Source organism: Ctenopharyngodon idella, chromosome 1 (genome assembly GCF_019924925.1).
Source record: "Ctenopharyngodon idella isolate HZGC_01 chromosome 1, HZGC01, whole genome shotgun sequence".
NCBI lineage: Eukaryota > Metazoa > Chordata > Actinopteri > Cypriniformes > Xenocyprididae > Ctenopharyngodon > Ctenopharyngodon idella.
In genome coordinates this window covers 25,837,940-25,910,028 of record NC_067220.1, presented here as the reverse complement: position 1 = coordinate 25,910,028, position 72,089 = coordinate 25,837,940, and the positions used below count along the sequence as shown (strand labels likewise).

At 39.3% G+C, this 72,089-nt stretch overlaps 3 protein-coding genes across 9 annotated transcripts in view; all 3 read right to left on the bottom strand.

Moving 5' to 3' along the window:
• The window catches only part of gk (glycerol kinase), a 12,557-nt gene extending 1,055 nt beyond the window's left edge, over nt 1–11,502 (bottom strand). The window contains exons 1-21 of one of the 5 annotated variants that reach the window (XM_051896520.1): nt 11,290–11,502; nt 9,371–9,444; nt 8,985–9,091; nt 8,819–8,896; nt 8,607–8,686; nt 6,979–7,116; nt 6,605–6,714; nt 5,877–5,943; nt 5,489–5,506; nt 4,798–4,833; nt 4,514–4,581; nt 4,289–4,331; nt 4,111–4,191; nt 3,480–3,558; nt 3,288–3,384; nt 2,934–3,018; nt 2,453–2,573; nt 2,155–2,298; nt 1,800–1,886; nt 1,154–1,240; nt 1–528 (exon numbers count right to left, since the gene is read on the bottom strand). The exon at nt 1–528 is cut by the window's left edge and continues 1,055 nt beyond it. In XM_051896520.1, coding sequence (XP_051752480.1) covers nt 515–528; nt 1,154–1,240; nt 1,800–1,886; nt 2,155–2,298; nt 2,453–2,573; nt 2,934–3,018; nt 3,288–3,384; nt 3,480–3,558; nt 4,111–4,191; nt 4,289–4,331; nt 4,514–4,581; nt 4,798–4,833; nt 5,489–5,506; nt 5,877–5,943; nt 6,605–6,714; nt 6,979–7,116; nt 8,607–8,686; nt 8,819–8,896; nt 8,985–9,091; nt 9,371–9,444; nt 11,290–11,382 — 1,707 coding nt within the window. In that variant the 5' untranslated portion in view covers nt 11,383–11,502 and the 3' untranslated portion in view covers nt 1–514. The remainder of the gene's footprint in view (nt 529–1,153; nt 1,241–1,799; nt 1,887–2,154; nt 2,299–2,452; nt 2,574–2,933; nt 3,019–3,287; nt 3,385–3,479; nt 3,559–4,110; nt 4,192–4,288; nt 4,332–4,513; nt 4,582–4,797; nt 4,834–5,488; nt 5,507–5,876; nt 5,944–6,604; nt 6,715–6,978; nt 7,117–8,606; nt 8,687–8,818; nt 8,897–8,984; nt 9,092–9,370; nt 9,445–11,289) is intronic. The other 4 variants (XM_051896527.1, XM_051896545.1, XM_051896553.1 and 1 more) reach the window with 4 other exon arrangements.
• A 19,391-nt stretch (nt 11,503–30,893) lies between these two features.
• On the bottom strand, nt 30,894–40,330 carry timmdc1 (translocase of inner mitochondrial membrane domain containing 1). 2 transcript variants are annotated; one of them, XM_051897090.1, is made up of 8 exons: nt 40,205–40,330; nt 38,173–38,394; nt 34,881–35,046; nt 34,556–34,644; nt 33,583–33,650; nt 33,369–33,447; nt 31,230–31,340; nt 30,894–31,128 (listed from the first exon to the last, which is right to left on the bottom strand). In XM_051897090.1, the coding sequence occupies exons 1-8, from the start codon at nt 40,324–40,326 to the stop codon at nt 30,978–30,980; spliced, it is 1,008 nt and encodes a 335-aa protein (XP_051753050.1). In that variant the 5' UTR covers nt 40,327–40,330; the 3' UTR covers nt 30,894–30,977. The 2 variants fall into 2 exon arrangements, with proteins under 2 accessions (XP_051753050.1, XP_051753059.1); XM_051897099.1 differs by having other exon boundaries at nt 40,074–40,210.
• Nucleotides 40,331–40,513: 183 nt separating this feature from the next.
• Nucleotides 40,514–71,064, bottom strand: poglut1 (protein O-glucosyltransferase 1). 2 transcript variants are annotated; one of them, XM_051896967.1, is made up of 11 exons: nt 70,914–71,064; nt 63,616–63,706; nt 63,363–63,506; nt 63,134–63,269; nt 47,108–47,229; nt 46,875–46,934; nt 46,697–46,796; nt 46,161–46,219; nt 45,883–46,050; nt 42,230–42,286; nt 40,514–41,972 (listed from the first exon to the last, which is right to left on the bottom strand). In XM_051896967.1, exons 1-11 carry the CDS (start codon nt 70,987–70,989, stop codon nt 41,816–41,818), a joined length of 1,170 nt encoding a protein of 389 aa, XP_051752927.1. In that variant the 5' UTR covers nt 70,990–71,064; the 3' UTR covers nt 40,514–41,815. The 2 variants fall into 2 exon arrangements, with proteins under 2 accessions (XP_051752927.1, XP_051752936.1); XM_051896976.1 differs by lacking the exons at nt 63,134–63,269; nt 63,363–63,506; nt 63,616–63,706; nt 70,914–71,064 and adding an exon at nt 57,798–58,920.
• Nucleotides 71,065–72,089: the final 1,025 nt, after the last annotated feature.

Here is a 72,089-nt window from a genome sequence, read left to right as displayed (position 1 = left end):
TTCACAAGTAACTAAATTGATATTATATCTTGCTCTTTCAAACTAAATGTCACTACCATGCACAGACACACGTCTGTGACTGTCAGTGCCATAAAAAAAATATTGACAAAGTAAGCAGCTCTCAGTTGTGCTAATTGATCTTTCAATGAAAATTCCAATACTAGAAACACTAAGCCACTGCAACTTCAGTGTCAAAGTTCCTTCTAGTGAACAGTGTGAGGATACTACAGTAATGCTCCGCAGGTGCAGCCACATGACATGAAATGTTGATGTCATCATATCAAATATGGTCAATAAAACTTCCTGCTACATAGCCAAAAAGGTCTTCATATATAATTTGGAGGCACTATGTCTGCAGGAAACATTAACAACCTCTGTTTCAGTTGGAATGTCTTTGACGGGGTGAAGTCTGCCAAAGTCATAGCACATCTTGAGTTTCAAGGGGTAAGCCATGGACCCTCTTTTGTTCTTCTGACTTTGTCTCCTATCTTCTGAAATGCAGAAGGGTTCAATTCTACTTCTGCCCTGCTTTAGTGAGAGAAAAATTTAGAAGTTAGAACAGCAGAAACTATGTTATACAGAAAATTAGCATGCTTGGAAATGTTGAAGATAGCGAGACACTAGATGAGAAGGGATGATCAAAGACTGCGAAGAAGTGAAACCAACAATGAATAGAAGTGATAGTGACAGTAAAAACACATTTGGCACAGACAGGGAGATTTCTAGAACAGGTACCTTTTCCCCCCCCTCACCAAATTCACCAAACCAAGCTACAAATTTACTGCCATCAGTAACATAGCACTCTCCAATTAACCAAAAAATGAGAACTGTGGAATGTTTATTTTCTGGCTGCCATGAATATATCTCATCACACAGGACCTGTTCTATAATTTCCTCTTTATAGACCCACAGGAATTGAAATGCTAGTCTATGCCATTCATTCGTACTACAAGACATCAGCTTGCATCATACAAAAAGAACTATTGTGTGGTGGTTATCCTGAAACGTTACCATGTGAGTATGCTTATGTTCAACACTTTCTCTCAGGCCAATGGACTTTAAGCAGCAGGACACACATACAAAAACATGCATCTATCTCTTTCACCATCTTGCAGTCACTCCCACACACTCACTCGCTCGCTCTCACACTGACCTGCAATGTACTTTGCTCCAATTAACATAAACATGCTACCCAGAATGTAAAAGCCCAAGGGTACACTACTGAAGATACTAGTCTCCTCTGTTGGTTGTCCAGAACACAGGTCCATGTCACGCAAGACAGTGAAAAGAAAGAGAAAACAAGTGGGACAATTAAGTAACTACTGATTTTGTGAAACTGAAAAACTAGTTCCTTCTCCTGGAGATTTGCTTTACTGCAGAGTTTAGTTCTACCTGAACCAGGTAATCAATAACTTTCCAGAAAAGTAGATCTCCAGAAGGAAGACTTTGTACCCCTGCTAAAAAAAAAAAAAAAAAAACCCCTTTGTGTTCTTGCAAAATTCTGAACATCCATTCTCCCTGACTTTGGACATTTTGGGTCAATATCTCTGGTTATTGATTACTACAAACCCTACATCAATCTTTGACTACTGTTGTGGGCCTGGTTGTGGGCCCCATTGAAACAATGTGCAAAAGAGATCAGATCATTTTCCAGATTTTCAAAGCATTGCCATGCATGTATTTACTGAACATGCAATTACTGAATTATTTGCATTTGCAGAAGGTGTTTCTTTGATTATTTGATTGATCAAATTGCAAACGAAGAAAAAAAAAAAAAAAGAAGAAAAACCCACACATACCATTTCCATTATTGACTGGCTCAGTGGTTTCCCAGTTCATAGCCCTCTGTACAGCTTTCTTCCAGCGGGCATATCGCAGTTCACTCTCTGCATGTATATATATATAAAAAAAAAAAATAAATAAATAAAAAAAATGCCAGTTTCATCTACAACAAGAATGCTAATCAACGGGTAACTATTACACACATTACAACACAACGTTATAGCCTGGAAGGTTCCAAAAAGTTTGTCAGTATTACATTGAACCATGTTACAAACTAAATAAACAACGAATTTTATGCAAAAACTATATATTGTACATACAATTCACATTATAGTTATGAGCTGCAGTGTGTTGGATTTTAGATTCCTTTACCCTCTGGGTTGATCTGAGGTTCAAATTTTTCTGAAGTGACCTCTGTGAGATCTTCTGGGTTCAGGCTCCATACACTGACCCCCTCAGCTGCTCCTGCTGCCATGGCAGCACCCAGAGCTGTGGTTTCAGGCATGGATGGCTTTACTGTAAATAAATATAATTTACATTCTATAACTGCCCATTTCCAAGTGTTTATGTACATCCTTATGCACAGACGCACAAGTAAAGCAATAATATTTAATCCTTTCAAAAAGTGATGCACTTTTTCAGACACTTTGTATGAAAATGTGCATCTTACCAACAGGGATACACAGTATGTCAGCCTGTAGCTGCATCAGTAACCGATTGGACGTCATGCCTCCATCAACCTGGAGCTGAGACAGATGAATACCACTGTCCTGGTTCATTGCATCCAGAATCTGAAACAAATTTTAGCATCCTTTAACAACCCACAACAACTTATTATTCACAACATACACTACTCAAATTTAGAAACACACCTCTATCCTTAAGACTGTAAAAATAAGTAAGGGATAATGTACAGTAAAATAGACCCTGCAAAATAAACCACAACAGGGTGATCAGGACATGAAGTCTGTGGCTGACTACATTATCCTGCTTATTACACATCCATTTACAAATCAAATGAACATCAAATGTAGACGTGAGTTGAAATTATTTTATTAGTTTTTAGAGACCACAGAAACGCTTTGGACAAACGTTATTATTTTAATTAAGACATACAATCACGCAGACCCATGCCAAATCATGGAACATACCTCTCGTGTCTGGAAGCAGACAGCTTCGAGTGCTGCAAAAGCCAAATGACTCCTATTGGTGAACTGTGTTAGACCACAGATGATTCTGTTGTATGCAAGAGGCAGAGGTTCAATGTTATACTTTTCACATGTAATAACACATAGCACTGCAACTGGACTTAAAGGAAGAAAAAAAAATGCATTAATATCACAAGCATTCTCACATGATAACATTTGCAATAGGATTTCTCTTTTTATAAAAATCTAGTGCCTTACTCTAATGCAATACTCATTATACTCAGGCTTTAGTGTTTTTATGTCACTTACAGAGAAGAGCTGAAAACGATCTTTTAAATGGATGGATCAGTTACTCACCCTCTGGCACTTGGTTCCCAGTATGGCGCATATAATCCAGAGAACGCAGGGACAAAATAACAGCCATATGATGTTCCAACATCAGCAGCTAACTTTTCTAAGGTGAAAAGTGAAGGGTTTATACTGAAATATTCCAAAACTGGGTTAAATGCTTTTGTATTGTGTAGAAATATAATTTTTATAATAACACACCGAGTTCTGTAGAGGTCTGGATAATTCCAAGGTTATCCTTTAGCCAACGCACAACTGCTCCTGCAATGGCAACAGAACCCTAGAAAAGAGCATTGCAGATGAATAAGGTTAAAGGATTGGCTATATCACTTTAAATCACACAGTAATTGTGAGAAATAAATAGATTTTTTTAATGTTTTTAGAAGTGGAATAAAAAAATTTGCCAGTTCTAACAACTGTCATGTAAACAATAGGGATGCACTGGTCAAGTCACCTTTATTTATATAGTGCTTTAAATACAACACAGACTGTATGAAAGCAGCTTTACAGTAACAACAGGAAAAATGATTCAATGATGCAAATAGAGTTTATTTCAGCTGTACAGCAGCTCTAAAAGAAAATAGTGTCATTGTTCAGCTGAAGTCAGTTCAGTGTTGATTCAGTTCTGTTGTAAAGATCATCAATTATTAAATTAGTTAATTTCATCTATAAAACAGTTCTGCAGAAAACAGTGATATCATCGCCTAGCTCAGTTAAACAATAACTGTAAACAATACATGACTATTGCTTGGTAAGAAAAAGTCTGCCAGGAACATAATATGTAATGACAATTATATTATGTAAAAACAATGCCAACATTTAACAACATTACCTCTAGTGCATAGCAGGCTGGCTTGTCACGCCCTAGTTTATACGCAACCGTTGTCAGAAGTCCATGGTCCGACATTACAGGCTTCAGAAAAAAAACAATGGCAGATTAAAAAAAACAACAAAAAAAAAAAAAAAAAACACAAACAATGTGTTTTAAAAGCTATATGTAAATTGAATACCTTTGTTCCTACATTCTTAAGAAGGAAACAACCAGTCCCATAACTGTAAATAAAAAATACAAATAAAAAAACAAAACATAAAAGCTTACATATTTGAGCATCTTAATTCAGTCTCAAACATTTTTGCATGTTGACACATTAGGCTGTGTGGAGAGCAACAGAATCTGCTCAGTGATACTGCTGCATATGAAACATAAAAGGCAGATTAACAAAATTAAATCATACGTATTTTTGGCTTGTCCGTCTTTGAAGCACATCTGTCCAACCAGTGCAGCAGACTGGTCACCAAGACACTGTAAATAGATGCATGACAGAAAGTATTGTGAATTTCTGTTATCCTTGAGGATCTGAAGACATCATATTTTATATGCATTATGATCAACTTAATTATCCAACTTGAAAAAATAATCATGACAACGTATATAATGCACACAATCAAAAGTTAAGAGATACTGGCTGAATAAGAGGAAGAAACAGTAATTGTTCGAATAAAAATCGAATAATCTTACCCCTGATATGGGGACACCAGTTAAAGGGCCCGATTTCTGTAAGAAAAAAAAAAATATATATTGAAAAGTAAAACATTAGGGGAACAATTTAATAATATACAAATAAATTTAATAATTAACATGCATTACACCACCCCTGCTTAATGGCAAAACACTTGAGTCAGATTAAAATGAATAGTCTACTTTCTAGTGGATATGAGGATCTTTGGCATGTCAAAATCATCTGCTGCTGTGTGTTCTAAGTATCTTCTCTAGACATACCCCACAGAGGAAACAGTGACTCTACAAGTATGTGTTGAAAACGAAGTAATTGAGCAGCTTCATTTTCATTACTGCAACTCAAGATGGTGAGTCCTCATCCATAGAGAAAAAGAAAAAAAGAAGCAGCAGCCAACAAAGAAGAGGACCACAACCAGAACACTAAATGAAAAAGCTCCTAAACTGGCATAAACTTCAAGAGCTGTCGGAAAGGATAGGCAGTGCACCTGGCATCAAGCCAAAACACAGTGGAAAAACAATTAAAAACATCCAGTCCATTTCCAATAAGACCCAACTATAAAATGCATTTATAACCAAAATAAGAAAAACATGTTTGCGCCATATTGGAAATGCACCAAATTCTGTGATGACAACATGACACAGCAAAGTTGTCTCAGACATGACAGTGTGTGGACAACTAGAGAATACTCACCAGATTAGAGCTGATTTTCTATCAGTCAGCCCAAAGAGATCACAGGACAAAATATAATCATGATAAAGAGGGACATACTAAAATTTTCAAAGGGTGAAATGACTGCTCCACAGCAAAGTTCAAATTTGGATGGAAAGCATTTTTTGGGCTTGTGGATTTTGTGTATGTACAATTTAAATACAAATGGAAAAAGTTACTGTTTGACAGGCACTGCTCTGGAGCAAAGATCATTTCTCTCTTGCACAGCATGCAAAGAAATATTTATATTGGACCCTGAGTAGGACACATTTTAAAGTAGTGTGACAATTTCTCACAACACAATCCTAACAACTCATTATGTAACATAAGTACAGAAATCAATTCTCTCTTTAGGTGGTCAAACACTTACCATCAAACCATAAATCTCTGAAGAACTTCTCACTTTTGGCAGAATTTCCATTGGTATATCAAAATATCTATTTAAGAAAAATATGTTATAAATATATCTTAAGAAAGGCTGGAATCGGTGAAGGCTGGAAGACAGAGCCAGTCTGCAGTTTTTTTTTTTTTTTTTTTCCAGATTTTGCAGAAAACTCAGTGATACCCAGTTGTTTACTGTATGGTGGCCAGTATTTCTCTGTAACCATTAACATGTTCAGATTTTAAAAGTCATGTAGTGTATTCCAGCCTTAATGGGATACTCCACGCAAAAATTAAAATTAATCATTTACTTACCCTCATGTCTTCACTGAATTCTTTTTAACCATAAACCTAGCTTTCGACAAACTGTCATATGCAGGTTCATGAGAGCATCGTAAAGCACTTCGTCAGCACGCTGTAAAGCATGATTTAAATGTGTTCTGAAGCTCACGCCAGAACCACAGAGAACATCACTTCTAGAGTGAGTTTCCATACACTTGTATTATTTGGACTCACAGAGATAGATTATTTTTCTAAAAATCTTCTTTGTGTAAGAGATAATGGTAAGAGAATTTTAATTCTTTTGTGGATTATCCCTTTAAGTTACATTCTCTTTGACAACTGCATATGCAAGTTAGTTTTACTCCAGAAAGATTTATATAAAAAAAAATAAAAAATAAAAAATAAAAAACTGTATGTATGCATATATGTAATTACGTGCAGAGCTCTGGATCCCAGTCCAGCGTGTGAATATTGAAGAGCATGGTCCGGCTGGCATTGGTCACATCTGTGCAGTGAACACCTCCCTTCTTCCCCCCTGTCAAGCACTGAAAGTAAGGGGTTATTATCACCTATTATTTACACAAGTTTAAATATTTACATCATGATCACTTCATACTAATCAGAGCCAATGGAATTAATCCATGAATAAGTGCTTGAATTTATTTTGCAGTATCAGTAAGCGTGAGAATTATTATTTAGAAGCCTGACGACATTGGACTACCACAAAGCCCTTTTACCCTTTAACCCCAAACTCATATACACAACAATTATAGATCGCATAAGAGATACCACACTGCCACTGCTCTTACCCAGATAAGCCAGGAGTCAACCGTTCCAAACATTGCCCTGTGGGAGAGCACAGCTTCATGGACCTTTTCCACATTATCCATCAACCAGCGTAACTTCACTGCGCTGAAGTACGTGCTGATGGGGAGGCCAGTCTTGTGCTTTATGAGGCAAGATAAGAAATAACAAGTATTATTAAAGACTACAGATATACAAAAACATTGCACTTTTCTTACTTATGAATGGAAGAAACTGCAACGCGCAATATGGAGGAATACATCCCGTGTTCAAAATAAAAGAGCCAATGGCCAATTCGTAAAGTCAATGCATCACTGCAACTGCCGTTAAAAGAGCCAATTCCCATAGAAACCCGAGACTAGCCTGAAAAGTATGCTTTTTCCAATACTAACTGAGCATAAAAAACAGCATTAATGGGACATTTATGTCAGATTTTGTTGCTGATTTGAAATGTTATTTGTGAGTTCATCAAGCAGTTTTTGATATTTCAGGATTCCCCCATTCAAACAGACAGGACTTGGTCTCAGATGCCCGAAATAGCTGCCTGGAAGCGTTGCAAACATGGCAGCTGAGTGAACAGACTTTCCTTGAAAGGGACTTTAGTATTATTAACTACTATTACACAGTTTTTCCTCGAAGCTTTGACATAAATCCATTTGAAAAAATAAATAAAATAATCAGCATGGGCCATGCTGAAATACTAGTCCCTTTTCTTTTTAAATTGTCAACAGTGTGACTTAGCTTTTAGCAATAGCTTTTGACTTAACAATAGCATAGACTTTTACGCAGTTGTATTAAAAATCAAGTTAGATTTAATATGAAACTGTTACTAACAAAAAAATATAATTTTAAGTAGTGGTTATGATGCGTGGTGAAAAGCTTGAAATTTATGTTGATGCATGGTGGTGGAAAGACATCAATAAAACAGCTTGTAAACAATGTCACAAAGCATTACTTTTACCTCAGGCAAATCATTCAGTGTCCACAGCTTGTCAGTTACCTAGAGAAATGAACTTTTTTGCTAAATATATGCACTATATTAGCCTATATATTCATTATATTTTACTTAACCTGTTAGTGATGTCTTAATTATTTAATGCATGTTTAAATAAATCTGTCATGAAAATGACAGCCACTATGTAAATGATTATATTTCAACAACAAGTTGGAGTAAAAACATAATTTTATAATTAGATTTAGAAGTTAATGCAAAAACTGCCTTATGTGCAGTTTACATGTTTGCATAAAATTTGTTATTTGAGTGTTGATTATTATTTCTAAAAAAAAAAAAAAAAAAAGCAACTGAATTAAGGCTAATAGTTTGGGCTCTGTTAACCTTTAGTAATGTGCAAGTAATGGCTCCTAATATAGTTTACAGCATTAGCAGAGTTAATTATAATTGAATTCTTTTAAAGACAGAGACACAATTTGTTCAGTAAACCACTGTTTAATAAAAAAGCAATTTTTTGTTTAGTAGTTTTCTCCCCCGGTGACTTGAAAACTGAGGTAAGTATTGAACCGTCCCTTTTGTGTACCGTTATACCCCTATTGAAAATGATTTTATATAATAATGGATTGTAGATGTAGTTCAAGATAATTTCAGTCTTGTTTACTGAAACACTGGCACTCTCACCTTGAGGTGGTTTTTATTCCTGCCAGGAGTTTTGTTGATGAGTCTTTCTACTGTGGACTGGGTCCGCAGATCAAGCCAAACTAAACACATCCAGATAAATGAGGAATTATTGGGTTCTTTTATTTTTTTAATAGATTCTGAACTGTAAAGCAATAGATACAATCTCTGATAAAAGTGCTATTTATATATAAAAGTAAGGCAATGTTACTTACCTATAGCATTGTAAAGTGGTTCCCCTGTTTCCTTGTCCCAAACAAGGGTGGTTTCCCTCTGATTTGTCACCCCAATGGCTACACAGATTAAAATAAGTGAAGAAATTTAAATAACCATGAGAATGTAATAGCAGGTGCATGGAGAAATAGCAGATTGTTCTGGTACCTTTTATGTTCGAGATATCAATGTTGAGCTGGGTCAGTTTCTCACAGGTCCTGTCCATACACTCATATACAGACTGAAGAATCTCTTTTGGATCCTCCTCCACCCAGCTGAGAACACACAATAAATCACTTTAATGTTCTCAGTCAAATCTGCCACATGAAACTTGCATAAATCTTAAATACAGCACACTGAACACAGCTGGCAGATGACATCATTGCCACCCCAGTGAATGGAAGAAATCCTATTCAGCTCATCTAGAATAACAGTATGAACAAACAGTGAACTTGTGATTCGAATCACAAGTTGTACTATTACTATGTTGCATAATGCATTGCCACATTGAACCAGCATGCGTCATCTCATGACAGAAAGGACACAATACTCACCCCTCTTTAGGAAAGCTCTGTTTAATCTCAACCTGATGGTGGCTGAGAAGCTCTGCTGTTTTTGCATTGAAAACCTACAATTAAAAGAAGAGAGAAATATGGCAAGTCTGTAGTGCTTCAGCAACATTCCATAACAAGAAAAAACACACGAATCAAAACCACTTATCATGAAACATCTTGCTCATTCAGAAATGTCAGATTAAATGGTCCAAAATGGCACTCAAAGGTTAACCTATTTTAACGTAGAAAATTAACTTCTTACTAACTTATTCTTTTATTTAGAGTCAGTTATGAGTCAGTTATGTGTGCATATATTGTGCAGATGACCTGACTAAGAATTTTCTTCCAAACTGCATCAACTTTAATTTAGAGAAAGACAGAAATCACAGGTATAAAACCTCAATGTTTTGGAGAAAGAATGCTAGAATAGCATTTCCCTGACCTAATCTGACTTGTACCTGCTACATTTCAGTGTGGTATTGCAGTCATTTGTCAGTGATGTTGAAAACCGGAAATTCCAGCTATTACAAAAGGCATTAATCACAGTTTTATTTCATTCTGAGCTTTTCTGTTGAGTAACAATTCCCGCCACAACATTTTAACAATATGAGTAATGTTTGTTAGGCTGTGGAGTTACAAGCACACCCTATTTTAACATGACCACACATTCTTATATTCATCTTTGTCTTCCTAATGGACAAAACAAAAGCACAAGGCACAAAGAAAAGACATCAAATTGCTTTGTACACTATTAGTGTCATGACCTTGTCAGATCTAATGTAGGCCTACGTAACATATTAGGCCCACAGTAGGCAACAGTAACATTTTCTAACAGATCACAAGACAGATTCAAATAAGGGATGGAAGGGGTCTTTAATCTTTTAGATGCCATGGACCCCCAAATATGATCTTCCCCATGCAAGGGACCCCCATCCTAAAATTTAAAAGGCATCTATATAGTTTCTTGTATAAAGATCAAATTTGTACTGTGAAAAAAAAAAAAAATATTATTTTGAAAATGTTAAGTTACATTATTAGGGTGCATTCATTTAAATTGGGACACATTTTGCCATTCAGATGATTAGGAAAAATGTCCTAATTATCCTGAATTAGCCTTTTATTTTTTTCCTACTCATTATAGCCTAGTACTGTACTGTGATGTATTTATTCATTCACTCATTTACTTATTTTAATCTACTTTTTATTTATTTGTCTATTTTTTTTAACTTATTATAAACTTTCTTTTTTGACATTTATTTATTTAAATTGTTTTTCTCTAAATATTTCCACGGCCCCCAAGCACTCGCTGCTACCTGGACCCCACCACACAACACGCATATCCTATATGCTGTATGGAGAAACTGGCCAACGTGTGATTGACTTGTGTCATTTAAAAAGGTGGCATGTTCAAAAAACATCATGATTACAGCTGTCATATTAGAGTGGGAATTGAAACTTAGTTTTAAGCAAAACATCTGAACTTGGTAATGCTGCTCAAATCCAAACATTGTGTAACTGGGTAAAACAAGTTTAGCAAGTTAAATTTCACAGAGAGCCAGAAATGAACAGCATCTGGGCAGAACGTCTTCACTCGCCTAGTGTCAAAATATCTCGTCGGTTGCACTCAAATAAATATTTTCAGACACAAGCATCGAGTAAAAAGAAAGCTAACTAGAAAGATTCAGCTAATGTCCAATTGTCATCATACGGAAGACTAAGCAGAACCAGAACCTAACGTTAAATACAATCCATTTGGGTAATTTGCATGACGGCTGATTCAGAACTCCTGCTGAGCCGGCTTCGGTATCTTTATCTGCCGGCAGCACATGTTGGCAAGGGCACGGAGGACTCTCCATTCTCTGGATGTATGCGAGCCACTTCAGTAAACTCCACCACAATGTCCTCAAGATGCGACTTACCAGAAAACGCGTGGAACTCGTGCCTTGGTCGATAGCAGCTACGAGGGGGCCAAGCATGATTCTGTTCGACGATGCAGCCATTATACTGTTCATTGAATTTGTGAGCGTGAATGACCACAGAAGCCAGAAATATAACACTGGACACTCGCCTCACTGATCTGCGCTCCGCCCCCGATCCCGCTCAGACTTCTGTGCGGCACTGACGCCATGATGATGACGTAACACACTCCCGTATGGGAGGAGAGTTTTTCTAATGAACATCAGTCTATCTATCTATCACACGTTGAAATCTAAACTTTGGAGTTTAAACTTTTTATTATAGTGAAATGTAATAAAATGACAAATTGTACAGATGCAATAAATTATGTAATATATGTATTATCATATAAATAATGAATACAAAGAGTGCCTTCTTTTACTGCACTAAAGCAAAGACTATAGAATAACAGAAGACGCGTCACTCGTATTATTATGAATGGGAGAAAGTGCAACGCGCAATATGGGGAATAAGTCCCGCCTTCTAAATAAGAGCCAATCGCCGATTGGTAAAGTCATCACGTCACTGCAGCGGCCGTTAGAAGCTCCGGTTTCTATATAAACAGTCAGACGCGCGCCTCCGACATGAGGCACAAGAGACGCGCATTTAGGACTGCGCATGCGCATTAGCTTGATCCAGCCTGAAAAATGCCGTTTTTGTCATGATTCGAGCGTTTAGAAAAAAAAATTATGGGACAGTTGTTGTCAGAATTCATTGGTGATTTCAAATATGAAATTTAATCGAAAGCTTGGCATAGAGAATTTGATGTTTCCCCATTCAAAGAGATAGGAGCTGCACTTGGATGCCCGAGAGGCGTTTCAAAGATGGCCGCCGAGTGAAATGACTTGTCTTAAAGGGACTTTGACTAAAGCCAAAGGCTATGTTTTTGGCTACATTCACACTGTCAGTTCAAATCCGATTTTTTGTGTATGCGATTAGAATCTGATCTAAAATTATTGCTCTCCACATTGTGTATCGCAACGATGAACGTAATTTCACCAAGTAGTTACAACATGTTCCTGGATCAACATCTTTGTTGATCCTGGAACAACATTCCAATCAATCAATCAGATTTGAGGGACACGTTTACAGTTTATGTGAAGTTTAGGTTTACAACCAGGGTTAGGTGCTTCCACATCAGTGTTAAGGGTAGGGGTTTAGGGGTAGTGATGTGGTGTGGTTAGGGATGGGGTTAGGACTAAATTTTAAAGGCCCACTGAAGTGCCTTGAATTGCGCAGCATTATGCTGCATTCCAGACAGATCGGAATTTGGATTTTCTCCACCTCCTTCTAGGAAATAATGTCTGGAACGCCACTCAAAGTCGGACATTTGGCGTGTGAACTCAAGGTACATCGATCAACCCTGACCTCAGCAAAAAGCATCATTTATTGACACTTCGTTTATGTAATGATACCTTTGTTTTTGCTTTTCATCTGCCGTTTTCAAAGTGATTTTGTTATTTGTATTCTGTTTTTGCCATAATTAACACAAAAACACGATTTGCTCTCGTTGTGAATGGCTACATCATGTCATTGCCATGTGAACGTGACGTGTGATGACTGGAACTCAGTGAGGTCTTAAGTGGGACATTTAATTTGGGATATTCCCAGGTCTAACCTTGTCTGGAATGCAGCATTATATTCAATGTGTTGACATAATTTCCACTAATACAGGAAGACAGGGCGGGATATATCGAACTTCTCTTCCCCTTTTTTAAAATAACCAATAGCGTTTAGTTTATATCACAGCTCAGCCAGAGCCGCTGAGCTTGGTAAACCCTCAGTTCCCTTGCGATACTACACGAGTACTGCGTCGTTCGTCTTATTAATCAATATAGTTTATTAATAAGACAAGACGCTATGGGGAAAACTCCTTTTTCTCTGATTCTGAAGCCTTTATACAATCACGCAGTGTGAACTGCTCGTGCATCGTATCCTTTACATATAAAAGAGCTTTTTTCTAAAGAGCAAATTTCTGCAACGTTGCTTCAAATGTCGCGCCACGATTGTGGCATGTGCAGAGCCCCTCTGCACGCTGATGACGGGCACAGTTAGTGCGTGCGATGTCTGGGCCAGTCCCACGCAGAAGCCGCGCTCACTGGATCGACCTGCTCTCATTGCTAGAGCATGAGTCTTGCCTCCTTGCGCTCGCGGATAGCGTTCTTTTTAGAACGCGACTCTGCCCCTCGCGCCCTCCCGTTTTCTTCCTCCCAGGAACCTGTGAGGAAAAAAAGTTGGGCAGAGGATCCCAGCGCTCGGATGAGAGTGAGCTCACGTAGGCTCAGGTCCTGCGTGCCTCACTCTCTCCACAAGGAGAGGTTTCCCCCGTCTGTTTCTCCCGCCCAGACCAACACCTCTCTGCCATTGCGAGCGACTTGGTCTCGTTCGGGGGATCTGATGACGAGCCGCAAGACGACAGCATGTCCCTGGCGGCTTTGGATGCCGAGGAGTGGTCGGGCTTGCTTCCTGACCCCGCCCCCTTGCCGTCTTTGGAGCCGATTGACACCAGAGCGTCAATCGATTCAGAGCTCACCCGGGTGCTGTCAAAGGCAGTTGAGCAGCTTGGCTTGGAGTGGTCTGTGCCTGAGGAACCCACACGCAGCCGCTTAGACGAGTGGTTCCTGCCTGGACGTCATCAAGCGCCTCCTCAGCGGTCAGCGCCCTTCTTTCCTGAGGTGCATGACGAGCTCACAAAGTCATGGCGTGCTCCCTACTCTGCCCGCCTGCATCCTTCTGCCTCTCACGCTCTCACCTCTGTGGACGGCGCCGGGCAGAAAGGATATGACAAGCTGCCTCCCTTGGACGAAGCTGTGGCCGCACACCTGTGTCCGCCCGCCGCCATTGGATGGAAGACAAAGGCCGCCCACCCATCCAAGCCCTGCCGTACCACCTCGGCTTTGCGCGCCACAAAGACCACGGCTCAGGCTATTGGGCGTTCGATGGCCAGCCTGGTGGTGCTGGAGCGCCACTTATGGCTCAACCTGACGGAGATCAAGGACGCGGATAAGGCCGTTTTCCTTGACTCGCCAATCTCCCCCACTGGCCTCTTCGGTCCCGCCGTCGATGGTTTCGCTGAGCGCTTCACAGCGGCACAAAAGTCGTCCCAGGCCATGCGACACTTTTTGCCTAAACGCTCCAGCTCCTCTGCTTCGAGCCGCCCTAAGTCTGCGCCAGCTCAGCAGCAGCCGCCCAAAGACAAGCCGCCAGCCGCTAAGCCCGCGCCATGATCTGATCACAGACAACGCTCGAGCTCTGCTAAGCACCACCCTCCTCCGGCGCGACAGGGACCCCGGCCCAAGATAGTGTTGGACCCTGCTGTCCAAGAAAGGAAGAGGAGGAGGCTAAGTCCCGCCGCGGCCGAACCACCCTCCAAAACGCCTCGCCCAGTTTTTCTGTTACCCCGTTCAGTTCCGGGTGCTCAAGAAAAAATGTTTGTTGCCTGCACAGAGCCTGTTCAAATGCCCTGGCAGTGCACAGCTGTTATAGCGACAAAAACAAAAAACAAACATACTCAAAAAGAGAGCATATTTCCTCTTCCACCCTACACATGCACCACAGTCCCTCACAGCTTAGTGCCAGAACTAATTCTCCCCTCGCTAACACGGGCCGAGGCCTGGCAGGCCATCCCCGGAGTGTCAGCTTGGGTTTTGAACATAATAAAACGAGGTTATGTACTCCAATTCGCTCAAAGGGCCCCGTTTTTCAACGGTGTGGTACAGACCTCTGTGGAAAGCAAGGATGCGCATGTCCTGCGTTCCGAAGTAAACGCCATGCTGGCGAAAGGGGCCATAGAAGTGGTCCCTCCAGCACTGAGCGAGTCGGGGTTCTACAGCAGGTACTTCCTCGTCCCCAAAAAGGATGGCGGCCTCCGGCCCATCCTCGATCTCAGACAGCTGAACAGGGCCCTAATAAAGCGCTCATTCAGAATGATCACTTTGAAGCAGATCTTCCCACAAATACACCCGGGAGACTGGTTCTTTACCCTGGATCTGAAAGATGCTTATTTTCACATCCAGATAGCCCCCCATCACAGGCAGTTCTCGAGATTCGCCTTCGAAGGGATGGCATATCAATACACGGTCCTCCCGTTCGGGCGGTCTCTGGCTCTGGCTTACTTCGCATGCGCCCTCTGAAGTTCTGGCTGAAACCACGGGTCCCGCCCCTAGCCTGGCAATATGGTCGTTGCTCGCTCAGGGTGAACCAGACGTGTGTCACAACCCTGGCTCCCTGGACGGACCCCTGCTGGTTCCAGCAGGGCGTGGCAATCGGGGCGGTGGACAAGAGGAAGGTCGTCTTTACGGATGCCTCCATGATGGGTTGGGGAGCTCTGTGCGACAACCGTCCGGCCTTTGGTGCATGGGCAGACCTGGAAAGCAAGCTACATATCAACTGCCTAGAAATGATGGCGGTATATCGAGCTCTCCAGGTTTTCCTTCCTCTCCTGGTGGGTCACCACGTCTTGGTCAGGTCAGACAACATGACGGTGGTGTCCTTCATAAATCACCAGTGCGGCCTCTCTTCGAAGCCCCTCTTCACTCTAGCAAAAACCATCCTGGAGTGGGCTCAATGCAACCTGCTCTCGCTGAGAGCAGCACACATACAGGGCGTGCTGAACGTAGGGGCGGACATGCTGTCCCGGAGCAACCTTCCCTCAGAGGAATGGTCGCTCCACCCCAGCTCTGTCCAGAGGATTTGGGATGTCTTTGGGAAGGCAGAGGTCGACCTCTTTGCCTCAGAAGACAATCATCACTGCCCAACATATTTCTCAAAAGCCAGGGATGCCGCTGGCCCACGACTGGCCCAGCCTCCTCCTTTACGCTTTTCCTCCAATCGTGCTGATCCCCCAGGTGATCAGACGAGTCAGGGAGGGTGCTCACAAGGTCCTCCTAGTGGCTCCTCTGTGGAGGACCCAACCATGGTTCTCGGAGCTATCTCAGTTATTGCCCCTGGAGCCATGGCCGATTCCCCTGAGACGGGACCTCCTCTCCCAGGCGAGAGGAACAATTTGGCACCCCAGACCCGAGCTGTGGGATCTCCATGTGTGGTTTCTCAACGGGAGCCTGCTAGCCTCCCAGAGAACGTCTTAAACACTATCTCTCAGGCCAGAGCTCCGTCTACAAGACGTCTCTACTCCCTGAAATGGGCTGTCTTTGCCGCCTGGTGTACAGCACGGGGCGAGGACCCATTAACTTGTGACATATCCCAGATATTGTCCTTCCTTCAAGACTTAATGGATAGAGGCCGTACTCCCTCTACCCTAAAAGTCTACGTTGCAGCTATAGCAGCTTCTCACGTTCCTATAGCGGGGCAGCCGATAGGGAGAAATGACCTTGTTGTTCGCTTCCTTAAGGGATCCAGGAGGTTGAATCCCCCTCGTCCCCCTCGTTCCTACTTGGGATCTTTCAGTGGTTCTTAGAGGCCTTAAAGGCCCTCCCTTTGAACCAATCCAGACTGCCGACCTACGGCCCCTCTCACTAAAAACTTGCCTTGGCCTTAGCATCAGTTAAGCGTGTAGGAGATTTGCAGGCGCTCTCTGTGAGCCCCTCATGTCTAGAGTTTGGGCCTAACGTCTCCAAGGTCGTCCTGAAACCAAGACATGGATATGTTTCGAAAGTCCTATTGACCCCCTTTAGGGCGCAGATGGTTGTTCTCTCCGCTCTTCCTCCTTCTCAGGATGAACAGGAGCTGAACCTGCTCTGTCCTGTCAGAGCCCTGAGGTCTTACATTGACCGTTCCGCCTCCTTTCATCAGGCAGAACAGCTTTTTGTCTGCTTCGGGGGCCGTTCAAAAGGTCTTCCGATCTCGAAGCCCAGACTTTCCAGATGAATAGTCGATGCTATAGCACTCGCTTACTCCTCCTTAGGCCTTCAATGCCCCTTAGGTGTGAGAGCGCATTCCACGAGAGGTATGGCCTCCTCGTGGCCGTGGTCTTGTGGTGTTTCCATTTCCGACATCTGTGCGGCAGCCGGCTGGGCCTCTCCGTCCACATTTGTCAGGTTTTATAATCTGGAGGTCCCTGCACTTCAGTTGCAGGTCCTTTCTGCATAAGCTTCCCTGCAGTATCTACTTATGGTTCTACATTACGACCCCGACCGGGTCTGGGTGTAATTTTATTTCGAGCCCTCTTCTTATATGTACTCTAGGTTTTACGAGCGCACGCACCTAGCACATGCACAGAAAACCAGCTGTCACAGCGTGTGTACTGAATTATCTGTAGCGTCTTACTGCGTTTAAAGTGTCAAAACACTCTGACTCTAGGTTCACATAAACAGGCTTTGTCTTAAGTGAATGTATCTGGAAAAGAAATCGTGTATGTTTATCAGTATATTGGATCCATGCATTAGTTCTTAAAGTGACAGCCTAATAAAACAATCAGTAGAATTAGTATACATTTCATTCATACAGTGAAGAATATGTAGTTTTATTTTTTCATTTGATTATTCATTTTCCTACTTGAATGCTGCTTTTAGGTATACTTCTGTACATGGAAAATTTAAAGCTGTTCATCTTTCTTTTATTGTATTTGTCCATTTTTTTTCTATGCTGATGTTATCATTGCCTTCTGCCAAAAAAAAAAAAAAAACATTTAAGGAAAATAATTCAAAATAAATGTTATTTACAAAGATGGATGTGTGATATAGTGCAAGAATACAGATGTAATATTGCAACAAAATATATATTTTTGTGCAAAAGATAAACAACTTAAGGTCATTCAAGGGCATCTGTAGCAATGTCGTTTTATAAAATAATAATTAATAATAATAATAATCTTTACAAACAAATTTCTTGATTAGTGAGGCACATACAATATAATATTATATGGGCCATTCTACAGAATTGGTTCAAAGACAGAGTTGGAAACATCTTGAAAAAAAATGTGTCTTTTTCCAGTTCTAAGCAGTTGTACACAGAAAAAAATATTTTTTTTCAGATAACACTCAAAAAACAATTATGTCTCAACTGAAATATCATCAATGTTTTGGTCGTAACTGTTTAAGTAGTGACAATTTTAGATACTTTTGAGTCTAGCTCAAAGATGCTAATCAGTACATGGTTAGCTAGCACAGTTCTGAACAGTCGTAAGTAATATTTACGTCTGCCTGGTCGTGCTGAATCCGAGGGTGACGTCTTCCACTTGTTGAGCTGGGCAGCGTTGCAGTGGGAAGAAAGGAGTTGAAATCCGTTTTACAGCCTTGAACACAAAGTACTTGTGAACGTTGAACTCCTGGAGCACAGAGAAGGTCCTTTTTTCTGGAACACGCAGAAGAAGAAGCCTTGAATAAGCCTTGAAGGTTCTGATGTCTGTGCAGATGATCCTTATTCTCTGGAACACGCAGACGGAAGGATCTTTAGATTCTGAAGTCAGTGTAGATCCGGGCAGTCTGGAACACGCAGATCTCGAGGATCTCTGATGAGAGGATTTTGAAGTTGATGCAGAAGATATTTTGAAGATGGGGGGCTAAGCTTGTAGTCGTTGTCTCTGGTGCAGTTTTCAAACTCCCCAAATTCACTTCTTGCAGAACTTCCCTGTTTCTCTCTTTAGAGTTTCAGAGTCTTGAGAGAGCAACTTCACAACTCTGTAGAGTTGGATTTAGCTTAGCACATCTTGGGACCGGAACCTTGAACCAGGACTGGAACAGGAACTGGAGCCTGGAACCAGAACGGGAAACTGCAGCAACCTGACAAACTGGAACAATTCTCTATCTCAGAAACAAGTCTTTTAACCTGTCCCAAGAAGGAGGGAAATGCAAATTGGCACCTTTCAGTTCCAGTGTTTTGATTGGATGATGCTGTCAGAGGTGGCCACTGGCCCTCTTGCATGAGGTTCATTTGCATAGCTTAAAGTTCATGTTTAGAACAATGTCCTTAAGGTTTTTCCTATGCATAATTCACTTTCCAAACCAATTTCAGATTAACTTAGGCATTGGGCTGAAAACATAAAGTCTAAACATCAATGGATTATGCTGAACTACCTATGCATTCATGTATACCTTAATAGGCAAGTTTGTATATTTTGCATGTACACAAACAACACTCATTAAGTATACAGAGTTCTGTTAATAGAAATGGAGAAGATTTGCTCCATTTTGTCCACTGTGTGTCCATTTGTGTCCTTTGTGACTTCAAGTCACATAGCAAAACCTGTCTGGTGAGTGGAAGTTAGTTCACACCTCAGCTCTTAGGACTGAGCGACTGGGGTGAACAATGGGGAGAATGTTGATAGAATTAGCCAGCTCAATGACAAATGTTTTTTAAATGTGTTTTTGGTTGTAGGACAGCAGTTTGCACCAATTCTGTAGAATGGTCCATATAGTGCACTATGTGCACCATGTAGAAAATAGAAGGTTATGTGTGAACAAGTGACCGATTTCAGCTGCAGCTTCAGCATCTATTTATAATGTAGGGGGCGGGACGCTTCAGATTCTAGAGCATGTGATTGAACAGAAAATCTGATGAGAAGCTGAAGTGCAGCGTGATGTCATCAAAATCATTGATTGGCGGAAGTGAGAGACTGTAAGTTTTGAATATATCTTCTAAATACGAATTTTGTCATTGTTTTGGAGCACACTAGCTTATAGATAACAGTAAGGCTAACATATTCATACTAAAAGCCAAAAAAACTTAAATTTTGATTTCATGGCGACTTCAAAGTCCCCCTGAAATCAAAATTTACGGTTTTTAGCTTTTAGTATTAATATGTTAGCCTTAAGGCGCACTTCAGCTTCTCATCAAATCTTCTGTCCAATCAAATGCTCTCTAGAATCTGAAGTCCCGCCCCTCCTACACTATAAACAGACACTGAAGCTGTGGCTGAAATCAGTCACTAGTCTGCGCAGACCAGAAAACGTATTGGACCCATTTGAATTCTGCACAAAATGCTGTATTTTAAAGCGATACAGAGGAGATTAGGAGGAGAAACGGTTAGAGATTAGAAGGAAACAAAGCTTTACCGAGCTCAGCGGCTCTGGTCGAACTGTGATATAAACAAAACGCTAGTGGTTATTTTAAAAAAGGGGTGGGGCGATATATCCCACACTGTCTTCCTGTTTCAGTTGAAATTACGTCAACACACTGAATAATGCTGCACGTTCCAAGACACTTCAGTGGGCTTATAAGCTTTATTCCTTCAATCGTTTGGAGAGAGTCCACTATAAGGAGAATAATCCTGAAATGTTTTCATCAAAAACCTTAATTTCTTTTTGACCGAAGAAAGAAAGACATGAACATCTTGGATGACATGGGGGTGAGTAAATTATCAGGAAAATTTTATTTGAAAGTGGACTAATCCTTTAAACTACGCCAGAGCGCGTACACATCTCACGCACTGGACGCCGTGCGCAAGGCAGTTGGACATAGTGGTGTATTAGAGGTAAAAAATTATATAAATACTGTTCGGTTTCTCGCACAAACCGATCGTTTCGTGTCTTAGGACATCAATGTGTCGTCACGAGCCGCAGGGTTTAATTTGGATTTGTCTGTGCATGTTTTTTTGACTCTTATAGATTGTGTTCCCATTGACATGCATTATACGACTGACAGACTGCAACGGTTGGAGTTAAAAATCATCATTTGTGTTCTACAAATTTTAATTTTTGGGTGAACTATCCCTTTAAAATGACTCAATGCAAGTGGGATCAGTGATGCAGATAAGAGAAAGCCTGACACCTAGTGGAATTTCTTTGAAGGACAACTAAAGTTAAAGGATTAGTTTACCTAAAAATGAAATTTCTGTCATTAATTACTCACCCTCATGTCGTTCCAAACCCGAAAGACCTTTGTTCATCTTCGGAACACAAATTAAGGTATTTTTTGATGAAATCCGAGATATTATCTCCCATAGAAAGCAACAAAATAACCACATTCAAGGTCCAGAAAAGTAGTAAAGACATTGCTAAAATAGTCAACGTGACTACAGTGGTTCAACCTTAATGTTATGAAGTGACGAGAATACTTTTTTGTGTGCAAAAACAAAAATAACAACTTTATTCAACAATTTCTTCTCTACCCTGTCATTCTAGTTGATTCAGTGCAGCGCTTCTGTGTTTACGTCCGAATGCTGGCTTAGTATTGGCCAACGCTGTTCACGTGAGCACTACGGCGCATGCGTGTGATGCTGACGCAGGAGCCGGCCAATACGGAATCGGTGTTCTGACGTAGAACACAGAAGCTCTGCAATGCGTCTTCAACGTAAACTGTGTGAATAACAGGATAGAGAGGAAATTGTTGAATAAAATCGTTATTAGGGCCCGAGCACCGGTGGTGTGAGGACCCTATTGGAATTGCTCGGTCATTTATTCTTCTTCTCCGAAATGAATCACATTTTTGAGGGCCTAAACATGCTCGAAAACTCATGAAACTTTGCACACATCAGATGTAGTGAACATTTATGTCTCATATGGGTTTCAGAATTAGGTGTGGCAAAATGGCTCGATAGCACCACCTACAAAATTTCAATTAAGTGCCTTTCGCACTACGTTTCACGTACATGTAACAGCCCAGTGACTACAAAGCAAAATCATTGCTCATTGAGATTTAACCAGAACAACATCATATTTGGTCAGTCTAATCTAAAAGCTTTAGCGATGTTAAATTGAAAAGATCTTAAGTTTTCATTGAATGACGTGTCTGTAGCGGCCTGACAAAATCTGATATTTCGCCATGAAACAGGAAGCTGATGTAAGTCAGGCATTCAATGTCCAACCTGCCCCAAACTTCACATGTTTGATAAGATTCCTGGCCTGAAGACATCTACATGCCAATATTCAGTTAAGCCCGGGATACACTGCACAATTTTTGCAATCCTATAAGATCATTACTTTATCACACTGTACGACATGGATATATTAAACTTGGGTACGACATGCATGTAGACTGTACAATGATGACGCCTTGAATTGTAGGCTACGATGCAAGTTTCTATAGAAGAATAAAACGTCATCAGCATGTGCTAGTGGTAAACAAAAAGACCATGTTGAATCACAATTTGGCAGTTGTAGTTTTTATGTGTGCTGAAAAAAAAGAAAGCGGCGAAAGAAAAAGGGAAAAGAGCTTGAGGTAAGCAGTTTTAAGTTTTAGCATAATATTGCATTGATTTCATGTCGCATTTTCATTGACTGGTCAGTAGACGTAGGTCGTAGCAGCAAACACACTGTGCGTTGATCATGCTGAATTTCTGACACTGTCAGAAAATGATCGTAGGCTATCTTTGGTCGCAAGCCCGGGAAAACGGCTGTCTTTGAACCTCTCTCACTGTACGACATAGGACCACCGATTAAGAGCCACGATCACAGAAATCACCACGATCATTTCACGATGGCAATCTTTCGTCTGGGACAGCCAAAAATCGTGCAGTGTATCCCAGGCTTTAGTCATAGCACCACCTGTTGGCAACAGGAAATGGCATGCTTTACACTGTAATTCACTCTCGGAAACACATTTAAATATGCCATAAAGTACCAAACGTGCTAGAAACACGTTAAATCATGCAACACTTGGCTAAGTGCTAATACAATAATACCAATACAATAATAGCAATAATAGTGCTATTAACACCACAAAAAAGGAAGTTGTTGTAACTCAGACATACAATGTCCAATGTCAAACTTCGCATTTGAGAAAAGTCCTGCCCTGAGCACATCTACATGACAATATTCAGTTATAGTAATAGCACCACCCACTGGGAACAGGAAGTGACGTGTTTAACACTGTGATGCACTACTAGCAACATACTAAAATATGCAATTGAGTGTTAAACATGCTACAAACATTCTAATAAGTCATATCGCCACCAGCTGGTAGCAGGAAGTGTGGCAAATGATGTAGTCATCCTATATTTATATACTTAAATACATATTGCCCACCATGCTCTGTTTTCCTAAAGCCACCGGGTGAGTTGTCAAAAGTACTGACTTCGGTACCTTTTCGGTACTGAAATTTTAAAAATGTGACGCTTTGAGCGCTGTTGAGTAAACACCTCTGATTGGCCATTGTTTTCACGTCGGATATGTCTGTGATTGGCTTCAATGATCAACGGTGTAAAAACATTGTAAATAGTCATCAATGAAGCTTTTCACCAAGTGCTTACAGAGATACACACGGGAGTGTTTGAAAGCAGGCTTCTATCGTGAACCAGTCCGCTGATAGAAGCCTGCTTTCAAACGCTCCCGCTTTCAAATTCAAACACTTCCATGTGCTTTCAAACGCTGCCATGCGTTGATCATTGTATCCAATCACAAACATATCCGATGAGCGCGTCAACACAATGGCCAATCAGCGGTGTTTACGAATCCGCTCAACAGCGCTCAAAGCGTCACATTTTTAAAATTTCACTACCAATTAATACCAATTAATACCAAAGAAGTCGATACTTTTGATAACTCAGCTTGCAGCTTTCTCTCTTTTTTTTTTGCTTTTGCTCACAAAAAGTATTATCATCGCTTCATAACATTAAGGTTAAACCACTGTAGTCACGTTGACTATTTTAACAATGTCTTTTCTACTTTTCTGGACGTTGAATGTGGTAATTTCATTGCTTGGAGAAAAAAAAAACATCTTGGAAACAAAACTCTTGGATTTCATCTAAATATCTTAATTTGTGTTCTGAAGATAAACAAAGGTGGCACAAGTGAGTTCCTCGGCCTTGTGACAGCAAATGTTGATGTGATGGCTGAAAGAGAAAACAATGAACATGAGGGAAAACAAACAAAAGAGAGTACCTGACAACACAAAAAGTATGACAGAACTAAAAAAGAAATACCTAAAGGAAGGTGCCAATCCATTCATCGACTCTTCATGCAAATACAGTATATGCATCAAGGACAAACTTAAAAATGAGTTGAACAAACTTGTCGATGAAAAAGTCTTGCGAAAAGTACAAGAGCACATGGATTGGTGTTCTAGTCTTGCCTTTAGCACAAAGAAAGATGGATCACTTTGAATCTGTCTAGACCCACAGAAACTAAATGCAAGCCTGAAAAGATGCCCTCACAAAATTTCAGCTGTGGAAGAACTAAACACAAAATTTCCAAATGCAAAAGTGTACAGCAACGTAGACGCAAAAGCCGGATACTGGTTGATGAATCTTGACGAGGAGTCACAACCTGTAACTACATTCTGTTCTAATTTTGGCAGATACTTCTGGAGACGCTTACCATTTGGTCTCGGGTTGTCCCAAGACCTTTTCCAAGCCAAAATGGACCAAATTCTTGAAAGTCTTCATGGTGTAATCAGCATAGCAGAAGACGTTGCAGTATGTGGAGCTGATGAGGAGGATCACGACAGGAACTTGATAAGCCTAATGGAAAGAGCTGTGGAAACAGGTCTGATGTTTAACAGTGACAAGTGTATCATCAAGAAGCAGAGCATATCCTTCTTTGGCAACCTGTACACAGACAAAGGCATCAAGTTTGCAGATAAAGCCCACAATCTGAGGGCACTGCTGAAAAGTGACTCACAGTGGTCATGGGACATTGATTATCAGAAATGATTCGATGAACTAAAGTCAACAGTGACTGTTGATGCTTGCTTAAAGTACTAGAATCCAGCAGCCACCCTCACACTGAAGGTAGATCACAAAGAGACACTGGTGTAGCACTGGTGCAAGACAACAGGCCCATTGCTTTCAGTTTAAATACACTAACTGAATGTCAATTAAAATACAGCAACATTGAAAGAGAAATGCTTGCTATTGTGTATGGTATGCAGCAATATCACACATACTTGTACGGCAAATCATTCATTATAGTAACTGACCACAAACCTCTTGTCAGCATATGCACAAAGCCTGCATGCTACTCCACCCAGGAGTTTTATTTAAGGGCAGATTCCATCTTATTCCAGAATCCATGACTGATGACATTCTGACTTAACGCAGCCCACCAAGGTATCGAAAAAACATGTAGGTTGGCTCGAGAAAGTGTATATTGGACAAAGATAAACACAGATAATGAAATAATATGTAGATCTTGCAGTACCTGTGCAGAACATCAAGATGCACAACCAAAAGAACCTCTCATTCCACATAAAACACCCACAAAGCCATGGCAGTACCTAGTGTCGGATCTATTCGAGATTCATGGACATCAGTGCCTACTTACCGTCGACAGATATTCCAAGTACCCATTGGTTGATAAAATGCCCATACCAGTAAGCAGCCATGCAGTTGCACAAAAAATGCAAATGTACATGTCTTTATTTGATCGACCAGATGAACTAATAACAGATAATAGACTACAGTACACAGGACAAACTTTCAGGAAATTCATAGCTGACTGGGGAATAAAACACCACAAGCTCACCACACTACCCAAAAAGCAATGAATTTATTGAAAGACATGTGAGACACATCAAATCCATCATTAAAAGAAAAAAACAAGAATTAATACAACACAAAGGAGATATACAAGTGGCCCTGATGCAGGTGCGAGGGATGCCTGTTGACAGTGATTTGCCATCCCCTGCAGAATTACTCCTTGGCAGACCTATCACCAACCTTCTACCAAATCATGCAGATTCAGGTAAACTGGAACCCACCTGGACAGCACCTGGAAAAAAAGGACAACAAGGATGAAAACACGTCATGATCAATGTAGTGGTAGAGACTTAGCTCCAATGTTTCGTGGACAGTGTGTAAGAGTGCTGGGCAAGGAGAGGAAAACATGGCACCCAGGGAGTACTGTGGAAAGGTGCAGGGAGCCAAGAAGTTACCTGATCCAAACACCAAATGGAAACACAATCAGATGTACCAGGAGCCACCTCTATGAAGTATATGTATCGCACACACAGAAAACCCATAAAAAAAAGTACAATTCTCTGAAACACCCAAGAGATGTGATTGAACAAAGCCACAAGGATCCAGATGAAAACAAAATCACCCAACCTCTTGAAACAAAAACAGACAATACAGGAACTGAGACAACAAGACCAACATGCACAAGATCTGGACAGATCATAATCAAGCCAGTGCAATACAAGGGCTGTGTGTAAAGCTGAATGAAAAGTCAAGCAGTAAAAAGAATTCCAAATATGGACTGAATGCTTATTTCTGCACACATAATCAAACAGGTTGTTATTGTTCATTGTTGTTATAATGTGCACCCTATTGAAAAAAAGAAGCTTGAGATATCTTTAGGGTCATACCGTCAACTCAATCAGAGGTCCCCGGGTTAAATTTTTTGATTTTGTTAATATTTTTTCTGTTGTATGACAAACAAATTATGATGAAAGGCAGAATATTAAATGTTACAGATGTATATTTACTGAGTAATCCACTATTTTGTAGAGGGGGGTCAAAATGACAAGTTTCACCTGAGATTTGAAGTCAATTTACAGGGGTGTAAAAATGACTTTAGAAAGATGGCAGCATCATTATTTTATTTTTACACAGAGATTAGTAGGTCTATTAGTAAAATCTGTTGACTTTAGCAATCTTTGTTTCATTATATGCTAACAGTGACAGTTCAAAAATGGCAAAAAGCACTTCTTGTTTTTTTTTTTTTTGTCTCAAGTATGCATGCCTGTAACTCGTGAAGTTTTATAGATATCTTAATATCCTTTTAAATTTTAGATTAGATTTAAGAAATTTGAGGCAAAAAACGCCAAATAACATGATATTTAGCCCCTGGAATGCGAATTTTACCAGATAAACCTCGCCAAAAACGCAGATTTTACCCTCCCCTGAACACATTTTTTTTTTTTTTTTTAACCGGGGGACCTCCCCTGAAACGCGATTGGGCTAGATGTAAGTAACAATTTGGCGGGTTTTGTTATAAAAACCTGGCAACCCTGGTCCACACTACAATGCGAAAACAGTTTTTCAAATTTATCCACTTTGGAAAGCGTTTTCAAAAAGCTTAATTTTCGTGAATAAAAACACCATCACAGTGTGGACAAAGCGTTATAGGCAGCATAGTGTCGGATCTATTCGAGATTAATAGACATCAGTACCTCCTTACCGTCGACAGATATTCCAAGTAGCTACCCATTAGTTGATGAAACCAACCAGCTCTGCCCTATAGGCAATGACTTTGCAGGCAGCTTTTGTGCACGAATTCGGTCCCTCATAAAACATTTTGGAGAGGCTTCTGAGGCGGCGTAACAATTTAATGGTCTACAGCAAAATAGAGCGAGCTTTGGTGAGAGCTAAACAAATACTACAGTACTAATTTCTCGCTAGAAATGACATCTGAATTGGAAAATTGTTGTTATTTTTGTTGAATAATTACAAAAAAAAAAAAAAAAAAAAAAAAATAGAGGAGATAAAAAAAATTGGTAACTAGTAAGACTTGTCTTAGCAGTTTATGTAGCCTAACTGACAAGGTTAGCAAGCAAGCTGGCGGTGTCAGAATGTCACTCTGTCAGTCAAATCCGAAGAATTACAACGCAACCCATAGCAACGCGTCATGACAACGACGTCTCAGACTGATGATACTTAAAAAATAAACGGGAATTTTCTGACATTTTGAGCAATTTGTTACTGTTTTGTACACATTGTTTGTCATTTAATAATAATTCAAATGCATATTGTTTTTTGACTACTATATTATTCTTGATAATTTTTGATTAATTCAACAATTCAACATTTTGATTAATTTTAAAAAAGGACCTCTTTTTTTGTGACAGCGGCACTTAACCAATTGCACTCCATCAGAGACCTGATTCAGACCTGAAACAAAGAGGTGCAAAGACTAAACCCACTGGAATTATTCAATTTTCTATTAACTTTCCACCTTATTTTTAACGTAAGAGTGGGTGCGTTTTAAACTTGAATGGACAGTACTTGAAAGTACTTCTTACCAAGGTCCTTCTGTGCATTAGGTTGCAATTTATAATTTGTACTCATGGTGTTGCTATTGGTCTACCACAATAATGACAGTGACAGAAGCACACCAAGCACTGAGGAATCTTGTCTGTAGGCTGCCCCTCGAACGCAATGAATGTTACATTTTATTAAAATTACAAGAAATGCATGTGCTGGGAATGTTCTCACTGCAATGATTCAGTTTGACTGGAGTATTGAGTAGTATGAGTAATACATTTTCACAAGCTTTTTCCAGTCATCAGATGGCTGCATAAATCCCTCCTAATATTATTAACTTGAATGTGTAACTGCACTCTGGTTAATCATAAAACATTCTTTGCTAGAGCGAGTAATGAAAAAGTATCAGATTTGGTTGTGAACTTCATAACATGCATTTCATATAAATATTTAAATGTATTTGTCCACAGCCATTTTTTTAACTAGGTAAGGTTGAGGGATAATAGGGATAAGGATAAGAGGGTTTCTTCCTGGCCTGCAGTTCTGCAAAAATTGCCTTATCTGGAATATGAAGTGTAAGCTGTCTGTCTCTGGAATTTGCTTTTCGTCTTAATACAGTGGCTATGTAAATCTCTGTCATACATTCAGACTGTGCTAGGCATTACTGTACATCTGAGAGACCCAGCTGTTGTCACATCTTGTTTACAGAGGAGATCAAACCCAGCAGCTGGCAAGCTCAAGGCATCATCTCTGCTCAATATGCTGTATTGTTGAAGAGTAATTTGACTGTAACTACCCTCATCAGGACAAAATCAAACATCAATTAGTATTATGTAGCATACAGTAATTTATTACACTTAAAGTTATAAAAAGTTTATTCAAACTCATTAAAATGCATTAAACGTGTTAATTATTTTTAAAGTAATATTTATTAAATTTATTTAAAGTTATTACATTTCTTATTAGGTCAGTTACAAAAAGAATTGTCAATCAAGTTTATATTGTTTTATCAACTCCATGTCATCATATAACTCCAATAAATCATATCTTCATTGGGAAGCATGTGTCTCCTCTTCTTTGCTGCCATCTTGTTACTCCTATCTAGGTTAGGAGCTCTCCTAAATAATTTAGGAGCTAAGACCTAGTCTTGACACTTAAGAATAAGTATAATTCATAAAGGTTCCTAAGTCTAGGTATAAGAGTATAATTACATCATTCTTAGAATTTTGACACACTTAAGACTAAAATTTTTCTGAGCGGCTTTATACATATGGCCCCGATCTCACCATCACTGAATCTGTCTGTGATTACATGAAGAAACAGATGAAACTGAGACAAACTAAATCCAGAAGAACTGTGGCTATGTCTCCAAGACGCTTGAAGAAACCGACCTACAAAAACACTACTGTGAAGAGTTCTAGGCACTTGTGTAAAAATGTTGTAAAGTGAGGATGCTTTCAATAATACTGTCATAAATAGATTTTATTTATCAATTAAGTTCTATTAACTAAATAAAATCAATATTTGGTGTGACCATCCTTTGCATTTAAAACAGCTTTTGGAGGTTGAACTCTGAGTTGACTTACCCTGAGATGGGAAACTCTTGAGTTTTCTGTTTCAGAACAGCTGAATTGAGTTGGTTCAATCAACTCTGAGTAGGTTTACTGAGTTAAGCGTGTACTCCACGACTATGAAAAGCCATGATCAATGGAGCTCTGATATTACAATTCACCATGGCAACAGCACCCAACAAAAAGACGTCCACATGCTTCCGAGTCAATGCAAGTTTAATTCTTATCACTGTTATAATATCAGAGGTGAAAACTGGCAGAATGGTGAACTATCCCACATACAAAAAAAAAAAAAAAAAAAAAAAATTAAGTGCATTTTTTTTTTTATTCTGCAAATTGTGTTCTATTTACCATGTAGGCTAAAAGTAGCAGTTCTTTGCAATAAGTGTAAAATGTAAATAGTTGCTATTTATATTTTATACTGGCAGATACATACTATTTGCACCTTAGTATTGTTGTACATTAAGAGGATGCAATAATAACAGTGTAAATGATTTTATCATTATTAAACACTTGTTAGGCAATTTACTTCCACTTTTAGAACATTTTCTGCATTTTTATTGAAAATAAATGCCTTTCTGATGTGATATGTGATGGGAAAAGGGAGAAGAGCGAGCTCAGCAAAAGGAGGATTCGAACCCGGTCAATCACGTCACACTCCTAATAATCTTGTTTTCCGTTTGCATTAAGATTATTTTTTATTACCACACTGGCAGATACTTTTACTTAAGTAAAATGCACTTAATTTAGATCCCCCCAGGAAAAAGACTAAATATCTTATAGGCCTATCATTTTCTTTCTGTATATAGAAAATCCATCTTGATTTAAGAATTTTTAGATATTTGTACTTGAAATAAGATAAAAAATGCTTTTTTTTTTTTTTTTTTTTTTTGCAGCGTGAATGAATGAATGAATGAATGAGGTATTTAAACATCGCTTGCGCTTTAAAAAGGAGGAGACCGAAAGAAACCCTGGGTTTACCGAAGAAAACCTGCTCGCGACCAGGTTAGGTTCACAGAGTAAGCTACCATGGTAACTGACTCTGAGTATAAGTTACCTCTCTTTCAGAAACGGGCTTGACTTACCCTGCTTTCTCAGGTTTGACATACCTCCCGTTCTGAAACGGAAAATCCAGAGTTTCCCTCATTTCAAGGTTAACATACTCAGAGTGTTAATAATGATGGTGATTTGCACAAATACAGGGAGCAGGTACCAGGAACACATAACATCCTAGACAATGTTCAGCAAATGATTTTTATTTACATGCTGTTGATTCACAATTAAACATACTTGGGGACAAAAAAAGTGTTTTTTCCATTAACACTCAAGTCTCTGATGTTACTGCCTTTGCCCCTTTCTCATTCCTTGGTTGACTGAGCAGCTCCTCTATTCGTTGAAGGTCATTATCAGTGTGCTGATGTTTCTCAGTCATCATTTCTCCAGCGAGATCATCTGTAAGCTTTAGACGAGCATTCCTGCAATGGAGATATCAGCTCAATTATCTGTTTAAAAGGATAAGTGACCGTTTATAAAATCTGTACATTTAAAAAGATTCTCTTCTTTTGGTGGAACTAACCATTCAGCGACTCTCAGCTCATATAACTCTCTTCTTTCTCGTCGCCTCTTGTCATGCATGGTCTCACCCCCCAGCTTCTGCAGACCCACAATTAAAACTCCAGCCGGCAGCCTGTAACATCACATGTTCTTTGAAATTCAATTAAGCAATATCACATGAACAAGAGTGCTGTCAGCTTTTTAGGTTTTTTGTATTTTGTATTGATACCATTGTATCCAAAACTAACAATTCATTTGATTTAAGTTTAGTTTATTTTTATTTTAGTTTTCGTTACCATTTCCAAGTAAAATAACAGTGAGCATGTTAGGGTCTTTAACTTCACACTATGTAGGGCATGCTGTACTATGTATAGACTTTTTTCAGTTTGCTGCCCATTTTGTTGTACCTGACTGAGGCGTTAAAGTCTGTCTGCAGACTCACTGTGTGCTCCAGGTGTACGTGTGCTAAGCAGCTGTATGAAACTTAAAGGGGAGCTATTATGCCCCTTTTCACAAGATATATTAAGACTCTGGTGTCCCCAGAATGTGTATATGAAGTTTCAACTAAAAATGCCCCACAGATCATTATAGCTTGTAAATTTGCCCCTATTGGCGTGTGAGCAAAAACATGCCGTGTCCCTTTAATTGCAAATGAGCTGCTGCTCTCTGCCTGCTTTCCAAAAAAGGGTGGAGCTTTAACAGCTTGCGCTTCGGTTGCTCAACAACAACAAAGCTGGAGAATCTCACGCAGCTAAAATGACGATTTTCAGTAACGGTGTTCAGCCTTATATTGTTCAAACCGGAGTCGACACTGATGGAGAGACTCAGGAAGAATTTACAACTTTTAGAATGCAACTGGACGTTTCTGAATGGTTAGTGGATAAATTTATGTAGTTGCTGTGGAGTTAATTCAACTCATCGACTAGCATGTGCAGTCATGTTGATCTTTTGTGCAAAACCCGTATGGATGCAAACTATACATAGCGTACCTGTTTGCCAAACAGAGCCATACGCACCAGGTTAACGTTTATGATTAATATCAAATGCTGTGAATAGTCTAATATGTTTTCCAAAATATCGCTTGGACAGAAACACTCCTTTTTTAGCAATCGAGCTTGCCAGGGTCAACTTGCAGGCTATTCAAGCTAATGAGACTCTAAATAGCATTCTGTGCAGCCAACGACAGAACAGTTAGCACGCTTTGCTCGAACTTTTGCCATGGCCTTAGAACTGGTACACCATTTTCGCTTATGTAAACAAAATGACAGGGCCGTGGGTGGAAACGTGCAGATTAAGAAGCGGTAATACATCCCAAGGGGAGCGATATCTAAGCAGCTTGTTTTTTCACATGCTTGCAGAGAAAGGCTTGCCAAAACATAGTTACTGGGTTGATCTTTTTCACGTTTTCTGGGTTGGTAGATGCACCGGGGACCCGATTATAGCACGGAAAAAGTCAGATTTTCATGATATGTCCCCTTTAATATCTACATTAATAAAGGGAAATGGGGAACAAGAAAAAGTGAAAAACAAGAGGAAAAAATGCAAAAACAGTTCTTCAGATCACAGACTTCTGTTTAGCATATGGGTACCTCTGGCAATGCAAAATGAAGAGTGAAAAGAGCAAAAGGGGGGAAGGGAGTTATTTTGGCTGGGGATGCAGATGCAAGACAAGATTACAGGGGAGGCCACAGCTGACTGACAGAATGCCCTCAGAGATGGAGACTGGATGTGGATATAAATGGGTAGTGTGAGGGGGAAGATAGGGCAGTGTTGCTGCAGGGCAGACATATCTCCCCAGAGAGAGAGTGACAGCACTGATACTGACTGACTGAGACGTACATAGACATTGGGTTTACATGTTTTATGGAGACATTCCATAGACATAATGATTTGTATACTGCACAAACTGTAAATTCTATTCCCTAACCCTAAACATCACAGAAAAAGTTTATTTTTTATTTATTTTTTTACATTTTTACATTTTCAAAAAACATCACTTCGTATGATTTATATGCCATTTTCCTCATGGGGACCACAAGGACAAGGATTTCGGATATTGGCATCTTTGTGGGGACATTTTTTCTCCATAACGTAAGGAATACCGAGACCACACACACACAGACTAGTCATAACTCTCTCTTTCTCTCCATGTTCTACTCACCCCAGTACAGCTCCTATGGCTGTACCAGCCAGCAACCCTCTAAGTCCCAGATTCAGCCGGAACAATCCTCCTGTTACAGCTAAACGCATAAATACTGTCATTCTTTCTTATCTTAATATGATGAGCAAATATTCTATGAAAGTAAAAAAAAAAAAAAAAAACACCCTATAAAGTACCATTGTCCAGAAATGATAAAAAAGTTAAGTGTACTTACCACCTGCAACAGTGAAATGGCTTAGAGCGTCTCTGTCTCTATACACTGTCAAACCAGTATTTACAGTGCTGTGGGTAAAAATATAATCACAGGTTCCAAAAAAAATATTAAGCAGCACAACTTTCCAGTTTCCAACATTGATGATAACTGAGTATCAAATCAACATATTAGAATGATTTCTGAAGGATCATGTGACACTGAAGAATGGAGTAATGGCTGATGAAAATTCAGCTTTGCATCACCAGGAATAAATTATATTTTAAGTAAGCAATAAGGTACGAGACACTGTGTTGTATCGTGAATAAGTCACGGCTGAAGGGCGTTAACCCCTTAACTGTTAAAAGGACAAGATAATACATCGGACATTTAAACATATTTTTTTATTATGAACATAGGACTGACCTGAAGGAAAATGCTAAATCTGAATGCAGGTAATAAACTCGCTTACTCAATCTCTTTCTCACAATACTCTTCTACATAATACAGTAAGCTTCAATGAACAATATCAATTGAGAACATACAGTTTACGTTGCTAAGAGTGGTTCCTAAGGGTGTTGTGTAGTGATACACAGAACCATTGGGTGAAGCGGTCATAGCCGTGTTTTATTGTGAATAAAACACAGCTATTGACCAATCAGAATCAAAGACAGGAACTAACTGTTTTATAAAGTATATTAAAATAGAAAACCATTATTTTCAATGGTAATACTATACAATATTACTGTTGTTTCTGTATTTTTTGATCAAATAAATGCAGGCTCGATGAGCATATAAGACACTTATTTCAAAAACATTAAAAACAGTAATGTGTCCAAAATTTCGACAGGTACTGTATAAACAAACTAATATTCTTTTTTGTGCTCATAAATAATATACAAAAAAACAAAGCAAAACATCAACACTAAGTGAAAAGTTAATTCAAAAGCATAATTAAACTGATTCACAAATTAAAACTCAATGTATCTATACTTACTTAAACAGGGTCACAAATGCTGCTACCCTCCAGCTCCACCGCCAGCCAAAGCTCACAAACCCACGAATAGCTGCATTATGTGCAGAGCGCTGGTTAGATAAAAATAAATAAATAAACAAATAAATAAAACATTTGGATATAGAACATCAATATGTGCATATTTTAGGCACATGAAATAATGTGCTTTTCAACTATAGAAAATGTAAAACAAAGCAATTCAAGCTTAAAAAAACAATGGGAAATTAAAGTGGATATCTGTATGAACAAATGAAAAAAACATGACTCTGCTACAATTTACATTTGCAGCCTCTGTCTTGTGTCTTACCACTGCATCCACTCTGTTTTGGTACATTTCAGCCTGGCTGAGCTGAATAAATCTCTCACGAGCATGTCTGGCTCCTGGTAGGCCTCCATAGACCATCCCTACTATGGCTGCAGCAAATCCACACTTTACTATATTCCTTAACTCCTCTGAGTACATCTCACCTTCACTGTGTGGAGAGCAGAACAGAATCAAAGAGAAGCAATTGCACCATGCAAATGCATCATGCACACTCTTATGAATCAATCCAAACTGATATTGCGCACAATATGGTAATCAGATGTCTCCGTTTTCTGGGGACAATCCCGGTTTTTGGTATGCTGAAAAAATGGGGTGTGATTGTTTTGAACACAATTTTGAAACATTCCAGAAGGTTCTGCCACCACAACGCAGTAATACGCGCACACACACACACACACACACACACACACACACACACACACACACACACACACCACAACGTAATTCTCAACTATACGACTTGGGTGAAAAGTACACTCGATATGAATAAATAAATCAACTAAACAATTTCACCAGCAACAATTAAACTTGCTGAAAGCATATCATTTGTACTCAAAATGCATAAATGAAGAAGAAAGCCGAAATATTAAATGCCATGGATGAATATTTGGTTTACTTACTTTTTAATTAGTCTTCACATATGCCCATATTTTGTTCATTCAGACTGAAGCGTGAAACACGCACATAAACAAGAGGCGGGATTTATTGCACAAACCAATCATATCCAATCATAACCAATTTCATCCAATCACCCTATATACCCTCTTAGGTGATTCTTTTGTTTATATGCATCAGTATGTTTGACTCATTAGACAAGTTGAGAGAGACTGCATCTTTCTCGCGAATGGGCGTGGTTTCAGTGCCGACAGCGGACACCCCCCCCCCCCCCCCCCCTTATTTTTTAAGCTTATTTTTTCAAGATTTTGATAACTTATTTCATTTACTTGCCTTTTTTTTTTTTTTTAATCATTCAAATATAGCTGGGTGGTTAATAACACATTTTTCTGTGGTGTTGCAAACTCAGAAAACATTTTAATATTGCTTTACAGAGTTTATCTGTCAAAATATTGAATCTGTTCACATCTTTCACATGTTATCATTAAAGCTTTTTATTTTTTTACATTTATCAAAAGATACTATTCATGTTAATATTAAAGGAACACTCCACTTTTTTTGAAAATAGGGTCATTTTCCAGCTCCCCTAGAGTTAAACAGTTGAGTTTAACCGTTTTCGAATCCATTCAGCTGATCTCCGGATCTGGCGGTACCACTTTTAGCATAGCTTAGCATAGTTCATTGAATCTGATTAGACGTTAGCATCTCGTTAAAAAATGACCAAAAAGTTTCAATATTTTTCCTATTTAAAACTTGACTCTTCTGTAGTTACATTGTGTACTAAGACCGAAGGAAAATTAAAAGTTGCGATTTTCTAGGCCGATATGACTAGGAACTATACTATCATTCCGGCGTAATAATCAAGGAACTTTGCTGCCGTACCATGGCTGCAGCAGGCGCAATGATATTACGCAGCGTCTCTCACAAATGGAGACCATGGTTGCAAGGCACGCTCCCTGTGCAAGCAGGGGGTCACAGACGCTGCGTAATATCATTGCGCCTGCTACAGCCATGGTACGGCGGCAAAGTTCCTTGATCATTACTGAATGGATTCGAAAACGGTAACACTCAACTGTTTAACTCTAGGGGAGTTGGAAAATGAGCCTATTTTCAAAAAAGTGGAGTGTTCCTTTAAATAATTATTAATTAATAAAACGTATTCATTTCATTTTCAGGGATGAAAAGATTAAGGTTTTTCTGCAGAAATGCCATGATATGGGATTAAGAGTCAACAGCTTTTGTGTTTTAAGATGATTATTTGTTGTTTGCATGTTTTTATTTTTATTATGAGCCGTTTAAATGCATATAAACCTATTATTTTAGAAATATTTTTAAATGTCCTATGTGTTTTCATACAGAAAAAACACGTTTCACTTGTTCAAGGCTTTGTATTAAATGGTTCTTTTTATTTACCATTACATACGTTACATACGTCATACTCGGTGTCTTAGGAGTATTATTTGTAACAACATGAACATGAAGGAAATAATCCGATCAAATATACAGTTTAACGGGAAACACTTTACAAAATGTTACACATTTATTAATATATATTTTTTTTAAATAAAAACAGCGTATAGTTGTAGCATATATCCATTATGTATAAACTACTGTGTTTGTATCCATTTATTGACATTAAGCATGATCAATAGGCTATGTTTTAAAATTTTGCTCATTAATGATTGTATTATGATATCTTATGGTAACAGTGGTAACATTGTACAACTGTATCATGATATCTTATGCATATTATATGAACAGAAAAGTGACTTGATTTAAAAGTATTGTTGTTAAATATTGTAGACATTGATCCGATCAAAATCCATGTGAAAACAGCTTATATTTAACAAAAGAAAATTACACGTATGGGTAGCACAACTATGACTGTTTAAACCCTGCCCCTCACTTCCGGTTCTGTGGCTGTGGTTCTGCAGCTGAATATATCTCGACTTTCCCCCATTCATTCTCATTTACCCCCCACAAAACCCACCGCAGCTTTAGGGGGTCTATTGATTTTCTATGAGGGGAAAGGAGGCACAAGAGACGTGGACTACCGCTGTAACTTTACCTGCGGGTGTCGCTGTTGGACAGTGTTCCTTTAGAAATATGAGTGACTTACTTTTTAATGTCACATTTTGTAATATTTACGTTTTTTATTTTTGTAATATGGATTATTTTCTCATTCTATTTTTTTGAGGAGGCACTGCCTCCCTTGCCTCCTCGGAGGAAACGGCCCTATATTATATTATATATATATATATATATATATATATATATATACACACACACACACACACACACAGTTGCTTAAAAGTCAGAAAGAAACAGAAGCTGTGATAGTCTTTTCTTGCCTATTGTGGCATATCTGGGTGAAACGGCTTTTTGAACAAGAAAAAATGGTGGGATTTGATTTTGTCCATCAGGAATTTATTTGATTGTTGTCATTTGCTATTGCTGCGATCTCATGTTGACTGACAGGTTGTGAAGAGAAGAGACAAGATGTTGCTGCCAAAGGGAAGTTATTTTGTTTAACGAGTACAAGGCCACATGAATAATAAAAACAAACAAAGAAACCAACAATGATGTGCACTGATAAATCATGTATAATAAATACTGCAACACTGTGTTAATGAATTACTGACACATTACTTATACTCACTGCCTGCTGAAAAGATCTTTGATGCGGTCCCACCCTGTGTCAGGGAACTCTGGCTTGCCTATGTGTTGTGGTAAGGTCTGTGCAGATGTACTATCAGACGCATGTACACAAGGAAGAGCGAACCCAAGAAGAGTCTTGAGAGGACCCAGATGTGAGCCCCCAGGTCCATTTGCATCTGTCCCCCCACATAAATCCTTCCGCCTTGCAGTACACATCAACAAGCTGTTAAATCAAAGAATGAGAGAAACAAAGCCAGAGGGTATGAGAGCATGTTTACGCACATTCATCGAGAAGGACCTGGCAGCATCCTACAGATCGGGGCGGGGCTGCACATGTCTCCCCACCCCATACCTATTCTGATTGGCTCGATTGGCTTTCATAGGCATACATGATAGAAAACGTGTTCGTAGTACTCGGTGTAGGAAGGAAGCCATTTCATTCAGTGTATGTCATTTAAAAAAAAACGGAAAAGCTGTACAGTTTCACAAAACCTTTATTATCACAGAAGGAAAAAAACATTAGCCTGTAACTCGCAATGTCCCTGAAATTACTAAATTAAGCTGGTCTTTAGACTAACGCATGAACGACCCCACAACATTTCACAAAATTAAAGTTGATTATCAACAGCAGGAGGGCCAGGTCTTCAGGTAGAGGAATGAATTATGAATTAAATGATTTATGATATATGACATTATTTCATATCACCATAATATGAGAAAGGAAATGAAAGGATGGACAGTATTGTTATCAGTATCATGACAAGACATACTTGTAGTTACAGAAGGTGTTATTGGTCATGCAGTTGTATTTATGTGTGTATGAAGCCTTCATTTTCTTCACTACATTGCAAGGCATAATATCAGACTTTTTGATACACTTTATTTAAGAAAAACAATGTGTTCCTCGTTATTTTAAAGTGACAAAATCGAGAACTTGATTCTGAAAGAACGCGCCTGGAGTCTGTTGCTACAGTAATGTAACTTTCACTCGCATCTGACTGACATAAACGCGTTTTTATTTCAGTGCTGTTGTTGTTAATGTTATGGTTATTTTAAACAGTTTTGTAAATTCAGCTTAACAGCAGTAAAACGGTGCAGACCTGTGGCCCTCCAGGAATTGAGTTTGAGACCACTGTTTTAGACACTTATGCTTTGCTGAGTCCATGCAATAAATGCACTTCCTTGAATAAGTGACGTTTTACTTCTGACATTCGCTCATCAATCCATGCACAACTCTGCCTACACCGAGTACGAACATATTTTCTGTCATGTATGAAAGACGATCGAGCCAGTCAGAGTAGGTATGGGGCAGGCTGCAGCCAAGTGTACTTGCTTTCATCCACACTGACATGCATGCCCTATTAGTTAGATGTAATGCAGCCATTCTGCATTTTAACACCTAAAGCAACACAGAAGAGTTTCTGTATCACAGAGGAATAAATGGTCTGATTCCAGAATAACTGCTCGTGACTTCTTAATTATGAGTTGGAGGTTTGGCATGAGTGCACGGAGATCTTTACCCTTTCAAAGGAGAAAAAACAGTTATGCCAGACGTACATTCGAAGACACGCCACAATGTGCTCAAATCATTAGTAAACCATAGTAAAAAGACAATATTAATGCTATTTTTTGGAGGTAGGCAACAAAGTCAAAAAGTAGAATTAAACAAGAGCAGAGAGGCGTGTTTAAAATAGACAAGTCATAATGTGCCGGCAGAGCAACACTTGTTTTCACCGATTAATATTGTTAAATCGTTTTCGCCTAGACGTGGAATATCTGAGAAGTGACGTACGTAAATAGTGATTGTCCGCGATGGTCGGCGCAGTGTGAATGCTTTAAACAAGTACCAAATTATATTCCACATTCTAAACAAGCTCTAAGTAGAATTCTAGTCGTACATACTCCTCCACAAAGAGAGTTGACTTCCTGACTCCACATCAGCAAAAGATAGTATGGCCATAAATTTACTTGAGAAACGCGTAGTATATCCAGTTCTAAACTAGCTGCCACAAAACCTAACATGTCTCACTCACCTTCTTTCATTCAGTGCTCCTTCAGCGACCATTATAATGTCAACATGTTCACTGTCTTCCTTACACAATGGTCCGGTTGCTCCATCTAGCGGTGGAGGACCCAATTTAAATAATGCATACATACTGACACAATTCATCATGTGAAATAAAACGTTTTCCCCGTTTTGCTCGAACAAGATCTTTCAAATGTCTTTTTATTCAGGGGTTACCTAAATGTTTAACAGCTAAATATTAAATGTAAAATGATGTTCTAAATGCACCACTTGTGTCAATGAATTTGAAGAAATTTAACTCAATAGTTCTCGGGTGTTCCTTTATATTGTCTATTTTTTATTATTATTATTTTCTTTTTTTCCACCATGGTTTAAAAAACTTTTATTGGTGATGATTACCTTTACTGACACAACTGACAAGTTTGACTTTTGGTCTTTTCCACACTAGATCTGGGTAATATACAAAAATGACTGAAAACAATTTCAATACAGACAGACAGACAGACAGACAAGACAATTATCTACAGGAATACTCAAGCATATTCAACACCTCAGTATCAGTTTGACTGTATTTTGTAAAACTGTGTTACATTCAAATGTTTCTCTATTAGCACTTAAGTGTTGAATCAGATTATCATCTCAATACTTCTAATACTGTTGTACTGAGGCTTTGCAGGTATTACTGTATTGATAGTGACATAGAAGACATGTTACATTCCTATAAAGAATTATTAGAAAACTTGGTATCAGTTAATCCAAAAATACTAGTAGTCTGGACCCAGAGATTCCATTTCACTGCAAAAAAGACATTCTGCACTGGATCAAAGTAATCTATTGACATTGTTTCATGTATCAAATGTAATGAAAGTGGTCTTATGTTACAGGATGCTTTGAACTGGCTCCAGTTTTGACTTTTTAAATGGTCCTTCATGCTACCTCTAAAAATGATGGTAGGCGATTGTTACCACTGTTACCATTATCTAAAGTAACCCCATAAATCTGCAATGGAAAAATTTCTACAAACTAACAAAACATCTGACAGAAGAGTCGCTATTGAGTCACTTTGATTATAAGGGAAAACAACCCCAACAACTTCCATCAAGGCCATGATGAAACATTTCATTTTTAAGAAACTTTTTTTTTTGGCAGGCTGTTGTATGTTATACTGTTGTTTCACAATAAATTACTTTTACAGTGTTGTAGCTTTACAGGCTTCACTACATACCTCAAACTGACTATGTACGACCTTAAGAATTTGTTTTGAGACTGCTGAATGCTATGAAGAATGTGTATTTCAGCTATTTCAGATGTGTAATATTGCTGACATCCAAAGAATAAGGGTCTGGACAGGTCATTATATATATATATATATATATGGTAGCTTAAAGCACATTTAATTGATTTTAAAACCTTCCTTGAGTCTTAACCTTTAGAGCAATATAGATAGTCTGAGAGACATTTGGCAGGATTCACCAGCTTAACTACATGGAGCTGCCTTGAAATGCTCTTTTCAGCTATTAAGACCAGTTTAAAGAGCAATTGTGATGTTCAAAAGAATGAAGAGCAAGAATAAAGGCAAAGAAAAGAAGAATTATCTCCCCATTATCATTTCTTCAAGTCAGAGTTCAGATCGGCTGGCTCCGTGGATGATCTGATTGTAGTTTGATTTTCTCTTAGGTTTGTATTTGAGCAGCTTGCTGAAGTCGGTGAGCAATCTCTCCCAGTAACAAGACACATCCTCCATACGGAGATGTTCCAGAATAAAGGTCTGGCCCCTAAAGAAATACAGAGCCATAAATATGAGTACAAGTATCAGCACAGACAATGTTTTAAAGAGATAGAATTTTCATTATTGTCTGACCTGTCATAATTTACTGAAGAATCATATATATATATATATTTTATTTATTTATTTATTTATTTCAAATTTTGAAGAATATTGGTAATCAAACAAATATCTTCTTTTATGTTCCACAGAATAAAATGGTAATATAGGTTTGGAACAACATGATTAAAAGGCTTAAATTGTTACCTGACAGCAATTTCTTCTGCCACGGCATCATTTTCTTTCACAAACTGAAGCAGCTCTCTAACAAACAAACAAACAAATGAATAAATAAACAATAAATAAACTAATTAATAAACAAATTCAGTTGTCTAATTCTTACACGAGTAAAGAGACAGTTCTCTGCTAGCTCTCAATTACATTTCTATGAATAAATATTTCACATAATTCACTTGTTTGATGATAATTACATTTCTTCAACAGGTCTGGAAGAATATGACAGTGAATAAACAATGACAACATTTTCAGCTTAAGATACTATACACAGATTACATATATCACCTAATCATAGACTTTTTACATTTTCCAAAATTGGCACTTTGACTCATTGTTTGTGGTCATATCATTTGATACAAAAATATGCGCATAACATACTTAAGGGTTAGTTCACCCAAAAATTAAAATAATGTAATTTATTACTCACCCTCATATCGTTCTACACCCGTAAGACCTTTGTTCATCTTCAGAACACAAATTAAGATATTTTTAATCAAATCCGATGGCTCAGCGTGGCCTGCATAGACAGCAATGGTACTACCTCTCTCAAGATCCATAAAGGTACTAAAAACATATTTAAATCAGTTCATGTGAGTTCAGTGATTCTACCTTAATATTATAAAGCGACGTGAATATAGTTTGTGCACCAAAAAAACAAAATAATGACTTTTTAACAATATCTAGTGATGGCCGATTTCAAAACACTGCTTCGGAGCGTTATGAATCTTTTGAGTCGAATCAGTGATTCGGATCGCGTATCAAACTGCCAAACTGCTGAAATCACGTGACTTTGGCGCTCCAAACCACTGATTTGATTCGTAAAGCTCTGAAGCTTCATGAAGCAGTGTTTTGAAATGACTAGATTGTTAAACTAGATTACTAGATTGTTAAAAAGTCTGTATTTTGTTTCTTTTTGGTGCACAAAAAATATTCTTGCCGCTTTATAATATTAAGGTAGAACCAATGTACTCACATGAGCTGATTTAAATATGTTTTTAGTACCTTTATGGATCTTGAGAGAGGAAGTACCATTGCTGTCTATGCAGGCCTCGCTGAGCCATCGGATTTAATAAAAAAACATCTTAATTTGTGTTCCGAAGATGAACGAAGGTCTTAGGGGTTGAGAACGACATGAGGGTGAGTAATAAATGACATTATTTTAATTTTTGGGTGAACCCAGATTTAGATTGGAACCCTTTGGGCTTGGTCTGCTCACATGTATCTCTCACTTTAAGACAGTTTTTTATTTTTTATAAAGTAAAACCTTGTGGTTGTTTGGATTTTATCAAAGAACTTTGTAGACCAACTACGTAAAGCCCAATGTGCTGAAATGGGACTTTGTATTTGTGTGTAATACTGTTATTTTCAGTATCAAATGAATGGATCTTGTTGTTTTTGTTCATTTGTAATTAGTAAAAAGTCATCGCATTTATTGTAGAAAAAAAAAAAAAGCATTTTTGGTGAACAATTTCTAAGTTTATTCCGCAAAAACAACAAATTCACTTCAATCAGCTAACAGAATCAAAGGGGACCTATTATGCAAACTTCACTTTTACATGGTGTTACACATAATGTGTGTCAACAGTGTGTGTACAAAACAAAACAAAAAAAATCCACCCACTCCTTTTTTTTTTATTCCCCATAAAACCTCAGTCTCATTGAACAAGCCGTTTCTGAGCAATGTGACGTCACATTGTACAGGCCCCATCCACAACTGCTGAAAGACTCTGCCGTATTAGCATAGTTTCTACCCTGAGCGAGTTGTACACTGTCCGTCATTGTCTCGACGCCAGAGCAGCTGTAGTGACAAGAATGTTTGGTGTTTTGTTGTTGAATGTAAGAGTGAACAATCATTTTGTCAAAACCAAACAGATGTCTTGTTAGTATTTGGCAGGGTTTCAGATGAATGCAGGAGCTGTGAATGAAGGAAGCCCTATTCTGGATTGGGGGTGGGGAGCAGCAGCTCATTTGCATTTAAAGGCACATGCACAAAAATCACATTTTTTTGCTTGCACTCGGCAATGGGTCTTTACAACATGGTATAATAAATAATCTGTGATGTATTTTAAGCTGAAACTTCACAGACACATGCTGGGGACCTCAGACTTAAATTACATCTTGTATAAAGGGGCATAATAGGTCCCCTTTAAAATTATGTCAATGTAAAACACTTTGAACATAAAATCACAAAAGGGCACAAAGGGAAATTGTGTGTTAAAGCAGTCATATCATGGAAATCTGACTTTTAAGTGCTATAATCGGGTCTCTGGTGCATCTACCAGCACAGAAAATGTGAAAAAGGACAACCCAGTAACTTTGTTTTGGTAAGCCTTTCTCTGCAAGCATGAGAAAAATCGAGCTGTTCTGATTTTGCTCCCCTTGTGACGTAGGAGAGGATATAATAATATTATTATATAATATAATATTAATAATATTATAATATTACCACCCCCTGAATCTGTATGTTTCCACCCACGGTGCCGCCATTGTTTTCGCACACGACGAAACACTGGACCTGGAGTGCAGCAGCAGCAGCTGTCCTGCAGTTTAGCTACAACCCTGATCAAACACACTTGAATGTCTTCAGGATTACTAAAGCTACATGAAGGAAGGTGAGTTGGGTCGGAGCAAAACTCTGCAGGACAGCAGCACTCAAGAACGACCGTCCCTGAGCTCGTAATATATATCTCAGCTATGTAAACATTATCACTGATCTGTTAACAGCTATAATAGCAAACATACGAGTCTCCATAAACTCCCTGGCATCTGAGCCACTAAGGACGCAGTGGTGCAATTTTATTTATGAAGGGAATGTGTCCAGATAAATTCATATAGCAGTATGTGTAAGTCATTAACACTAGAATGCTTCACACGATCATCAGTAAAACACAGTATTCGCACAGAAATTGATTCTCAAAGATGGATCGATACCAACTGATCCAATTTCATATATATTCATTTTCTGATGTTTGCAAATTGTCTTCCTGAATGTGTTTAGTTAGCACGTTGCTGTTAAATGTAGCTAAAGTTACCATTGTTTCTTGCTGTATTCACGGAGACCAGAGCCATGTCATTATTTTCATTTTTAACCCATTTCATTTTTGTAGTCTGTATAATTCATAAACACATCTTCATTTTTATTGAGTGTCTCTAACAGTGTGTAAAACTTTAGCCACGTTAGCCGTGCATTATGCTATCAAACTCATTCAGAATCGAATTTTAGCAAACATCCACAAAATACATGCCATAATTATGTTATATGCTGCATCAAGAACAGTTTGTAACAATCCATTTTGCAAGTTATATTTGCTGTGAAAGCTACAGTATTATGTATACCTCAGTGTATTGGAATGACGAGCGAGCTTGGGGGCGAGGAGCACAAGCTCATTTGCATTTAAAGCAACCCACCCACAAAAATGGCTTGATTTTGCTCAAACCCAAAAATCAATCGCAAATTTGACAAGCTATAATAAATGATCTGTGGGACATTTTGAGCTGAAACTTCACAGACACATTCTGGGGACACCAGAAACTTATATTACATCTTGTCAAAAGGGGCATAATAGGTCATCTTTAAGGAAAAGATTGGATATCAGCTAGCCTGAGTAAAATGTTTAAGTTACCTGAGGTCAGACAAGTCCTGTTTGACAGGGATGTAGTGAACCCAGGGCTTGAGCTGAGAGTAGAAGAACTCAAGCCACTCCTCCCCGACGTGAAAAACCAGTGAGCCACACAAGAACAGATGCTTCAAACGGAAACTAGCAGCAACACCTCTGAAGTTAAAGAGGTATCTGAGAAATATTGAGAAATCTTTAACAAAATACTTTAAATGATAATTCACTGACAGACATCTGGTTCAGTGCTACAGCTCTTGCAAAAGCAGAAATGAGGCTGGTCTTACTTGTATTCACAGTGTTCAACTAGGGGAATTTCCTTTGCTGGGGACCTACCCAGAGTGTCCTATAAAAAAAAAAAAAAAAAACAGTAGTTTGAAATGACAAAACTGTAAAGTCTAGAGCAGAAACATATTTTGATTTTGCTGAGAATATTAAAGAACTTAGTTTAGATTAGTGTTTCCCAAGCCTGTCCTTGTAGGCCCCTGTACACTGCTTGTTACAAAATTCTATTGAATTTTATGGGTTGGCATGAAATGAAAAATCTATATTCTAAATGAATTGTATTGATCTTGTTGTGAACAATTTATCCAAAATGACATAACATCTGTCTAGTAATGTATGCAGGAAATTCACGTTCATCTGCCTCCAAAAAATGCCCACATCTCAAAATCCGTCCATCAACTGATAAATAGAAGTCTCCGCTCTGCATTTTTTCACAATCCGGAAGAAAAGATATCTCGCTACTTCCATTTCATCACAACTTTAACCTAATTCTACATAATCTAGATTATTTCTACATGCGTTGTGTGAGTAAATATACCTTCTCTGACTTCCAGGCCTGATTCTTGGTGTACTCTGCATCCACAAGGTCAGGGGCTTCTCTTGAGAGAAGGATCAGAGGGTCCCTCTCTGAACTGGTCCTACAAACATTGGAAAAACCGATCAGCTTTTGCTGAAAACAACTCTACATTGAACTGCATGCTGGAGACACAACAGACCTAGAGCCTCTAAAGAATCCTTTTGGGCTTTTCTTCTTCCAGGGCCATCGTGCAGCTGATCTGAAGAGTGTAAACTAAAAATTAGAATACATCTATTTGCCTTAAATTGACTATAATGGAGTTAACCCTCTGTATACTTTCAAGCATTCTATTAATCCATTAATTTGGATTTGTATAATATACTGAGATGTAGGATGAGAACAGGACTTGAAATATTCTAATTTGTTACCAACTTTTTCAGGTCATCCCTCATGAGATCCCATCGGCCCAGTCCAGTGGGGTAGATTGGCCATACAGCAGGACCTCCCTCCCAGAATGTCCATGCAGGGTACATAATGTCCTGGTAGTCTAGCGTCTAAACAGTGAGCAAAAGAATAACTAATACACTTTACTAATACACTTTAAATACAATTAGAGCCCGACTAATATACATTTTTTTGTGGATGTCAGTAGCGTTGTGTGGGATACAGGTACTGGAAAAATATTGGTATATGTTATATTTCAAGTGGTTCAATATCATGATTTTGGTCATTTCGTTACTTGATACGCTGATGTTCTGAAATTCATCACTATGCAGCAGCGTATTACCCAAACTGAATGCGAAACCGGAAAATGTGACAAATGTGTGATCAGCCAGAGTGTTTCCTGAGAACTCTTAAGCCAGAGACACACAGACTTAATTTTTTTTGGTGTGTTATGCATAGCTATCTCTAGTCAGACGCTGTCGATTTCTTTTCTTGGCAGATTCAGCATGTAGTATCGGCGTCGGGCCATCAGTGAGAGAGAGAACTCTGATTGGCTGTTCAGCTTAGCGAATGAGTCAGTGCACGAGAATAAGAACAAAAGTGATGAAAGCGAGCAAAGTAGTCATGACGGCACAGACAGAAATTTGTTCTAATTTTATTTCATCTTACCTGAGCATTCCACTGCACAAATATTTTCATAATAACATGAGCATAGTGGAATAAAGAACATGATCAGCATGATTGATATTCAAATGGTAAGCAAGTGCTGCTTTGTTTATGGTTTGTATACCTGTACTTGTCTTAGTTTCGCTTTCCCTTTTTGAATGACAAATATAGATGAATATATCTGCTTAAATAGACAGTTATCTCCTTTACATGCAGGCGCAGAAAGCGAGTGCTAGTTGACAGTCGCCTGTAGTCCTTTTGGTGTGTTCAAGCACAGAGTTTTTTCTCCAAAGCAGGCGACGCGACAACACAGTTGGCTTTCATCAGCGCTAATTCTTTGGCGTCAGTTTAGTGTGTCCCAACCCTTAAAGACAGAAACTTCTCGGCTCGAACTCAGCGGGAGAGTAAATTACAGACTGATCATTCAGCACATGAACTCCACTCATTTTAGTGGGGAGAGAGCCACATTTCATACATTCCATAAATGCATACATTCATACATTTGAAGGGACTGTGAAGTGGTACGCTGTGCCCATGAAGCAACCTCAGAAACACTTGTGATGATCCGAATATAAAAGCCGGCATTCTCCAGATGCTCTTAGATAAATAGTCCTCTGGCCAACCTGCGAGAGGATCTATTTCTGTGTGAACAGTCTGAGGGAGCGTTCTGATAGTGCAGTTGTAATGCCGGGGGCGTTTTAGAGCTTGCACGACAGACATTATAAACGGAGCATCCTGCGAAATAACTATCTTGTAGCCATTCTTACTGTTTCCAGAACTCTCTCTGGAGTCCCAAGCAGAGCATGTCATGCCTCCGCATATTCCGACAAGGGATGCAGCACTTTGTGCTTTTTACATGGTATTCTCCGCTCTAAGACGGGGGTTACTTATCGTATGAAAAAAAAGAGTTCTGATATAGAAGCACTTTCTGTATTGTCTTTCAGCTTTGTCACACCACACAGCGGAACAGTCATAGCAAAGACAACTAGTGATCTCAATGCCTACAAAAGGCAGGGAGACCGAGATAGGAATAAGAGAGCAGGTAGACTTTACTGTCGACCCGTCTATTATGCTATGTGGCACTTTCCTCGTGTCGGGGATGAGTTCTCTTCTTAGCTAGCTCAGGCTCTATGCAAGGGGCTGGGACAGGGCTAGACGACAGTCGCACAGAGCACTGTGCAGAGGAAGAACGCTGAAAACTGCAACATAGGAGGGCTATGACCGGCGGCAGCACCAGTGTATACAGTGGCTAGTGTAAGCAACATTACATTCCTAAATGAAAAACAGTGGCACAGCCGGTGCTTATCATAGAAGGCGATGAACATCGGCTGCGCCGGCATACATTGTATAGTGTGAATTAATCATAATATATGATTACTTCCTGCTTAGCTACTGTTTGGACGCTCTTGCTTACTGCTCCACGATTTGCTCTATTGCTTTTATATTTTATCTCCTAAATTTAACTAAAGCAAATCAGCACAGTGCTCAAAACAACAAAGCTTGGCACCAACGCTAAAACTAGAAACACTTGTGACTGGAAGATTACTACAAAAAAGTGGATTTTTTATCCGACCAGCCTCCCACCGACAGCAGCCATCAAGCTTACAATCCGGAGAAGGGAAAACACAGCTGCCTACATTCAAAAGGATAAGAAAGAAAATGCCTCTTCTGGTTGAAGAATCTAGCTGCTGCACAAACTGCCACAGACTTCTACAAAGGATTGCAGTTCTCGAAACAAAGTTACGTTCAGGACTACCAAACCAGACGGAACACACAGTAGAGCCTTCTCATGGACCCCCTCAGCATATAGCCGGTGAGTCCCATGAATCTAGTGCTCCTCAACAGGCCATACTGAGTGTAGAGAAACAAGCCGTAACTGATCAACACATTAATCAGTGGCACAAACAGGGAGCGAGGCCCAAAGGCACTCGAGACAGCAGATTGTCACGAGTATGACATATTGCCGCAGTGGCATCTTCTACCCCAAACACTGGTTTCCTACAACCTATACATCTTGAGCACAGATTTGAAGTATTAATGAATGTGGGTGAAGAAGCCCTAGATGTGATGAATGGGGGTGAGGAATTCCCAAACGTGATCGGACACAGATCGAATCAGCTAGCAGCTAACACTGATGCTAACTGGTGCTCAAGGTCGAGCAGACAACAGCACTCAGCTCAGAGCGCAGCACTCAGCTCAGAGCGCAGCTGAGTCCAGGACTGATAGTGGATGACTCCATAATCAGAAACATCAGTAGCAGGACTACAACTACGTGCTGCCTTCCACAAGCAACAGTTTCTGATGTAAACAGAGAACTTCAGAACATTCTGATGAAACATAAGACCGCAAATCGACTTATTCTGTAACACTCAGTCCTACTGGCAGATAAAAAAAAAACAATTGAAAGGAGAATTTTTTAAAATACTTGTATGTTGGGTTTAAAAATGAAGACAAGAAAACAGTGGATATAAAGTAACAGATGTATTTACACCAACAGAAATGACACTGAACTACAACAAAACAAGATATATAAAGAGTCTTAGACTGGTAAATGTCTAAGAGTCCATCAATTCCATACCATAAAACAGTCCATAGGAAAATAGACAGTTATATACAATCCAATGTGCATAAATCAAAAGTGCAAGTGCGAGAAAGAACCTGGAATGTCAAGTGTTCACAATAAGGTACTTCGCAATCCAAGCAGTGGTTTACATTGACCTAAGTCCTGTTTGGTTTTTAGGCCTCAATCTTAGGCCATTCTGCTCCTTTTAAAATGAGAGGCTACTTGCTCACATGACAGGTCTCAGTTTTTAAAGACAAACACACACACATTTTTTAAAGAGGAGTAAAATGGACCATAAAACATGTAAAATCTATTAAAACTATGTCCCTTATGTGGCAGTGTCACATAGACGTTCAGCCTATGGCGCATGAGGGAAAGAAGTCCATACCCATTCAGAATTTGCCACACTTACATTCCATATTGTGGGTTAGATGTGGTGGGTTAGATGGTTGTCATTACTGAATGAAGTGGTGTTAGGCTGTGTTGTAGACAGGTTTAGGGCAGGAGTGGCAGAAGCACAACGGAGGGCCTCTGGGCTGGTGATGGGTGCAGGAGACGCTGGGTAGAGCTGGACATCTTTGCTCCAGTTTTTTCTCCTATTTTTTGTCCCTCCTCAATAAACAATCCTTCACCTCTTTCTCCAGTGTCACCACCACAGTCCTGACATAATCCTTAATTTCCTGCATTTTCACATCGACAGCCTCTCTAAAACACATCTCCCGGTTAAAATGACTTTGCTGTTCATCATTAAAACTCTCAGATATTTGGTAGATATTTAGTATAAGGAGCAGTGTTAGAAAAAACATTGTTTTTTTTATACACCATTTTCTCTTTTTATCACCCAACTACACAATTCCAGAATAATTGTTCCCCATCCGGGCCACCAATATGTAACACTCAGCCTATGCAAGGCAGGCTACACAAATAAAGTTGGTCCTTTACCCTCCTAAAAGTGTTTGAATGAGTGCAGACACAATAAATAACCACAAAAACCAATTATAAACGTCAAAGTGTATTATACAAGAAGACACAGAAAAACAATATTACAATATATACAAAAATGTATGTGTGTGTGTAAGATTGTCCGTAAAAGTCCAATGTTGTGTGTGTGTGTGTGTGTGTGTGTGTGTGTGTGTGTGTGTGTGTGTGTGTGTGTGTGTTATAGTTTGGCCTCACCGGTGAAGCGCTTGAGTCTGTCCTGTGACGAAATCCCCAATGTTAATATAATCCAATAAATTCATTATAATCCAAAAGACGAGAAACAGCAGCCACAGTCAAAGACGGTCGCTATAATCCAGATTGAGTATGATGAGCGTTGCTCCTTTGTAGGAGAGTTGGGAACAACAACACTCGACAGGGCAACAGAAACACAGGGGAAACAATTATACATAGACAGCTAACAATATATTATAATATACTGGAGAGAGGATGGGTCTTAATCCAAACTAGGTCACCCGTTTGAAACTGCATTTTTTTGTACGGAAATTATCATACCTAGCTTATTTGGCTTGGCTCATCCTCATCCTGTCCCTGCTCCGCCATGATGTTATGTCATTCCTTCAGGGAATATGCAGCTTGATCAGGTGAAGGTGGTCAGTGGATCAGGCGTTCCAGTGGTCCCAGATTCTGCCGTCCCAGCATTAGCTGGTGTCTTTCCGGTGGTTTCCTGTTGGACAGTATTGATGGTATAGCAGAATTCTGGTAGCAACTGGTCCCAGGTTTGATGTTGAACAACATGGGCAGCAATCATGGTTTTTACTGTTTGGTTTATTCTTTCAGTTAAATTTGCCTGTGGGTGGTAGCTTGTTGTCAATTTCTGAACACAACCCCATGCCTTGCATAGATCGCCCAGAATGCTGGAAGTGAACTGGGGACCCCTGTCAGACACCAGGTACTTTGGGACCCCCCCGTCGGGTTAATATCTCCTCCCAGAGGATTTTCACTATTTTCTGGGTCTTGGCATCTCTAAGTGGGAACATTTCCACCCACTTGGTGTAATAATCAACAATGAGAAGGAGGTAAGTGTTCTGTTTTTTACTGGTGGGGAATGGACCCATCAGGTCTATCCCTAAAGTGTGTCCAGGCTCAGTGATCTGTTGCTCTGTAAAAGTCCAGATGGTTTTGTATTGCTGGGTTTGTATTTCTGGCATACCTCACAGCCTTTGACGTACCGCCAAACGTCCTTCCTGATGGATGGCCACCATGCCACCTCTAGGATTTTCAGCAGTGTTTTTACTGTGCTTTCTTCCAGAGAGTGTGGTAAGGTAGACGAGTGGTGAGAAGATATGGAGAGACATGGGCAGCATCAGAAGATGGCTCATATACCCGGGATAAAGCATCGGGACCCATGTTGAGGCAGCCTTTTCTACGACGGACCTGAAATTTGAATTGTTGCAGACGGAGGATCCAGTGGGTTAGGCGTGAGGAGGTCTTGTTGAAGGCCCAGGCGAGTGCAGCATGGTCAGTGAAGACATCAAACGACCTTCCCTCCAGGTAATGGCTCCACTTTTCAACAGCCCAAACCACAGCTAAACATTCTTTTTCAGAAGTGCTATAATTCTTTTCTGCCCCTGTTAAGGTCTGTGAAGCATACGCTACCACCGTTTCTCATTCCTCAGAGTGTTGAGTGAGGATGGCAACCAGTCCTACATCACTCGCATCTGTGTGAACTTGGAAGGCTCTGTTAAGGTCTGGTTGTATCAGTACTGGTGAGTTCTGTAATGCTTGTTTCAGTGCATCCATGCTAGCCTGACACTCTGGAGTCCACTCCCACTTAACTCCTTTCTTTTTGAGGTGGTTTAATGGAGCAGCGATGTCAGCAAAGTGGGGATTGAACTTATGGTACCACCCTGCCAAGTCCAGAAATCGTTACAGAGCTTTGAGGTCTTTCAGTGGAGGGAACTCTGCAATGGCCTTGGTCTTCTCACAGTCCTCTTGGAGACTATATGGCCAAGGAACTTACACTGTTGCTTGAAGAAGTGGCATTTCTTCATGTTCAGTGTCAGGTTGGGGACCAGGACCACAGGGGAAGACCAGATAATATTGATCTCTCCTACTATTGAAGCTAGGTCTGTTTCTGTCAAAAAGAGATGCTTAAATGAGATGACTAGTGTGCTGTTTATGAAGGCTATATCTTTAACACCAAGCATATCTGCAGACTCTTTTTCTCCTTGATTCTTTTAACTCAAGTTAAGAGTGTAATTGATGATATTGCTCCTGTAAAAGTCAGGAAGAAGAGTGGCAGACAAAAAGCACCCTGGAGAAACTAAACAGCAGTGCAAAATATGAAAAGACAATGCAGAAAAGCTGAGCACATGTGGCAGAAGACAAAACCTGAAATCCACAATAACATCTATAAAGACAGCCGTCATGCTTTTAATGTGGAACTAGGCAACGCTAGACAGACCTTATTCTCAAATATTATAAACGGCAACACATGCACTCTTTTTGCTACTGTAGAGGGACTCTACTAACAAACCCCCCAAGTCACATTCCCAGTGAAATGCTCTCAGATAGCAAATGCAGTGAGTTTGCTTCCTTCTCTGAGAAAATCAGTAATATCAGAAAGGCGATCAGCACATCCTTGAGTTGCACTAGGGTCAGACAGATCACAGACCACAACCTCAGAAAGCAGTTACTATGTCTGTTTTCGAAGCAATTGATGGTAAAATTTTGGAAGAAACAGTACAGCACCTTAAAACATCAACTTGCTCCTGTACCATTTGGGGTACTATTATCTGCACAGTCAGGGGTAATTGCCTGTATTGTCTTTAGAAGCTTTTGTTTTAGTGGTCACTGTAAGGCTGTGTGTAAGACCAACACCTTTTGTTGATGACTTGATGACTGCAGCAACCAACAGCATGTTCTCAATAAAGAATCCTGCTGAAAATACAACCAAGTCTCCTGGTCTTTGATTCTAAATTTCCAACACTCCCTTGACACACTTCCCACATGTTTTTTCAAAAGCATTTTCAAAAAACTGTTTAGAAGCAGATCTCCTAGAAATGATAAACGCCTCACTTCTTTCTGCAGTGGATAAGCCCTTCCTGAAAAAGAGCAATCTGGATAACACCATATTGAGCAACTATAGACCAATCTCAAATATTCCTTTCATAGGCAAGATCATTGAAAAAGTTGTTTTCAATCAGCTGAAGAAATTCTTAAGCTTGAATGGATACTTCGACAACTTTCCATCTGGTTTCTGACTGCATCATAGTACAGAGACAGTGCTCATAAAGATAATAAATTATATTTGCTTAAAGCTTCAGTCTGTAAGTCTTGCCTCTTTGTAGCCATCTCTGTTTGAAACCTGCAATTGCAGTTATTTGCGGAAGTGCGGATGAATCTAATGTTTGCTGTCAGTCACCACATCGGTGATACTGTACTTCTTGGAAGTATGACCAAAATAAGAATTTTCGCCGGAAAATGTCATCTGAACAAGTAATATGTCTGCCACTTTTGTTCTGACCAACTAAGAAAAAAAACAACATAAATCTCGCTGCCAATGGTGATTAAACCTAACGATCGCTTAGCTCGGATCACGCCAAACCGTGCAAATTATTATTATTGTTATACTTTGTTCTCAAATTGTTAATAACATCAGCATTGCGTGACTATGTGTACAGGTGCTGGTCATACAATTAGAATATCATCAAAAAGTTGATTTATTTCACTAATTCCATTCAAAAAGTGAAACTTGTATATTATATTCATTCATTACACACAGACTGATATATTTCAAATGTTTATTTCTTTTAATTTTGATGATTATAACTGACAACTAAGGAAAATCCCAAATTCAGTATCTCAGAAAATTAGAATATTACTTAAAACCAATACAAAGAAAGGATTTTTAGAAATCCTGGCCAACTGAAAAGTATGAACATGAAAAGTATGAGCATGTACAGCACTCAATACTTAGTTGGGGCTCCTTTTGCCTGAATTACTGCAGCAATGCAGCGTGGCATGGAGATGATCAGTCTGTGGCACTGCTCAGGTGTTATAAGAGCCCAGGTTGCTCTGATAGTGGCCTTCAGCTCTTCTGCATTGTTGGGTCTGGCATATCGCATCTTCCTCTTCACAATACCCCATAGATTTTCTATGGGGTTAAGGTCAGGCGAGTTTGCTGGCCAATTAAGAACAGGGATACCATGGTCCTTAAACCAGGTACTGGTAGCTTTGGCACTGTGTGCAGGTGCCAAGTCCTGTTGGAAAATGAAATCTGCATCTCCATAAAGTTGGTCAGCAGCAGGAAGCATGAAGTGCTCTAAAACTTCCTGGTATATGGCTGCGTTGACCTTGGACCTCAGAAAACACAGTGGACCAACACCAGCAAATGGCATGGCACCCCAAACCATCACTGACTGTGGAAACTTTACACTGGACCTCAAGCAACATGGATTGTGTGCCTCTTCTCTCTTCCTCCAGACTCTGGGACCCTGATTTCCAAAGGAAATGCAAAATTTACTTTCATCAGAGAACATAACTTTGGACCACTCAGCAGCAGTCCAGTCCTTTTTGTCTTTAGCCCAGGCGAGACGCTTCTGTTGTTCAAGAGTGGCTTGACACAAGGAACGCAACAGCTGAAACCCATGTCTTGCATACGTCTGTGTGTAGTGGTTCTTGAAGCACTGACTCCAGCTGCAGTCCACTCTTTGTGAATCTCCCCCACATTTTTGAATGGGTTTTGTTTCACAATCCTCTCCAGGGTGCGGTTATCCCTATTGCTTGTACACTTTTTTCTACCACATCTTTTCCTTCCCTTCGCCTCTCTATTAATGTGCTTGGACACAGAGCTCTGTGAACAGCCAGCCTTTTTTGCAATGACCTTTTGTGTCTTGCCCTCCTTGTGCAAGGTGTCAATGGTCGTCTTTTGCACAACTGTCAAGTCAGCAGTCTTCCCCATGATTGTGCAGCCTACAGAACTAGACTGAGAGACCATTTAAAGGCCTTTGCAGGTGTTTTGAGTTAATTAGCTGATTAGAGTGTGGCACCAGGTGTCTTCAATATTGAACCTTTTCACAATATTCTAATTTTTTTGAGATACTAAATTTGGGATTTTCCTTAGTTGTCAGTTATAATCATCAAAATTAAAAGAAATAAACATTTAAAATATATCAGTCTGTGTGTAATGAATGAATATAATATACAAGTTTCACTTTTTGAATGGAATTAGTGAAATAAATCAACTTTTTGATGATATTCTAATTATATGACCAGCACCTGTATTTAGTGTGTATTAGCATTACCTGTAAATTTCAATTTCTGTTGCAACTCCGCAGTCTGAAATCTTTTGCTTTTGACTACGGGTTCGAAGAGTTGAGACAATTGGGAAGTGAGATGGGGGGTTTACACACTCAGACATGAGTGTAAGACACCAGGTCGCAGGCTGGTGTAGCACCGGAAGCCATCAGAGGCAGACGGTATGGTGGATACTCCACTTCGTTAAAGGGTTGGAAAGACACTGGAAGCCATCAGAGGCAGAAGGTATGGGGATACTCTACCCCATGAAGGGGTAGACACTAGTGAGCCGGGTTGCTACTAGTGTGTCTCACGAACTGAAGCTCTCTGACTCTTACATTCAGACAGGGGTGCCCTGAACTTAGTGATTCGGGCAGTTAGAGAGAGATTGATTCAGACAGCCTTTAGTTAAATATGATTGTTATTTTTATTTCCCATGCATGTTATTTTTATTTCTTATGTATATGTTGGGCCAGAGAATTTTATGCTTATACAAGATAGACCGCCGCTCTGAGACAGGGGCTGCCTATACCGCACGGGTGAGTGAGTGGCTGGAGCGTTTTGTACTCTGAGGCGGGGAGCCGTGTTATGAGATTGAACGAGCGGCCAAAGCACATTGTGCTTTATGCAAGGCAGACTGCTGTTCTGAGGCAGGGGGCTGCTAATACTGCATAAGTGAGTGAGCGACTGAAGTGCTTTGTCCTCTGTACATAGCAGGTCACTGCTCTGGGTCAGGGGGCTACTTATATTGTGTGAATAATTGAGCAGTTGGACATTTTTTTTTGTCTTCTGTACACGGCAGACCACTGCCCTGAGGCGGAGGGCTGCTTATCTCATGTGAATGGGTGAGGAGCTGGAGCGATTTGTGCTTTTTAAATGGCAGATCGCTGTTTTGAGGTGGGGAGCTGCACGTTTCCAGAGTGGGGGCCATGCGGCACCTGTGCTGGCATGAGAACCCTTAGCTGTAATCTCCACGCTCTGCTCACCGCTCCACCACAGAGGGGGGAGCATGAGAAGCCAGGTTTACTTCCTGAATGGTTGGGTGAGAGGAACACAGACACTTAGTTGGCATGCTCTCATCACTGGAGTCCTTAAGGTCCACCACTGATAGACCGCAGATGGACTCATGCAGCACTGTTTCTGAGAGGGCGAAGCCCAAGCAGAAAACATCAGTCCGGAAGTCATCTGAAAGAAAAATGTTATACTCACTGGAATGCTACAGGGCAGCGGCAATCCAGGCACAGTCCTCTGGCGAGCGTACCTCAACGGCAAGCTGCAGATGGCTTCTTGATGACAGTGTAGCTGTCTGAAGGAGAATGTATTTTGCACGCTTGCACTCCATTGGCAGGCGAATTCTCACCTGCAAGATTTCATAGGGCTTCATTATTCACACAGAAAAGGTGTTTCCCCATGGCGTCAGCTACTGATGCAATGTCGAGAGAACCGAACTTGAAAGTGAACATGTTCTGTGTGAATGGCCCCCAACTGAATGATAAACAGTGCATTCTTATTTCAGTGTTGCTATTTAAGCAGATAGTTTGCCACGTACATTCTGTTTAACAGCCTTAACAGCAAGCCAGGGCAAAGTTTCAACAGAACTATGCATATGTATTTTATAGCCTACACTTACATTGTTCTTGCTCCATCTATGTGTGTTCTCTAAGGAGCAAGGTTTTCTAGTGTATTTCAACTGCTCAGGTAATTGCAATGGTATGACCCATTTTAGTGGCGGCCAAATGACACTTTAAAAATCAGTCAGTAAATATGAAGATAGATAGATATCAGTCTGTCAAGTAAATATGAAGATACATATTCATGAAGACACATTAAACTCCCCATAATTTACACCTTGATAGTAAGCAAATATTTCTGCCCAGTTTCGCTTGTGTGATTGTCAGCCTCTGCTTTTCTGCAACAGACTGAAGCCACCTCTTGAATGTATAACGCATCGCACCATTACTTTCAGCTACTAAAAGATATATATATATATTTTTTTTTTAATTAATAAAGAGGGTGGTAGAAGTGAAATTTGGCATTACTTTGCATACAAAAGAGATGTAAAAAGGTGAACCAACATACCTTACCGCACCAGTCATAAACGTTGAAAATCATGTGTTGCCTCCGGACACTCTAGAACCAGTATCTCATAATATTTGCACTTGCGTTTTTGACTGAATTTGATTGAATGAATAAAGAGATTAGTAATATTAATTTAAGTAAATGAAATATGAATATTAATAATATGAATGTTTACAATAAAACTTTACAATAAAGCTACATTCATCAACATTCATTAGGTAACCTGAGCTAATAATATTATATTAATTAATCTAGTAAGTTAAATAATAAATTATAAATATACTAAAACACGTTTAGCATGCTAACATTACTTGATGTATTAAACTAATATTAACCCAAACATTAACCAAGATTAATAAACACTGTAAATGTGGATCATTCATTGTTGATGTATGACAGTTAACGTTTTATATGTAATTTTATTATTCCTCCTTTTGACACCCACAGAAAGGGATAAAAGCATCTTCAGGTCGCCAGCCTACTATTCCAGAAGTACAATCAGCAACAAGTTTTATTGTTACATTTTGATTCTATTGCATAATTTTGCACCATGTGATATACAAACTAGTATACGGAGTATGAAACATTGAGAAGTGCTATTTATATTTATTCTTTAAAACAAGCAAAACATTTGTTACTATAGAGTTTCATGCAGTGTTCTTAATAGATTTGCTTTCAACTCAATTCTGGTGTCATACCAAAGCCAAAATTATTGTATTGTTTTGTTTTTTAAAGCATATTATATAAGTCTACCCCTCTTAAAACAGCAAGTTTTTGTGATGTAAATAATGAAACAAGGATAAGTCATATCAGAACATTTGCACCTAATGGAAAAAATTTCAAAATAAAAAATTTTAAATAGTACACACGTGAAGTGACTGATTAATTTCAAATAAATCTCAGCTGTTCCTGCAGGATTTTACTTCTTGCCTTGGTTGCATAATACTACAAGAGCCATGGGCCACAAAGAGCTTATGAAACATCAACGTACTGTTGAATGTTATCACTCAGATGAGAGCTACAAAATTTTTTTTCAAGACATTAGATATACCAGGGAACACAGTGAAGACAGAAATCAACAAGTGGAAAAAAAATGGCACAAGAATAAAAATGATCAAGAACAAGAGCGTCCCTCCAAAAGACAAAGAGAAAACAGGTCAGGGACGCTGTCAAGAGGCTTACAGCAACATTAAAAGAGTTGCAGCTCTTTCTGGCAAGTACCGGGTGCTTCCTACATGTCTCCATATCTCCTGTATTCTCCATCAGTCTGGGCTATGGGGCAGGGTGGCAAGAGGCAAGCCTATTCTGATTAAAAAAAAATCCAAGCCCAGCTAAACATATATCCAGTCTCTCAAAACCATGTGGAAAAGAGACCAAGATTGACCAAGAAGACCAAGAATTTTTTGGCCAAAATTGTAAAAGGTATGTTTGGAACAAAAACAACACAGCAGATCAGCAAAAGAACACCATACCCACGGTGAAGCATGGTGGCATTATTAAGCTTTGGGGCTGCTTTTCTTCAGCTGGTACTGGAGCTTTAGTGAAGGTGGAGGGAATTATGAATAGCTCCAAGTACCAGTTGATTTTGGCACAGAACCTTCTGGCATCTGCTAGAAAGCTGAAAATGAAGAGAACTTTCACCTTTCAGCATGACAATGATAGAAAACACACATTTAAATTAAACGAATGGCTTCAGCAAAGAAAGATTAATGTTTTGCAATGGCCCAGCCAAAACCCAGACCTGAAACTTGCGAGGGAACCGAAGAGGGCTGTGCACAGGAGATGCCCTTGGAATTTAATAGATCTAGAGCAAAGAGGCACAATATTCATAAGTCAATGTACCAACCCAGATAGCATGGTGACATTGTCAAAAATGTTGAGTTTTGATCCAAACCATCATTTTAGTTGAGATTGAAATTTCAATGTATAAAGTGTGTTGGATCAGCATTGAAATTTTGGTGAAAGTCGACAGCACACATGGGTGAAGACAGTGACATTGAACTAACAGTGATTTGTAGTTGATGACCACAAGATCGTGCAGGTATGTATCTCTGCAGAACACTAGTGGGTGTTTCCCAATCAGTGGGGCATTTTCAAACCACGATGAGCATTTTCAACCGCTTTACCCGATTTGCTCTAATCCACTGGGGGCTTGTTTCAGGGGTGGGCCTTAATGATTTTAGCAAGTCTGTTGAAAAATGGTTGAAAAACATCTGTTGGATGCAGCGTCTCATTTCGAAGGCTGCGTTCTCCACAGGTCACATTTGAAGGCTGCATACATCATCGAGGCAGTCTGATTTAAGTAAACTAACCGTTAGATTGCAAACTAAGAAAGAAATTACAGAATTTTACACCTCACAAGGAATAACAGTCCATTTTATTATGGTTACTTTTCTTAAATAAGACATCCTTGATGACATACGCAGCCTTCAAATGTGACCTCCAGAGAACACAGCCTCCGAAACGAGAAGCAGCTGTAGTTTGAAATTGGCATCTGATTGGTAAACGCCCATTTTGGTTTGGCATGTGCATGTCTCAGTAGTCTAATTGATGCTTCCTCAGAGAGAAAACACAGGTGCATCCTATACAGAAGTCTTGTGTGTTGAACCACCTGACATACTTAAATGACTTCTCTAGCACAGTTTCAAACAATGGTGCATCTACCTTATTATTCCTCTGTTCCTTTGTTTTGTACGCTTGTTATTTGCTTTTGATTTGTGTAGTTACTGACTGTAATTACATACATTAAAAAGTTAGTAAAGTGCTTGAATAAAGCATCCACTTTTCTATATTCTTAAAAAAAAAACATCTTGCTTTAGTAATGTTTATTAGGAATTTCCTGAATAAAGTTCTTGAAGTGCAAGAGACAAGAACGTGAGCAAGAATGAACACCCATCCCAACTTGAAAACGATGAGCTCGTAATCATGACTTCAGAAGTGGGAATTATCAAATTTCCGCTAGCACGTGAAGGCAGCATTAACTCCTGGTCCCTGATTACTGCTTAATCAGGTAATCATTCAAATTCCTGAATCACTATTAAATTTGAGGAATGTAATTTCCATTCAGTTTAGCCTGTTTCCACTGAAACACAATCACAAAATAAAACATCTTGTGTTTACTGAGACATAGCTACTTTGTGATATTTAAAGAGATTAAGGTCTACATAAGGTGAATTTGCAGCTTTGAAGGGATAGTTCAGCCCGAAATGAAAATTCTGTCATCATTTATTCACCCTCAAGTTGTTCCAAACCTGTATGTGTTTCTTTCTTCTGTTGAACACACACACACAAAAGATATTTTAAAGAATGTTAAAAATCAAACAGTTGAGAGTAGCCATTGACATCCATAGTATTTTTTTCCTACTATAGAAATCAATGGCTACCATCAACTGTCTGGTTACCAGCATTCTTTAAAATATCTTCTATTGTGTTCAACAGAAGAAAGAAAGTCATACAGGTTTGAAACAACTTGAGGGTAAATGAAGACAGAATTTTCATTTCAGGTTACTTGTTACTTGAATGCTATGTAGTTTCATAGAAAATGAACTGAGATATAGTTTATAGTAATGGCCATAGCTCAGAGGTGTTTATTCCTCTACATGTTTAGCTCCTACGTTAACTTCAGTTTCAACATTAACTTGGTACATCAGATGGCAACACTCTTTTATGTTGTCATTACATTTCAGTTGTATTTTCAGTGTTTTAACTGATTTAGAATCAACATCACATTGTAACATTGATTAAACAAAATTACCATTGATTATTTTGTTAATTTCAATACTTGATTCAGCATTGGTGATGTAGAATCAATCTTAGTGTAATGTTGATTCAATATCATTAACATTATTTTTCACCATTGTTTCAACATTAAATGAGAGTGCAAACATGATATTGAACCAACATCACTTCATAATGTTGATTCATTCATTTTATCATTAATTTTTTGTTTAAATCACAACACTGTTTCAACAGTAACTGAGGGTGCAAAAGTGATGTTGAAAAAATATCACTTTGTAATGTTGAATCAATAACATTACCATTGATTTGTGGTTGAAATCTCAACATTGGTTCAACATTAAATGAGGGTGCAAGAGTGATACTAAAGCAACATCACTTTGTAACGTTAATTCAATTCAATTAGTGTTGACACATCAACACTGACTCAACATTGTTTCAATAATTACATGCTATCTGGGAACTGATAAGACTCCTATCCAAACAGACTGTGTGCTGTAATAAAATCAAAGGGTGCTTCAACTAAGTATTAATTCAGGGGTGTGCACATTTATGCAGTTAGTAATCAGCTGTTTTAACAGGGGTGTGTTGGTGGATCAGTGTTAGTAATCTAAAGGCGGAGGCACAAATTAATGTAAATTGCCTTAATATAGTCAAGGTACTGATAAAACATAAAATCAATTTAAGTAGATAGTTCTTAGGCACTTTGTTGGGGTAAAGGGTGTACACACCTTACTGAAGGAAAGTACAGGCAAGACTGGCTGAACCCATCCAGGAACCTGTGGATAGTCACGCACATTAATCACCATCTCCAAATCTGGTAACCTGTTAATCACTTTTAGGATGAAGTGCTCAACACCGCTGCATCTGCAAAGAAAGGATAATTGTCTGATATTCAACACCCATTTACACATGACAGGATCATGATTTTACAAAAAAAAAATGTTACACTTCACCAACCTTGCTGGAAACATGCAGCTTTGTTCTCTGTACAACTTGTTACTGATTATCTGGTAGTGTGTACCAACGCCTCTTTGGACTGTGTCTGCCATGAGCCCCTCAGATATGCCATTTTTAAATGGCCTAAGGTCATTGTTCAGGACACTGCAATCAAAAGAGTGATGGATTAAAGTCTACATAATACAGCCTTTCAACCTGTACAGCTGCATGTATATGCATATTCTATTGCAAGATACTCTTTATATTTGCTTACCTCAGATGACAGCTGCAGTTCTCCTGACTGCATGGCTGGTAATTATTTGTGGCTTCTGTGATCCTCCTCATGAATGACTGCCAACGTATTGCTGAAAGAAAAGAAAGAAAGATATATATATATATTTATGACAGAGCTTCCCACAAAACATTGTAAACTTCCCAAGGTAACTGATGCCCAAGTGATTAAAAACAGGAAGCTTCTGATTAAGCTCTGTCAAAGCCTCACTCTGTACCTCATCAATGGCAGGGTGAGAGGGGATTCTCTAGGAAGATACACCTACCGTTCATTTCATGGTTGCTCAACAGTAGATTACATGAGAACAGATTTAGATCTATTCTCTTTTAGAGCATTCACAGTCAAACCATTAAAGGCACAATATAAGAATTTTGCAGTAAAATATCCAAAAACCACTAGGCCAGTGTTAAATATTTTGTTCAGTTGAGTACTTACAATATCCCAAATGTTTCCAACTATTTGTAAATCGTGAGAAAAATCACGATTTTAACCAAGGATACGGGACGTGTCCAGGAGTCGCCTGTCAATGGCGTCATTTCTGCGTTATCCTCGGTTTCCGGTTTTATTTTGTAGAAACCATGGAAACACCAAAGATGCTTTAATATACTACATTTTATTTGTAAGGGAAACTCGGATCAATTAAAACTCAAAGGTAATTGAATTGCAGTGAATAAGAACCAAATTAATATGTAAATGATTCAGAATTAATATTTAACACTATCAACTATTCGTCCACCGAAAAGTTGAGGTTAGGGTTTAATAATATAAAGTTATGATTACTGATTATGAGCAAGGTAACGAAAATCGAAAGTTTAAGGCAGTAACTTGTAAGCACACAGCACAAGACACTTGTATATGTGAAAAATCAAACAAGACTTTATTGAACTACTCTAATACACACAAACTAATCTAACAAAAACACACACACATTCATTCATACAGTGACAGGGAAATCGTGATATGGTTAACGGAGGTTGAATGTAGTCCCAATTGTATAGCGTTAAACACTATTTCTTTGACCGCAACCTGAGAGAATTAACATACTAGCAATATACTAGCAATTCAACCTGAGTTTGTTTGCTTAATAAAAGTTGCACCAGCTCAGCAAGAATGAGGAGATTGTGGCACTTGCGTTTGGGATGCTCCTGTGAGCGCGTGTTCCCTTTGTGGCGTAGTTGCAGGAGGGAATCTCTTCGGTGCTGATTTGCTGGAGGTCGGTCGTTGTTGTATTCTGAGGGACAGCACTCGACGGTGAATAGATGTTGGCTTTGCAGGAGGGAAGCCCTGTGGGTCGGTTGCCAGGTTACGTGCTGCTGCGCAAGTTTCTCTGCGTCTCGATGAGTTGCTGGAAGCAAAGGACTTTGAGAGGATTTTCTTCGGCGAAGTTCAACGAAGGCTTATACGGAAGAGTTGATGAGTTTTGAGTGAGCTCTTGAAGAGGGATAACGTGCAGGCAGGACAACGGTAGGTCGGCACGAATCAAGGTGAAAGCCAAGGCAAAAAGCAAAGCTAAACTGCTTGACATGGGTTTTTAACCGTGTCTGTCAGCTCCACCCTTTCGAGGGTTTCCACCAATCAGATGTGGTTTTGGGCGGGTCCTACGCCCAGTTCTCTTGTTCTTGCACGTAATTAGCATAATGTCCACATGGTTATTTGTGCCCAAACTTTGAGAGTTTTGGGTCAGCACTATAAGAAATCAACTTTCATAGTTTAAATGTGGTCCATCTTATAAAAATCTACTTTACATCAAAATACTGGAACTCATTCATCCATCACACAGATACCCTATAATTGAGGTAAAATTTTCATAAGAATTTACCTGTAATAAATGTTTAAAAACACAGAAAGAACTCCACAGTTCCCTGAGAGGACAGTCTCTCGACATGGCGTCAGAAGCTGACGCTTTAGGGACTCCCTTCCTTCCTAAACCTACCTGAAAACCTATTGCACAACGCCAGTGAAGTTGCAACTCTCACTGGCCAATGCCAGCCAAGACGGCAAAAAGGGGGCGGTCCCTGCCGCTATATAATGCGCTGTCCTTGCGGCATAAGCTCAGAATCTTCCTTTTCACAAACTACTACTACTACTCAAGACAGCTGTGTAGAAGACACAAGAAGACGGATTTCCCTCTTCGCGTTCCAGCATGTCCAACGTTTGCACGCTGTGTTTGGGACCCATCGAGGCCCTGGACACCCACAAGTTCTGCATCCTGTGCCTGGGACTCGCCCATGCGGAAGCAGCACTCGCCGGGTCAGGCTGCCCGCACTACGAGGAATTCCCAGTGCGAGTGCTTGGGGCTCGGAGAAGCGTCGCCCTCTATGATTCCTCTCTGCAACGTCCCACTGCCGCCAGCGAGCCGCTGGTGGGACGGCCACATATGGGCGATCGCGCAGGGACAAGGCGCAACTCCCACCCCCGCTCTCCAGTGTGTTTCGCTGAAGAGTCTTCGACCCGCCCCTGGTGTTTCGGAGATCATTCCGTTCGGCACGGCGGGGGATGATGATCTCGAGCCCACCGTGAAACATCCGAAATGTTCTCATGAGGTCCCCTTGGTGGTTGCAGGTGACTACGAACAACAGCAGCTTCTCACACTCGATGCTCAGACGAGACACTGCTGATAGAGTCGGGCTCGCAGCTCCCCCGTATAATCGGCGATGCTCGCGCCTTGGTGTTGAATGCAGGACCTCCGCCACCGCGGAGTGCTTGCAACACTTCTCACATACACGTGTCCGTGTCACTCACACATTCAGCGGAAGGCTCACACCTCCCGTTAATCGGCAATGCACGACCCTCGCCGCCACACAACGCGCCCATTCAGGTCGCGACCATCACGGAATCTGTCTCTGGTACACGGGGCTCTGGCACTTCCGTCCTTCGAGCCGCTCATGTCTGTCGGCTTGAGGGAGCTCTCGCTTAAAACCATGCTGCTGCTCGCCCTTACTTCGGTCAAACGTGCGGGGGATTTACAAGCGCTCTATGTGGATGCTGACTGCATGCAGTTTGGACCAGGTGATTGTAGCGTCACGATCAAGTCAAGTCAAGTCAAGTCACCTTTATTGATATAGCACTTTTTACAATGCAGATTGTGTCAAAGCAGCTTTACAGTGATAACTGGTATATAATTTTGGCTGCACAACAGCTCTTAAAGAAAATGGTGACAGTATCCATCTTAAGTAAATTCAGTACTGGAGTAAACAGTGATGTCATCATCCAGCTCAGTTCAGTTCTCATACAATGGTGTCAATGCAGGCAGATCAAAACACTGTTGAATATCAAATGTCAAGTGTCCCCAACTAAGCAAGCCAAAGGCGACAGCGGGAAGGAACCCAAACTCCAACAGGTGACATCAGGTGGCAAACAGGAGGCAAACAGGTGTTAAAAATGGAGAAAAAAACCTTGGGAGAAACCAGGCTTAGTCGGGGGGCCTTACTCCTCTGGCGAACAGTGCTGGCGAATCATAAGTCCGATGGGATCGCAACAGTCAAAGTATTTATTCCAGTTCCATCCAGTTGAGGATCGTATTCATCACGGCGGTACAGACGGTTTGTTGAGGAACTGTGCCACTGGCTGTCGTGTCGATGAGGCCTTCACAATGGATGATTTGTTGACTCTGCTGACACTTCAGGGCTGAGTTGTGGTCGTATCAAGGCGCAGGTCCTTGATCTCACCTGGATACAGCCCGGATCCGGCTGACTACGGTAAACCTCGGGATAAACAGAGAGACTAATATTAGCGTAGATGCCATTTTGATGTAACGAGGTGTTATAGGAAGTGTTCCCGGTTCCGGCTGACCTAATTTATGCAGCCTAACAATCCTTTAATGGATTTGAGAGTATAAATTGATAATGTGTTAAGTGTATGCCAGGTTAAAGAGATGCGTTTTTAGTCTAGATTTAAACTGACAGAGTGTGTCTACTTCCCGAACAATGTTAGGAAGATTGTTCCAGAGTTAAGTGCCAAATAGGAGAAGGATCTACTGCCTGCGGTTGATTTCGATATTCTAGGTATTATCAACTGGCCTGAATTCTGAGATCGCAATAGACGTGAAGGACTATAATGCATTAAGAGTTCGCTCAGGTACTGGGGAGCTAAACCATTTAGTGTTTTGTAAGTAATTAGCAAGATTTTAAAATCTATACGATGTTTGACAGGAAGCCAATGCAGTGTTGACAGAACTGGGCTAATATGGTCATACTTCCTAGTTCTAGTAAGAACTCTAGCTGCTGCATTTTGTACGAGCTGTAGTTTATTTATCAAGCGAGCGGAACAACCACCCAGTAGAGCGTTACAGTAATCTAGCCTTGAGGTCATGAACACATGAACTAACTGTTCTGCATTTTTCATTGAGAGCATATGTTGTAGTTTAGATATATTTTTAAGATGGAAGAATGCGGTTTTACAGATGCTTTAGTTTCCTGATAAGAGTGGAGATTCACACCTTACGTCAAGGTGTTACCATCTGCTCTGAGAAGTTTGTGGAACAAAAGAGGCTCTCTTGTTGGAGTCGTGTTCATTTGGTGGGCTTCGTTCATGGATAATCCTACATATTAGACAATGGAACAACTGTTTGCTTACATTTGTAGACAGAAAACGAATTATTGTTATATAGCTCAACACATTTAGTCTTATTGTCTAAATCTAGTTCTCTTGATTTTTCGAGAGTACAATGCTTTTACCATGCCTCAGAGAAAAACACTATTTTGTCATGTAGCTAAGTGATACAGCATTTTCTCCATCATACAATACGTTTTAAAATTAATTGCATGCCATTTATCAACACAAGCCACCCAGCATTTATTAATATGATATTCTAATATCGATCTAGCTTACTGCAGTGTGCAACAAGTGTCCCCTATCAGATCACAGCCAAATTACGATTTATCTAAATAAAGCAAAAAACACCAACAATACATTCACAGTCCAGTAAAGCTGTACAACATTAGAGAGAAAAACAGATTGACGCAAAACAACACTGAAAAACAGCAATGGACCATCCAAAAGTATTATCACTTATAGACAACTTCCTTGGCAGAGTTTATCCTTACGATGGAGATAGTGTAACTCTGGCCGTGGACAACATAAATTATACATATGATTATTTGACAACTTTAATCTCAAATCCTCTAAGAAAATCCATAAAACCAAACAAGAGAATGAAATTGATTTGATTTAGGCTGTAAAACAATGAGGAAAAAATTAAGAAAATTATCAAATCAAAAACACAGACAACCAAACAATGCAGATTTGTACCATCAATATTGTGAGGAACTTAAAGTGTATGAGAACAGTGCATGAAAATCAGCTAAAAACTATAGAAGAATCTGTAAATTCTAACAAATTCTAGGACAACTGGAATTCCCTGAATAAAAAAAACAACAGCCATACAAAATGGAGACACCTGGAAAAAGCACTTTGAACAACTTTATATAGAAATAAAAATGAACCCAGAACAAATCCAAATATATGAAAAAAATATCAATATAGAACATACAATTATTAATACCAAACCCCATTAGACTACCCCATAACAGAAAATTAACTGATCGATAAAATTCAGGCCCTAAACATCAAAAAAGCAAGTCAACGAGATGGCATCCTCAATGAAATGCTGAAGAACACAGAGCAAATTAAGACTGGCTTTACTAAAACTGTTCAACTTGGTTCAGAGTGTTGGTCATTTCCCTGACAACTGGAGATAAATTAGAATCCAGAAAAGACTCCAAAAAGAATCCAGAAAGAAAAAGCAAGAAGGGCCTTCTATGCCATAAAAAAAAATCAATCCAAATTGAAATACCAATCAGAATCTGGCTCGAAATATTCCAATCACTCATAGAACCTATTGCACTATATGGCAGTGAAGTTTGGGGTCCTCTTCTAAATCACGAATTTGACAAATGCAACAAAAACCCAACAGAAGCACTGCATGCTGAGTTCTGTAAGCGTATCCTGAGAGTACAGAGGAACACACAGAGCAACGCATGCAGGGCAGAATTAGGCCAATATCCTCTATTAATTCACTTTGAGAAAAGAGCCATCAAATATTTTTGAAACATCTAAAAATGAGTGACCCCAACTCATTTTAAAGCCTTTAAAAACCATGAAATGAACATTGAAAAAAGCCCCCTGATTCAGATGGTCCTGAGGCTGCAAAAACATCTGAAAAACAACTGACATGACTAACAACAGCCAGCCTCTCGACACTGACACCCTTAACCACAGAATTAGGCCCAACCAAATTATAAAAGAAACAAATAGAAAATTACCTGACTTATTGGACTGAAACAACAGTAAACTTAAATGTTATTTGGGCCAAAATAGAGAATACGCATGACAAGGTGCAGACTGAGCAATCACACTCTGACTGCAGAGACGGGCAGATACAGACAGAACTGGCTGCCCAGAGAGAGCCGCATCTGCCCGTACTGTGACCAGGGAGAAGTGGAGACAGAGCGACACTTCCTCACCAGCTGCCCTAACTATGAAGAAATCAGAAAGACATTTTATCCAAAATTTGAAATACTTTTCCCTAATTTTATAAAATTAAACAATAAAAAACAACTTCAACATTTATTAGGAGAAAAAAAAAGAGATTGTATCCTACTAGCAGCAAGATACATTGATGCCTGTCACAAAAAGAGAGAGTCGACTAATCAGTAATGTGCACTCACTCACTCACTCACTCACTCACACACACAGAGAGAGAGAGAGAGAGAGAGAGAGAGAGAGAGAGAGAGAGAGAGAGAGAGAGAGAGAGAGGGGGGATTCTAAATTGTTCATGGTATTCTAAAATGTTGATTGATTGTTCTACTTACTTTTTATGTTTGTATATGTACTGTACATGTGATTCACTGTATGTTGATATGTTGATGTTAGAAAAAATTAGAAATGCTTTGGCAATACGTTGTCATATTTGTCATGTCAATAAAGCACACTTTGAATTTGAGAGAGAGAGAGAGAGAGAGAGAGAGAGAGAGAGAGAGAGAGAGAGAGAGAGAGAGATATTATATACTTGGTTCACAGTGATTGTCAAAACGTGTGTACACTCTCTGTTCATTTAATATTTAGCCTAGCCTAAACACACAGACAGTTGACAACTATAACAAGACATGCTGCATTTTCAAAAAGAGAACATCAAAAAACATTAAAGCAGATTTGCTGGGTCTTACCTTACAGAGACGCTAATGCTAAGATACCACAGGTACAGAAACTTACAGTATGAAGATTCACAAATTAAAGCAAGACCGACCAAAAGATCAAAACAACATTCTGCAAGTTCTCACCGTAATCAGAAAGACTAAATTCAACTCCATTCAGCAGAATAATGAAAGACAGTATAAGCAGCCACGGCAGCTCCATTTTTCTGCATCAATTAACCGTGACTTGCTCGATTTGAGGAGAACTCGATCAATGTACTAGTATGGTCTGACACTAGATTAGAAGTCCCCGCCTCGGCTCAAGAGTATATAGGCTCTTAAATATAATGTAGTGTTTTAGTGGATCTCTAAACATGACATGGTTTCTGCAGGTCTTAGAAAGTCTTTATTCACCATTGCACAAATTAAGGCCTTAAAGAGGTCTTAAATCAGAGCAAAAAGTCTTAAATCTATTTCATTTCCCAATAAAAATAGATACATTTATTTGAATTGCAAATGTAAAATGAAGTCTTAAAAAAATGAAAAAAGCGAATTTATGCTTAAAACAAGAAAAAATATCTGTCAGTGAGTTATATGAACTTCCCCTTGAATTAAGTTGATTTTTCTGAGCCCATTGGCAGATATTTGTTCTTGTTTTAATCATAAACTCACTTCATTTTGACTTCATATTTTGTCAACTTACATCTCAAATAAACTTGATTTAAGAATCTTTAGACAAAAATACAGACGAAGAACATCACTTTTGTTGTAGTGTGATCAGAAGGTACAGTAAAAAAAAATAAAAATAAAATATATATATATATATATATATATGTATATATATATATATATTATTTTATTTTATTATTTTTTTAATATTCATTGTGTTTCTCCCTAGACATTTTTATGTTTAGAGAACATATTGATATTTCCCTTCTCTCTTTTTTTTTTTTTTTTTTTAACTTGCTGTGGTGTCTGCCAGGGTTAGTGAACAAAGCAAAGCGTAACGGCTAACTTGGATCACGTGAGGCACCTCAGCCTATCATATAATGGCAGTGTCGTCAGTGGCCACTGGCCAGCCGCTTTCGGAGTTGTACAGTCAGTTACACCAAAGACTTGAAAGGGACTATGGTTATACACAGTTTCGTGTGGATTAGCGCGTTGGTCTTGTGAATAGTGTTCTATATTTGATGATTATGTTGTTATATCGCTGGTAGTAAACGTATAGTAGCTGCAATGTTTGTGAATGTGTTTTACTATGGAAGTTTATTAATGCCAAAAATGTTTGAAAAAAAAAATAAAAAAATAAAAAAAACCTGTTGA

Coding starts and splice junctions, on each gene's coding strand:
- poglut1 (XM_051896967.1), bottom strand. CDS start 70,989: ATGGAGCTGCCGTGGCTGCTTATACTGTCTTTCATTATTCTGCTGAAT. Junction 46,797..46,874: donor GGATTCTTTAGAGGCTCTAG/GTCTGTTGTGTC, acceptor CAATGTTTGTAG/GACCAGTTCAGAGAGGGACC. Junction 46,051..46,160: donor GTTGAACACTGTGAATACAA/GTAAGACCAGCC, acceptor AATATTTCTCAG/ATACCTCTTTAACTTCAGAG.
- timmdc1 (XM_051897090.1), bottom strand. CDS start 40,326: ATGTATGCATTATTTAAATTGGGTCCTCCACCGCTAGATGGAGCAACC. Junction 38,395..40,204: donor GGAGCACTGAATGAAAGAAG/GTGAGTGAGACA, acceptor TTGATTTAACAG/CTTGTTGATGTGTACTGCAA. Junction 35,047..38,172: donor AAAGATCTTTTCAGCAGGCA/GTGAGTATAAGT, acceptor CTCTCCACACAG/TGAAGGTGAGATGTACTCAG.